The sequence below is a fragment of the Catharus ustulatus genome, chromosome 2 (genome assembly GCF_009819885.2).
Source record: "Catharus ustulatus isolate bCatUst1 chromosome 2, bCatUst1.pri.v2, whole genome shotgun sequence".
NCBI classification, from domain to species: domain Eukaryota; kingdom Metazoa; phylum Chordata; class Aves; order Passeriformes; family Turdidae; genus Catharus; species Catharus ustulatus.
In genome coordinates, this window is record NC_046222.1 from 73,904,521 (window position 1) to 73,976,609 (window position 72,089).

General features: G+C 42.3%; 2 protein-coding genes across 2 annotated transcripts; both read right to left on the reverse strand.

Annotated features, from left to right (window-relative positions):
* Positions 1-22,279: 22,279 nt before the first annotated feature.
* Positions 22,280-24,513, reverse strand: POU4F1 (POU class 4 homeobox 1). Its single transcript, XM_033053353.1, has 2 exons — positions 24,251-24,513; positions 22,280-23,398 (listed from the first exon to the last, which is right to left on the reverse strand). Exons 1-2 carry the CDS (start codon positions 24,371-24,373, stop codon positions 22,349-22,351), a joined length of 1,173 nt encoding a protein of 390 aa, XP_032909244.1. The 5' UTR covers positions 24,374-24,513; the 3' UTR covers positions 22,280-22,348.
* Positions 24,514-32,789: 8,276 nt separating this feature from the next.
* Positions 32,790-55,355, reverse strand: OBI1 (ORC ubiquitin ligase 1). Its single transcript, XM_033052478.1, has 6 exons — positions 55,240-55,355; positions 50,618-50,753; positions 48,739-48,830; positions 46,863-47,111; positions 43,597-43,685; positions 32,790-35,125 (listed from the first exon to the last, which is right to left on the reverse strand). Exons 1-6 carry the CDS (start codon positions 55,309-55,311, stop codon positions 33,622-33,624), a joined length of 2,142 nt encoding a protein of 713 aa, XP_032908369.1. The 5' UTR covers positions 55,312-55,355; the 3' UTR covers positions 32,790-33,621.
* Between the last annotated feature and the right edge of the window lie 16,734 nt (positions 55,356-72,089).

The following is a 72,089-nucleotide window of genomic DNA, read 5'->3' on the forward strand; positions in this document are numbered from 1 at the left end:
AGCTGCCCTTTAGCTGACACCCTAGGTCTATCTAGTTCCTGTCTTATGTCCACCAGCTCTGCAGACAGACAAACCTGGGATGTTTGAAATAGCACTAGGGGTTTATTCATGGACAACTGAATTAAACCTCAGCATCATCTCAAGTTGAAACAAGTCCTGAACACAATTCTTAAGCAAGTTTCCTAATTATAAGATTTACAGAAACAAGATAAATTCCAGTTGTGTTTTAACAGACATACTTAACAGCTGTAAGGCATTAAGGCTTCTTATTTCCATGGTATGACATCAATACATTTTGGAGCTAGAGATCTAAAAATTTATAGTCCTTAATGCTAACTTCCTTATCCAGTTTTTCAATGAAATTCAGGGGAAGAATAGAAATCAGAAACTTAAATATCTTATGGGACTCCCAAGATGAACTGGCGGTAGATTTCAGACTTGGATCTCAAAAGTAAAATTCAGCTCACCTAACTTTACTTTTACAGCTTAAATGCCCATGACTGGAAAGTCACCCTGGTTTCCCTTTATCATTGACAAAGGCAACTTCAAGGGTGCAAGTCATCTCTCCATAAAATCAATGTCTCCTTAGGTCAGTGAGGGATTCCTTTTCCTGAATATAGCACCTAGTGCCATTCCAGATAAGTCAAGTATATGAGCCAGTCTAAAAACAATATAGATATATTGGTTGCCCTGCTACCTCTCCAGTGGCACTTGGCACCTCAGTAAGAAACATAGCCAAGATTTTGAGTCTCCTGATGCGATGAACAGAGTCACATCTCTCTAGTCTCTCTGAAACTTCCACATCATCACCTATGAAAGGCATTTGAAGATCTGGAATAGAAAAAATTTAGTAGTACCACTGAATGTGACTAAGGACCATTCTTATAAAAGATGAAGCCATCTGTGTTTCATCACAAACCATTTTACAGTTAAACACCAAAAACTAAGTTACTAAAAACTCGTAATTTTGAAATGCAGCTATCCTAGAATGCTCCTTTAAAAGGAAAACAAAATCATCTGTATATTCATTAATTATTAATACTGAAATGTGAACCACAAAAATACATAGTTTTGACTTAAACCAACAATGTTGTACTTTTTCCACCTTTGTGTTAAATATATAACATTATTACAGATAAACAACTACTATAAATATTCTATCACAAACCAGTTATAAAACAATATCTCTGGGTACATTATTTGTTCATACCTTTAAAAATAGGTGGAAGTAAAAATGTATATTATATATTAAAGTGATATATAAAAGGAATCTCAGGAATAACTAGCTCAAAATTAAGGTATATAAACTGTATCTTTCTTGATTAAGACGAATGTTAATTACACAGGGAAAGCAAAATAAGAAGTACTCCTTGTTGCCCTTTTCCTTGTTTTTATGAGCATGGTGTTTATGTATGACAGGTATGAACATGTTTTTAAACTTTAACTCCTTTTTACAGTGTTTATTTCTGAAGATATTTTCATTGCTTTCATTGTTAAAACTCTTTCTATCCATACTTACTAATTTTTTTTTTACAAACAGTGTGGTTCGACCAGTAGTCATTATTACTCCTGTTTTCAACAGCAGGCTGTCAGGAGTTAATAAAGGCTCGCCTATGACTACTAGTCTCTCCAATCTGTTTCTGAAAAGTCTGAAAAAGTAGTCTTCCAGTGTCCAACAGGGTTAATAAACTGGAAATCTCCAACAGAAGAAGCAGGTTTTGCTTTTCAATTCTCTCCACTGGAACTGTTCCATAGTGTTGCTTCCCTAAATGAATTAAGACCCTGTACTACTTGGGGCTCCATGAATGCACATGTGTGTATATTGGTGTATGCATACAACAGGGCTGTGTTGTACAGTATGCTCCTGCCTACCTTTTTTATGGTCAGATGACTATTGAAATCACATAAATATTTTACAGGAGGAAAAGGATTGATTCTCCCTAGCTGTAACCCTTTAAAAATGAAGAGAAATAGGTACCTCCAAGGAGTGATTCATCTATCCTGCATGAGATACTTGTTCAGAGGTGGACTGAATTCCCATGAGGTAGTGTATCTTTACGTTGACTCCAAAGAGACCTTGAACAAACAGTTCAGGTTCAACGCCTATTTTTTGAATGTCTAAAGCCAGCTGAAGGGAATCTCATCCTAATTAATTGTTCTGTCCCAAAGGAAGAACAAATCAGTATTGCTGTATCTATGCAAAAGGAATTGATGATATCCATGTAGCTAGTATGGTATAATAGAAGATTAATACTGCTCTTATACCCACCCTCTGTTGTTGCTTCCTTGCCACCTTTTTGTGGGGGCTGCATGTCACAGCTATCTCAGCTACTTTTCCTTTCCTGTCTGTACCTTTGCCAGATAATCACCTGGAACTCTCAGGCCCAGTGGTCCAGCACCATCCTGAGCAGGACCAGTGCCCTCATGTTGGCAGCACATACACTGCTTTGAGCTCAGCCACTGATCTTACCTAGGCTTTCTGCCGGGATCATGCAGCCCTAGGGCAAATTCAGGGATGAGAAGGGGGACAGGAGAAAAAGGCAGACAGTATTTAAAATATCTGAGATACCATGAGGGATGCCCACTGCATTAATTTTTAAGAGTCGAAGCAAGTAACAGAAATTTAAAAACAGCTAAATATACAGTCATACAAAATACATTTTGTTATCGACCCTGGGAGTATAGGACACTTCCTCTTTTTATCCTCCTGGCCTCTCCTCTATCTCACTTAAGGCAAAGAAACCTAGTGGATCTCTGAGAAGGCGAGGGAAGTTTCTAGCCCAACCAACCAACCTGCTGTTGCTCCTTCCACATGAATGACCAGGGAGTCATTCTCATGCTCACACAGCTGCAGCCAAAACAAACTCCTGAATGAATAGACTCCCTATTTTCCCATGTTCTTTTTCAGACCCACCTGACATTTATGCAGACCTGGGCCACAAAGACTGAGATGACTGATAGGCACCTCCAGAGAACTATTCAGCTCAGCTATCACACTCAGTTGTGCTCAGGTGAAATAAATCTCCATCCAGAAACGCCTGCCTCTCTATTCATGAACAATAGCAGAAACCTAACTGCTAGCTTAGACTAGGCAATTTGTCTTTTTTATGGTTAAGAGTAGGTGAGATTAACCTCATTGACCATTTTCTTTGGTCACAAGGTTCACTCTGTGATGACTGATAAATACAGAGACGCCACCCAGCATGACAAATGTGCATATGAAATCTGCTAACACATGAATTTCATCAGATTCACTTTCAGACCATTAATTACAGCGGGTACTTTGGGGTCTGTCCTCTGCAAGTGCCTTGGTACTCGTGGTAATCACATTTACTCTGTGAATAAGGACCTCTCACACACAAAGCACAGCGCCAAGTAGTGCCAAACTTAAGGGGCACACAACAAAGATTTATGCGAACAGATATAGACAAAGTTATGTACAGAAGACAGAAAATACAGTGCTTCTTGTATGAAGAAGTGAGAGGTGGGATGGGAAAAATGAACTCAGATAAATGGAGTATGCTATGCAAAAAGGGCTAGGTGAAGGGACTGAAGGTCATATGGGGAGAAGAAGAATTTTCTTTACGTTATATCTCAACAGTAATACAGAAACCTTTTCCTTGGGATCAGTGGGCATTCCACATCCACGTAAAGCTTTTAAAATGAATATGGAAAAAAACTACTGCTTGGTGGTTGTGGTGATAATTGCCCATTAGAGGTTGTGTGGAGACCATCATGCTCATTCTACTTCAGATTATGGAATGAGCTAAAATTGACATCCTCAAGGTGAAAAGCTAGGTTTTTATCCACTATCCACTAAAGAAGTTTGGGGTTTTTTAATATATATTAAACAACTGTGAAAGATTCTGCAACAATTTGAAGTCTACTGTAAATACCAGGGTTACCAAAAGTCACAGAGGAACCTTTCCAATAATCTGAAGTGGTGATAAGAAGAATAACACAGTGAATTTGTATTGATGCAGAAATCATTAACCCTATACCTTCACTTGGATTTGCATAAAAGAAGCAGCTGACTGTATTTTCATGCTCATTGCTTCTACCAAAATGGTTTAGCTGGTCAGCAAGTTTACTGTCTTTGAGAATATATGTGCATATGTGTGTCCACCCACGTATCTGTGAATGTTTGTTGGGAGATATATAATACCCTGAGTTCCCTATGTTACAAAATAGTGTGCATATATTATTCAAATATTTTAAACACACACTCTTAAAGATCACTTAAGGTGACTCAATTATGTGACTCCAGATTCTGCCAATTTACCAGCTGTTAAGGAGTATTACTTTGGGCAGTCCTACTGAAATATGTAAGATTCTTAGGAAATGAGTTAGTCATGCAGAATCTGACCCAAACTGTTATTTTCACAGATCATTGTAAATAACCATTTGTGTTCTTAGCCTTATGCAGTTTGTTGTCACTGCTGTATACTATGGCTAGTCCTATCCTTTATAGATGAGCTCTTGCAAAGCTAGGGATCACTGGGATGCCTGAGTCTTTTTTCCACATAAACCAGCAACTGCTCACATTATTTTCTTGTATCAATTACTTGAAACCCTACAGTGGACAGGCAATTTTAACTGGAAAACCAGGAAAGGCTATTTAATAGTAAAATAAGTAATCAGGAAACAAGCAACAGTGAATCATTAGGATGGTTAAGAAAAAATAAACAGCAAAAAAGTAGCTGAAAAAGCAAGGATAAAATTAAGCAGTAATGATGATTTATAGTAAGATACTCTGAGACATGACAGAAGTCTCAGTACACCAAAAGGAAAATCTTGTTTGCTCAAATTATTTGTTTCTTCTGTCTAATGAATGTAATTCTAATATACAAGTGATAACACTGGCATTTCTTTGAAATGTTGATTCAGTTTAATTATGAAAATCACCAAGGTATTTTCTGGCTGCTGCATCACTCCCTGTACTAAGATTAATCACATCAACATCATTCATTTAATCTTCAAAGAGTAAGCAGTTGTCCACAAAAGCCTTCAAATAGCTTCATTAGTGCAATTTTTCAGACTCAAACACTTATCTGGCAGCATATGATTGAGAGTAAGGAAGGTCATTATAGTCATCTGTTTCCTAATCCAGTTTATTTTTTTTAATGTTTCTACTTTTTTTTTTTTTTTGTGGATAACTTTAAACACAGCTTTCTTGTCCTTTTTGATGGACAACCAAACCATGTGCAGTTCAAATACAGATAAAAGTGTTGGTGGCTATCATGATTTACTCAGTTTGTGACAGATGAATTTGAGCCAGAATGCACTTCTCTCCCAAGCCCAGCACTGATGTAACATACATATTTTTTTGCCACTGATCACAAGGAAACCTTAAAATATGTTTACTTAAACATGCAAACAAGGTTAAAAAGGTGAGACACACAGTAATGTGCCTAATGTTTTCAATGCCAGACTGAGACTAATTAACAATGTTTTAGAGAATAAAAATAAGTCCAACCTCTCCCTATTATTAATATTTAATCACATGCTAAGAGCATCATCCTCTTTAGTCTCCCATGGATGCTGAAAAGACCTTCCCTCATTTCATATTGCTTAGAAACTTCTCTAGCACGACCCAGGGTATTTTCAAAAATTGCGGTACCCAGTGTCCAATTAGCTGATACTGTGATACAGTGACAACCTGGTCAGACACAATTCTCTTGCCTGCACAGTACTAAAACAGTCACTGATCAAAACTTACTTAGTTCTATTATTGCAAACTAAAGCCTCCAGGGGTAGTTTTGAAGCTTTAAAAAAACAAAGACTTTTTTAAAGTTTCTGCTAACATATTTGCCAGCAGCCGTCAGTGAATTTTGCAAAAAATTCCATCAATCAGAAAAGAGGAAGCCTTGAAATGCCAGGCAGCAAATGTATTTTTTTAAAGTATAGACTATTTAAATAACTATAAAAATAGTTATTAAAATTAATTTAAATTGTCTTTTTATTTAATTTTAGGTGAGTAAAAAATCAATTCTGCATTCTGTAAAAAAGCTTGAGGAAGAATTTGCAAAAATTAATGATAAGGCTCTGGTGAATTGCCAATGTTGCAAATATGCCAATCATCCCGAAGGTCTCCAAAAGCATTCAAAGATGTGTTTGAAGCATTAAGGTATTTGTTTTATTAACAATTGGATTTAGTTTAGACAGAGGAGCACAGGATAGTTCTATAGCTACAAAGCAATATATTTTTTCAGGTGTCACAGAGTTATTTTCATTCCTTTCCCTGGCATACAAGCAGCACTCATGCCCCCTCCTTGGTTTGCAGTGCTATCTAAAATCAATTGCTATATAAAAAAGCCAGTATAAAACACAGACTTCACGTAGTTCTCAACCTAGGCACTCAACAACCTAGAGGTGAGGCTTTTCTAACCAAGGGTCCCCTGCAAAAGCAAAGATTTTCTTTATGCTTGTACTAAAAAAAAATGAGGAAAATCAATATTCTCAGAAGCAGATGTATAAGCTGATATCTCGCTTGCACCTTTTGGTAGATAAGATTTCCCCAACTTTGGTGCAGAAAGGAAAAACATAGGCTGGTGCAGTATTTATCCAAAGCAGAGAAGATTAAGGAATATCTCAACATGAGTTCACATACAAGTCTTAGTCCTTAAGCTATTTATGAAATCCAGGGCACTATTCTTCTTCTTGTGAGCTCTTTGGCTACTGAAAACTCATGCTTGGGGACTCCTCACTTATGACACAAGATTAAGTCATGGAAATCATTTTATTTAGAGCAGGGGTCAGGATGCAAGAAAGTCACAACAGCTGGAATAGCTACTATAGCTGAAGGGATACAAAAGCCACAAGAATGTGTCTCCACTGGTATTTATCAGATTTTTTCATCCGGACATTTTAAGCCTTGTTGATATCCCACCCTTAGTTTGAGGTGTTAGATGTCATATATATTTATTTCTACTTCCATATATAAGAGGTTTTCTTTCAATAACCAAGGGCCTCTGCAAAGGATTTGTTGTTGTTGTTGTTATTGTTGTTAAGAAAAGCAGCAAGTTTGAGATTGGAGAACAGTGCTTTTTAAAATCTTTCATAAATTGCTCTCAGATCTTGTCCCTGGATCTTGGCAGTATGAGGCCACATCATTGCAAACTGTGAACAACAGAGGCAATGACCAGATTCATCCTGCAGTTTGCCCCATTTCACTGAAATACTTAGAAATTCTTATGCAAAGTAAGCTTTTTTCTGCCTCCACCTTCCCTCTGCAGGACACATTGGAATGAGGGGACAGCTATTCCCCTGTGCACTTTTAGACAGGAATCTTTTTGAAAAAGAACAGCCTCATATCCCTGGAATCCTTCCATCCACACAGTGGTCTGCAGTCATGGTTCAGTACTAAAATCAGTATGTTCCTAATAACTTATCCTTAAAGGGCTACACTTCTTGGGTGACATTTAAGCTCTGTTTTTCACTTCTTCTTTGTGTTCATATAGTGTTATCCTCATGAGTCCCAAAGCTTCTGGGTCTCAATCAGGCCTTAAAAGAAAGAAAAATCTTCAAACAGGTCTTGCTGTGACATATGTGAGTATTATACACTACTGTTCTTTACTGTTCTCCTCAAATCTCAGTGTCCCTAATTACACATTACTTATCTCAAAACTATGAATTATATAATGAGTCTAACCAAGACATATGCTGCATATACTGCTTCAGCTATCAAACAAAGATAAGAAAATAAAGCTAATCACAAGGAAAGTATTTTCAATTAATCTGCCTCACTGTGTCCACATACAAGGCATTAATTTATTTTGGTTGCTTTTAATTTTAGCAATAAATGAACTTTTATTGTTCATGTGAGAACAGATCCCTGAGTACGTGACAATAGGCAGGGCAAATATTCAATTAAGGATGTATTTATATAAAAAGTAAGAGGGAAATAACCTGCAACACCTCAAGACAACCATGAATACAAATTTATTTTCATCATCCACTAAAAGAGAATTCACATCTCCAACAGTCATGATCTGCCTTTTTTAATATTAACAATACACAAGTTTTCAATCAAAATTGGTACCAAGTGAAAAACCTTCTTCATAGAGCATGAAGAAGTAGAACTTCACCTTTCTGACAACCTTCTTTCCTGTCTTCTATATATCCTCATAAAATATTTACTTTGCTTCTGAATGACCACTCTGATTATCCTTAGACTCCTTTTCAGATTCCCTGATGATGTCATGGAAATGTTAAACCCATTATGCTAAGCTAGGACCTCCATCTACTGTGACCTCTTGGCACTAACGTCTGAGGACAGCATGACACTTTTACATAAAAGTTAGTCTTCCTCTGGGTCATCAATAGGTGGACACGTAATACATCAGCACTTCAATAAGCACCAGTAAAATTTAACCAAGGCCATGTAAAATGTCCAAACCCATTCTGTGCTTACAATAAAGTGAATAAAACGTCTATTAAAAGGTACAATTATTTTCCATTGGAAAACAAGCATTTATATTATTTCATGGGTCCACCCCACAGGTAATACATGGCATTTCTTTTCATTAAGCTATTAGGGAAGTGATTAGTGACTAGCACCCTGCTCTAATTATCTTTAATGTAGTGTTTCAAATTGATCATGCATAATGCAATTAGAAATCATAATTAAATTAATTTATATTGATTTAAGCCTTTATAAGTTGTTAATAACCATGACCCATTACATTAATTCCTACAAGCCAACATTAATATTTCCAATATGCTGAAATATTTCTCTTTTCCCCCCTTCCTTGCGCCGGGCACTCCTGCAGGAACTCGCTGGGGGTGGCTGTCGGGGGATGCTCCCGGACAAGTGGCCCCGAGCCGGCAGCTCCAGCCTGACCCTTAGTGGTCCAGCGCGAGTGGGTGCTGGGGAACGAATCGATCGCTGGCTTTAATGCGGGAATAATGACCGCTGCCCGGGCTGACAGCCGCCCCTTCGATTTCCATGGAGACGGAAAGACCCCGACAGCCGCCCAAGGGGAAAACTCGAGGGGTGGGAGCCAGAGAAGCGAGTCGGTGGGGGGTGTTTGCTGAGGGGCCAAGCCGTCCCGCAGCCCTCCCGCAAAGCCGGAGCTCCCCGCTGGCCGGGAGGAAAGGCCCCGGGATGGGAGGCGGCGGCACAGCCCGGGCTGGGGGTGCCGGCAGCCCCGGGGCTCCTGCAGCCTGTGCCGTGGCACAAACCTCTCCTCTCCGGACACTGACCTCCTACCGCCCCATCCTTCCGCCCCCATCTCCCTCACCACAACATAAAAGCTCATGAGAAAGTTATTTCCCTCCCAGTTTCAATTAATTAGGGCTCCTTTTCCGGAAGAATTACGCATATAAACAGGCATGAAATCATCCAGCGCGGGATGGCATGGGCCAGGCAGAACTCTGAAACAGGAGTGCTTCCACCGCACCCCGTCTGGCACCTTTCCATCACATACGAACGCTCCAGAGTCGAAATAAGTTTTCCAGTGAGAAAGACGCCCGGCTATAATAAAATCTTACCGCGGGCGGTGTCACAAATCATTTAAGAAACCATCTTTGCTTAAATAATATTTCCTTTAAAATAAATTCAGGGTTCACAAATCACGATTTGGTTTGAAGTGGCATGAATTCTATTATATGTACAATTTAATCACGGGGTATTTAAAATAGACATTTCCATCTAAAATCCAATCAGAAATCAACACAGTACCTCGAGGCATTAAGATGATCATCTCCATTTTGCATTTGTAAACTGGTAGAAATAAATGTGGCTTGTGGATACCAAGAGGTCAAGTACGGCTGCTCAAATATTTTTCTTACAAAATGACGGATTTATTAGACAAATAAGTGGCCCGGCTGATGCAAAACCCCCAGTGATTGAATTTTGACGTTGAGTCAACAACAACTCGAACTACATCAGTGCTCCAAGATTTAGTTATGATGGTAGAGATTACTGAACAAATAGGAGGCAGAAATGAATACAGATTTCCTAGGATCTGCCCCTGGCACCCTCTTCTTGACATTCCCTTCCATATGCTATCCCTATTCACAGTGTATTCTAATTAAAGGACTGGGCTATGTCTTCTAATTTTACAAGAACTTTAAAATAATTAGTCTGGTGTGTGTTAAAAGGGACAGCTTCAGACATAGGGGGATTTCAGTCCCTTTAGGATCTCTCCTCGGCTTTGCAGTTATCATAGTCCCCTCCATGAGGAAGGGAGGAAAACGCCTCTGATTTGATTGCAGAAAGATGTGAACCCTGATCAAACTGCCGTATGCAAACACAGACGTCCGCTGCTCATTTCCAGCCCATTCAAAGAGAATGCCTGGGGAGGGGGTGGGGGAAGAAGGGTTATGTTTGGGATTTTGGTGTTTGGAGATTGGGGTTTTCTTTCCCCCGCTTCCCAGAGGAAAAGATGTTCAGGGATCAGCATTCCTGTGAAAATCTGTCCACGGGTCCCAATCGCCTCTGAAACCAGGCTGGGCTGTAGCCTGCACTGCCTCGATAGCGGAATTTTTACCATGCTGAACCTGCTCTCTCCCTCCTTTTCCCCTCCCTCTCTCCTTCCCCCCCTCCCGCATCCCCACCCTACAGGTGTGTGTATCTAAAGAGAGTTCCCCGGTCTGAGCGCTGTCAGCCGGCAGGGAGCAAGCCGTGTGCTGGAAAGCCTGCGTGAGCTGGGCGAAAGCGGTGTTATTCTTGCTTCATTTCTTCAGCGCTTTGGAGCGTTACTTTTACTTGCTAATCACGAAGGGGCGCTTAAATAATTGAGAGTACGTTTAAGCATAAAGCAGTCAGTTTCTAATCTTTTCAGGGGAAAAGGGACTAATCTGCACCTGCTGTGAGAGTCCTTTTTTTATTTATTCTGTATATTACTTCCACTCCAAGCTGGACCTGATGGCTCCAATTACAGTTGAGCCCTGCAGAATCCATACCCTCCCTTTCACAGCCCTTTTCTCTTCTCTCCTCCACAGCAATAAACTTTTCCGTGGCAGAGTAGAGGGAGCGGGGTGATCTTAACAGGCACAATTTAGCCGAGATTATAATTTATTTATTTTTTAAAAGGAGCTCTTCAGAATTCCCAAGCTCTCCAAATTTGCCTTCTTTCTATTGCCTCTACTGTTTCGTATGTGTATTTGTAGAAAAGAGAAGTGCTGGCTGTCACGGTGCTCTGGATTGTTTTTAACAGGGGATGGTTTGAGAGGAGTGTTTTAAGGTAGATTTTCTTCTATTAAGCATTTGGGAAGAAATTGTTTAATAAGCCTTTCCTGTACTACCTATTTTTCCTGCCGTGTTTTTACATTGAGTAGAGGCATCTCAGAGTACTGCCAAAGTTAATACCAGATTTTTATATGTCTAACCTACTTAGGATGCAAAAAGGGGAAAAAAATCCCGTCAAATTAAAGTGAGTCCTCCTGCCTTGCCTTCTCCCAGCAAATAACTTGCAGCACCTAATAAATCCAGATGGAGTTCCTCATATAGCCCGGTGCAGAAATAATTATTGTCCTGGCTTGTTTCATGTCAGAGGCCTCTTTGGCTCATCTGTCATGAAACCAATTTCACTTTATTTACATCCATTTGCTAGTTTAATTACTGTGCTGATGAATAGCCTGAAGGAATTAAGTTACGAGTCTTTGGAAACCTAAAACGACAGATATATGGGTTACCTTTTAAATAGAGGGAAAAAATGATGGGTGGTATGTGCACCAAAATTTAAAGGTAATAAGAGACTCTTTGCTAGGTGGAAATGCAGAATCAACTGACGCTCAGCCCATGCATTTACCTCTGTCTTTATGTAAAGCATTACTTTGAAAGGCACTCATATTTTTGCAGGTTTATTGCAATCTGTATTAAAGCAAAGGTTCTGCAAGATGGGTGCCAGCTTCAGATCTAAGCACAGATACACTCATTATTTTTCCAGCAACAGAAAGAGGAAAAATGTTAGAAAATAAGTCGAAAGTAAGTCTTAAAGACTGACTTCAACATAACCTATGCACTGTACCTTATAATGCATATCAACAGAGTTACTATCCTATGTCTGCAATTGCAGAAATAGTCTCAAGTGCCTCCTCCCTCTAACTTGCCTCTCTGTGATGCTCTGTACCAACAGAGGGAATTTTAACCAGCTGGGGATCTTGTGCTTTTTGTATAAATCTGCAAAACAAAGTTTATCCTTGTGTTAGCAGTAGCCTGCATCCTTACTCTTCTTCGGGTGCTTTTCCGTCATCTACACCACACACATGCGTGTCACTTGACCTGGAGATCAGGGGTAGGCAACCTGCCCCATCCACCCTCACGGTCCCTGCTGCAGGATCCTGGTACACTAAAATGATCCTGCCCTCCTCCACCACTCAGTAACTTTCCTGAGCCTTGTGCCTGAGCTACTGCTTTTATAATAATCTAGAATTTCAAAACTTTATGCAGTACGTATCTGAGCGAAAAGTCAGTGTCTTTAATGTTCCCTCTAGGTCATCGTGAAAGAGAAAAAAAAAGTCCAGTGGCCTCGTAATTAGGTCGGGAGTGTCAATTGTCGGGGCTGTGCCCCAGCAAGTCACCTACGGACTGGCAAACGAGGTCCAGGAGGAGCTCGTGCAAGCATGTTCATTCTAACCCTGAAGACAAAGTCCCCCCAAAACCTTGTCGTCCAAACAAAGAGTAGAAACCAGACCTGAGAGCCCGTGCATCTTCTCGGGCGCTGAGCCTGAAAGGTACAATTTTATGCGGGCACTCTTTGAGGGCTGCATGAAAAATTCACGTACACAAGAGCTTTTACAGCACTCTCCTACACAGACTGCTTCTTCTCCTTCTCTCGGTAATTTTGTGGATCCAATCCTTTTGTGGATCTCACGTGGGACAAACCTTCCTTGAAGAAATGATGTGAGGCAGTAGGCAATAGGGCAGATATAAAAGTGGTGAGGATGGCCAGAGCTCTGGCTGCCTGCGGGGGAGACGACGCTTGATTCGCTAGAAAAAGCCTTCTCCTCAGACACACCCTCCACAAGGAGATGGCTGAAGGGGCGGACAGAGATCCCCTTTGTCACAGAAGTTGAGCAGCACTTTAAAACCAAATCCTTCGCCGGGGGAACGGGACGTATTCCCCCTTCCTGCCTCAAATATCGCTATCCACTAACCCGAGCCGGTTACACCGAGGCTATAAAAGATCCGATCAAAAGAGAATTACAGCTGCCTATTCGAGGTACTCCGAGTCTTTATATCTGAGAGAAATGAAAGGAGAAAGTGTACAGCAACACAGGGTGGGGTATGAAAAGCTCCCTTCCCCCGCTCCCCGCCTCTCCCCTCTTCTCTCTCCCCCTTTGATTAATAGATCCATGTGGCTAACGGCCTGACATATGGTGTGCGAAGCAGCTTGAGATGGTACCTCGGGCATACCCTACGGCTATTAACATATTACAGGCTTCTGTGCAGCCGCAGACGGACAGAGGGAGAGGCAGGCAGGCAGACAGACAGACAGGCTGCCCTCTCCCCGCGCCGCCCGCCGCGGCCCGGCGGAGCTCTCCGTGGTGCTGAGGAGCCGCCGCTCCTCTCCGCCGCTCTCCGCTCCGCCCGCCGCTCCGCCTGCGCGCAGCCCGCCCGCGGCGTCTCCGCCGTGCTGGAGTTCAAAAAGCAGGCGTGCACGCCCAGGCGGATTTGCGCCGCTTTCAAACGAAGAGGAGGAAAGCAACATCGGCATTACTCCTTGTACATAATCTAGGGATGGCTTTTCCTCTCTCTCTCTCTTTTTTTTTTTTTTTTTAAATTATTATTCTAGGGGAAAAAAAGATGTTGCTGTGCATATAACTCCTTTATCACATAAAAACTACCTTCTGTGGAATCCGGTCGCATATACAATGCAGTGCCAATTCGCAGCGCAGAAAATGCCAATGATACCAAAGTTAGTGAACTCACACCTAATGCCCCTGGCAGTATGGTAGAGAGGTTATTCCCAGCCATGTTTTTTGCAAGGAGGAACTGTATTAGACTAAATAGTGGCTTAGAATGCAGAAAAAAAATTAGGTTTATTTACTGCATTTCAAGGGTTCTGACCAAAACATACATCACCCCCCGTACTTTGCCTTGTAGTCTCCTGTACATAGATGCCCCGACTCTTTTCAACTTTGTTCTGGCTGTTTTGTTGGGAAATAAATGCTAATGCCAGATTAAACGTTTCAGGTAGCTTAATCTTCTGATTCCAGTAAAATAGTGTTAATAAGGAGCTTTGATGTTGTTTTACTTCCAGACTGTATGCCTTAAGGCAGAAAAGCGCATAAAGGTACCTGGGAAAGTAAATTGCCAGAAGCGAAGAGCACCCCCCCTTTCAAAATCCTGTAAGTACTCCTCTCTCTTACATCAAACCGACCCTCTGCAGAGCAGCGCTAGCTGTTTTGAGATTTCCTGGCTTTCACAAATATCTCTTCTTTCAATGCACACACGGCGACGTGTGCCCCTGTGTTTACGTGTGTGCACATTTCAGTGTTAGCAGTTGCTAATGAAACTGCAGATTCTGGGGGGAAAGACGAAAGGGTCATTGCCATCGCTGCTTTTTTATTACAATTATTTTCTTTTTCCCTAATAAGAGTACAAAATCCCGTGGGGTAAAGCCTCCTAGAGATTTTCGGTGAGGAATAAAGCCGACGCAACGTGAGTAGAGAACTGTAGATCTCCACCACACTTGAAGCAGCCCGGAACAAAAGTTTAGTATCCTGTATGTACATTTGGGGCTTTCTTAGCTATTTCGCCAGTAGCCTCCTCTATTCTTTCGGGAGCCCGGCACATCAGCATCGCAGATTCCTCACACACAATCAATACATTTTGCATAACACAAGTCTCCCTCGCACGCTCTCTTCTCTTGCTCCCTCTCTATTCTGCTTTGCCTCTGGTCGGTGGCTGGGGTTTCTACACGGGGCTTTTCTTTTAAGAAATTAGCGCCGACGATAGGGAGTATCAAAAGCAAAATTTGCACACTCGCGTCAGATATTTCACTGGAGCCCACCGCAGCAACGTTTCAAGCATACGGTTTGGTTTCAGACAGACACAGCTTGTCTCTCTCCAGTCTCTCCTCTCCCCCCTCCCCTTCTATTCCTCTTACAGCAGTGCTTTAATAAAGTCACATAAGTGATTGAAATTAACATAAATCATTATTAGTTATTAGGATTTGCTCTAAATTACTCTGTGAATATAACACCAAACCCCATCTGCCACTCCTGTTCTAGCAGCAATAGATTGCAGATAAAATAAATGTCCTTACCCCATTAGAATGTTCCTGCCTCTGTAGCCAAAAGCCAAACAAAAGCAATAAATACAGAGCTTTTTTCTCTCCACTATTCAGCTGTGACTGTTTTCATCAGCTCTTCCTCTAGAAAAGCTCAATAGCTGCCTGAAAATATTGCATTTTATATCACCAAAGGGCGATTAATATTGCATTAACTGTATTTAACATTTTTTAAGCGCGAGTAATCTGAAATGAGTAAGTTTCTGTTACTAAATACAGGGGATGTCAGAGCTGGTGAAAACAGCTTAAAATATCTGTATAAACAGATTATTTGTTTCATACTTTGTATTTTTATAATGTTATGGTATAGTGTGCTCTGTTTGAAGTAGAAGAAGCCATGCTAATGGTCTGTTTAAAGTATTCTGACACTGTCTGGAGACATCCAAGTCTCTGCCTTCATTAAATGTTTATTGTCAACACTTCAGTGAAAAAAAAGTCTTGTGTAAGTGAATTTCCACTGCTGGATGCTGTCAACACTTTGTTTTATTCTGATCCGCGTGTACAAAAGTTTGTATACATTATGCTGAAGTGAAGAGAGGCAGAGATTTAGTGAGCTATAATTAGTTACCAAACAAACTTTTGTTAGTAATTCGGTTTATATAATGACCACAATCAAGGACTAAGATATGTATATCGGCGCCTCGTCTCCTTTCTGCATAGCCCGTAAAAAAGATGTGTTCATGTTGACATGCAATCTTCTTGTCAAGGAACACCCTTTTAAAAATGAAGTAAAAAAAGCAGGAACAACAACAAAAAATCAAACCAAAAGCACACACACAGATCTTACATCTTTTAGCTCTGCCTCACAATTTTAAATTTATTTCTTCCACTCGGGCAAGGGATGAAAAACCCTCTCCGCACGCCGTTTCCAGTATGAGCCGTCTGCCCGCTCCCGCAGCTGGACCCGGGCTCGGGGCGGTTTGTGCCCGCACCGGGACCCTTCCCGTGCTACATCCCGTGCGAACAGCAGGGTCGGTCGGCATTCTCACCCAAAGAGGCACTTTGGAGTCTTTTACGGCTCGCTTGTGGAAATCAGTGAGAAGTTAACAATTTATCTTCAACGTACCAGGGCCGAGAGTCTTTTTAAAAAAATATTAATTTTTATATAAAACCTTTCAAATACTTTAAGTACAGCCTTTAGAGTGATTAACGTCTTAAGACACCATTTTTTAAAAGCAATTTCCCCCTGACTGCTGATAAATTTTAATTTTATACTAAAACAAAAAGAAGCGTTTAACCACTTTCCCCCCAGAGTTAGAGATGCTTTGGTACACTTAGGTAAGCAGGCTGAAGGAGTTAAAAGGCAGTTCAAAGGAGGACGCCTGCATTCCCAGAGGGGCTGTGACTCCAATTTGGGAAGCAGATTTTGCATGTGCAGCTGTCCCTGGACGACCAGCCACGGCGAGCTCCCGAGCAGGGCTTGGCTGGCGGCACGGCCATAAATCCGCACCCGTGCAGAGCCCGGGCTCCCTGGCCCCCTCTGCCCGCGGGAACACCGCGCTGAGTCCGCCTCCAAGTTGCATCCGAAACCAGCAGGCGGAAAGGGACTCGGCGGGGGAGGGCGAGCATCCCGCGGCACCTCCGCCCCCGCGGAGCAGGAGGCGTGGAGGGGGCCCCGCACCGCCTGCCGCTGCCCTCGGTGGTGCGGAAGAGAAGGCGGAAAGTGCGCGCTTGTGCCGCGGGCTCTGCCTGCTCTGCCTGCCCTGCCTGCCCCAGCCGCTGCCCGTCCGCCCTCCGGCGGGGCCGGGGCCCTCCGGTACAGGAGCTCTTCCTGCTACGGCTGCTTCTTCAAAGATTTATATCTGACATCTTATTTCAAATTAACTTTTGAGCCCTGGGTTTCATTCATCCATCCACGCACCCACCCACCCGCCGCCTGTCTATCTATCTTGGTTCAATGCGAAGGGACTTGCTTGCAGTTTTACCACCTCGGTCTCATCTCTGGGACCTATACATTCAGCTGGCCTATATATTCATCCACTGCTTTGCTCCCAAACCGAGCCTCCTTCAGGTGCGAGGGGGTTGCAAAGGAGGAAAAAGAAAAAGCTTTCCAAAAGCGGAAGGGGAAGGAAGGGAAGGGGAGGGAGGGGGGAAGCGTCGTGCAGCACGCCTCCCATCAAGCTGTCTTGACAACAATTACTAAAGTTTTTAATTAGCCTCTTGTTATAATTCATTTTATTAATTTTCTAAATCTCAGCCCATGAATTATTAACGGCGGCCCCGTAATTGTGTTTGCAGCGGCGCACGTGATGGCGGCGGCCCCGCCGCGCCGCGCCTCTCCCGGCGCGCGTCCCCTCCGCGCCCGGCTGGGAAGGGGCCCGGGCAGCGCAGGGCCCCGCTATTTTATCAACTCTTAAATAACATAATTACCCATAATCAGACCCTCGTCTGGCAGGTGGAAACAGGTTCCCAAGCGGATTGGAATTCTGCTGCTGATCTTTTAAAAATCAATTAGGCTTGCCTCCGCTTTGGAATCAGCAGGTAAATATAATAAAGCTTTAAAAAAAAAAAAAAAATAGCGCCGCCTGAAAAGCGAGATATAAATAACTGGAGGGATTTAAAATCGTTTGGGAAATGCCAGAATAACACAGGGCACCACCGGCGCTATCAAGCTTTATACGCTCGAGTCCGTCAGAGTTAAAATAATTATCTTTCGACAAATCTATTTCTCTTCGGAGGAAAGGGGGAACACAGGGAGACGGGGAGGGAGGCACATAAACCATAAAGTCAGTGCTGTAGGACACTTCATTCTCCTTCTGGGGAGTCTTTTTACTTGTTGAACCAGGACCGAATTAGTCTTAATATCACAGGAGAGTAAAAATCAATACGACCGTGGCAGTGGGTGTCTGTTACTCACTTATGATGGCCTAATCTAAGTTGAAAGCAAGCAGAGAGCAAGTGTTACGCAGAAATTCCGGCAGCCAGATCGCGTTTAGCGATTTTAGGACTGGAAAAACGCACTAGGAAAGCGGCGCAATACCTCGGTGGTGGAGGAAAAGGCCATTCGAGGGATGACAGCACCGAGGCGTTCACCGGCAAGGGGCACAGGCTGGAGTGCAGGAGTCGTCAGAGCCGCCACCTCAGCCCTGGCACATGGGGAGTGAGGGGGAATAGCTGCATCTTTTTGGTCAAAAATAACTCTTTTCTATGCGAGAATCTGCGTACCGCTGGGGAATAAATGCGAACACATGTTCTGCCTCTTAGTCTTTTATCTTATTTTTTTCCTCGGATGAAAAAGTTTTAACAGTCCTTAAGTTAAACCTTTTAAACTAACTCTTTCTTTCTTTCTTTCTTTCTTTCTTTCTTTCTTTCTTTCTTTCTTTCTTTCTTTCTTTCTTTCTTTCTTTCTTTCTTTCTTTCTTTCTTTCTTTCTTTCTTTCTTTCTTTCTTTCTTTCTTTCTTTCTTTCTTTCTTTCTTTCTTTCTTTCTTTCTTTCTTTCTTTCTTTCTTTCTTTCTCTTTCTTTCTTTCTTTCTTTCTTTCTTTCCCCCTTTCCCTCGATTTTCTTTCTTTCGATATTTTTAAAGAGGCATTTATTAAAAAGGCCTCACAAGAATCTTGTGGTTTTATGAACTATTCAGATTCATCTGACAGAAAGCAGGACGTTTTGGTTTTGCACAGTTTCCTACCATGAAAAATAGGAAACTCTGCAAAGCTTTTATTTTCACCATCTATTTTATTAACATACCTTTTTTTCTTTGTACTCGATAAGGATTGTACTTATTACAAAACAAACTCCTCAACTTTTCAATACATACATCGGTCATTACTGAATGATACAAATGTGGTATCGCTTTCAACATTTGTTTGGGGCAGATGAAAAAGAAAACCCAACATTTGTAATTATTTTTATTTGTTCATTCCTGACTCTCCAAAAAATGATATCCGGTAATACTTTTCTATAAAATAATATTTTTACAAATGCATTTATTAAAAATTCTGATGACATTTCAAGTTAATAACAACAGAAACAAGTAAATTTCCGGTGGACGAGATCTATGGGTTTTTTAAAAAATACCTTTAGTGCTTATTTTTTAACATCAACAGTTGTTTAAAATCACAGCTTTTTTACGTATTATTCTTTTCTGAACATCACGTGTCTTGCTTCACAGATTTACCGGCAAAATTAAAAAGATTTGGCTAAAATATGTCTACAGAAGAAATAATCCCAGCTATTAGGTAACTTTTTACATTTGGCATCTGATCTAGTCACAGGTCATCAGAAAATAGAAAGAGGCTCTTTGATCACTTGAAGCAGTAGGTGGCATCCTATACGTTCCTAATGAACAATTGCATTCACAACGTAAGGAGAGATCAGTTTAGGATTTTCATATTTATTAACCCAAAATAAAAATAAAGTATCTTGTTACATAATTAAGTGCAATTAGGCCAGTCAGAACAACATATAAACCTGAAACCACCCAAGCTTTTCTTCTTTATACATATTTTGTAGGTGCATAATCCTTTCCAGCACACTGAAAAGAAATACTTCAGAAGTCCTTCTTAAAATTTTACTTTGATTTATATTCTGCAGTTATAGAATAAACTTCAAGAAACACACGCAGCTAATATATAGTTAATTTTATTCAGAGCACCGATTTTCACATAAGAGCTATCTCAAAGTAATGATTTCTGGATTTAGCAGAAAAATACATCTCTCACTATTTTCTTTTTGGTAGAATTAGTCTTATCGTCTAACGGCCATACCTTGAATTTACCAGCCGTGGAAATATTTCTTTTTTTTAAATGCACCCAATAATGATAATAATAACTATTCTGTTTTTACGTTTGTTTTATTTGTAAGTATGCTGGGACACATCTCCCTGTTGTATTTTGGCATACAGAAATATTTCTGATAGAAATTAAAGTAATAGAGTAAAGACACAACCAAGGAGAAAGCTCAGCAAACATACATGGACAGGTAGATTATTCAGTGAGACATTTCAGGATCCACACGTGGTTGCAGTTTGTAACCTTTTTGTTCTTGTTGTTGTTTTGTGCATTAAAGAAAATATTTACAATCGTCTTTCTTATCTTTTTTTTCCCCTCTTTTTTTTTTCTTTTTTTTTTTCCTCTTTTAAATCTAAATACAAGAACGTGACAAGAACGTTTGTGTTTTCGGTGAAAACAGGCAGTTAAATTGTGAAATTACACCATCCACAAAAGATTCTACCAGAAGCTAGTCTATTTAGTGCTCAGTTTCAAAATGCATAGAATGTTTGCGCTGCAAACAATGATACACAAAATAATAATAATATTAATAATAAAATAAATACATAAATAAATAGATAAATAAATAGATAAATAAATAAATAATATCGAGACTTTATCACGGATCTTTCTATGCCTTTTTTCCCCTCTTCTCTTTTCCTTTAATTTTCTTTTATTCCTTTTGTCCTTTTTTTGTTTGGTTTTTTTTTTTTTTTTTTTTTTTTTAGGTCATGTCATGCATAATTTCAGTCTATTGATTGTTTTGATTTCACCGGAATGGTATTTTCTTTTCAGAAATTCTTTTTTATTTGAAAACCTCAGCAGAGTCTCGGCAAGAGACAGAGTAGAGATGGCTTTTGCACGTCACTCCCCTTTCACCTAACGGACCCTGATAATTTTGTTTGTTTTCAATCCGCAAGACATGTAACGCACCTTGACGATTATTAGCAATACCAGCACTGTTATTACAGAACAACATCGTCGCTTCCAATCCAAGAGACTGTGATAGTGCAAATTGAACCCCACACACCCCTCCCAAAAGCCTTCCTCCACATAACGTTTATGATTTACAATAAATGACTTTTAAGCCCAAGTGGTTTTTTGTCGTGTGTTTGTTCCCAACATGCAGACCCCTCCGAAACAAATGTCTTTTCAAACCCATCACTGGTGATTTCTTTTGCCTACCGGGTGCAATAACCTCCAGCCCTTGGAGGAAACCAAGGGAGGACCTTAACCTAAATCCAGCAGATTTGGTGGGGATGCCGGGGGCCTTACTGTTGGGAGCAGCGGGGAGGGAGGGAGGATACAGGACATAGTTAACCACGAGCCTTAATGAGTCTGCACATAATATTTTGGAGAGTATCCCCGCTCTGGCAGGTTTGGCATCTGCCTCCAGACGCATCTCTGCAGAGAGAGGAACCTGTCTTTGGACACAGCTGGAAACGCAAACCACGCAGGCGAGGGAGGAGAGACAAAGGGGTTGTGGAGTAACTTTTTTCCCCCTTGTTTTTCTTGAGCTAGCTAGGATTATTGAGGCAACAACTGAGAGGAAAGGGACTGCTCCCTAGCCTCAGCTAGCTCCCGGCCCTTGCCCCGCTCTCACCGTTCCCCAAGAAGACACAGACAAGACCCATCGCCAAAGCCTCACGCAAAACCGCGTTCGAGGGACAACAACAGGAAAAAAAAAGAAAAAAACAAACAAAAAAAAGCCAAAACGAAACAAACAAAAAAACCCCAAAACCAAAGAAAAATAAACATCAATACAAACAAACAAAAAAAGACCCAAACCCAAGCCAACCAAAGAAAAAGTTCCCCTGCACCAAACCACCGCTGTCCTCATTCATTACTAAGCCAGGGAAAAGAAAGAAAAGCAGAAAGTAATGAAAAGAGACCCAAACCAAACGTAGCATCATCATCACCGACAGTTTCGCCTTCCGGGTTTGTTGGTCGGTTTTGTTTTCCATCGGAAAGTTTTGACTTAGGTTTCTCGGTTTGTGGCTGTTGCTGTCACGGTATTTATTGGTGTGTGTCTGTGTGTGTTTATGCTTTAAGTTGCTCTTTCTCCCGCTTTCTGTCGGGGGGTAGGGGGGAGAGAGAGGGGAGAGGGCCGCAGAAGTGACCCCCCTGGGCTTCTAGAGCGTTTTTACCTCCTCTCTCCTCCTTCTTCTCGTTGGTGTCGCGGTGTCTTTTTTGTTTTAATAATTGATAGCGCACCCCCCCACACGCACGCCCCCCCCTCTTCCCGAGTAGTTCGCGTTTAATTTCTACATCGTCCCTTGGTCCCCAGGAGCCTCCCATGGCGTCTCAGGCGACGGTGGCGGTGCGTGGGCGTCCCCCGCGGCCCCGGCCCGGCCCCCCCGGTGCCCCCGATGCCGGGGCCGCCCCTCCCGTCCGCCCCTAGTAGGTGGCGGAAAATTTCATCCGTTTCTGCTTCTGTCTCTGGTTGCAAAACCAAACCCGCACCACGTTCTTTTTGAGGTCCAATTTCTCGGCGATGGCGGCGATCTTCTCGGAGGAGGGCCGGGGCTGGACGGCGAAGTACGCCTCCAGCGAGCGCTTCTCCGGGGCGGCGATGGAAGTCCGCTTGCGCTTCTTCTCGCCCCCATTGAAGAGCTCGGGCTTGTTCATTTTTTCCCGCTGGGCGCCCTCGGCCTCCTCCAGCCAGGCCTGCAGGATGGGCTTGAGGGCGATCATGTTGTTGTGGGAGAGGGTGAGGGACTCGAAGCGGCAGATGGTGCTCTGGCTGAGGGACCCCACGCCCGGGATCTTCAGGTTGGCCAGCGCGGAGCCCACGTCGGCCTGGGTCACCCCCAGCTTGATGCGGCGCTGCTTGAAGCGCTCGGCGAAGGCCTCCAGCTCTCGCGGGTCCGTGTCCGAGTCGCAGATGGAGGCCAGCCCGGCCGCCCCCACCACGGCCGCCGCCGAGGCCACCTGCCCCGCGGCGCCGTGGTGCGCGGCCACCAGCCCCGGGTGCGGCAGCCCCGACGGCATGTTCATGGCGGCCGGGTGCGAGAGGTGGCCCAGGCCGTGCATGTGCGAGTGCGGGTGGGCCGAAGTGGAGATGAGGCCGCCGCCGCCCCCGCCGCTGCCGCCGCCGCCCCCGCCGCCGCCGGCCCCGCCGCCTCCGCCGCCCGCCCCGTCGTGGCCGCCGCCGCCGCCGCCTCCGCCGCCGCCTCCGCCGGGCATGAGCGCAAGGGAGGGGGAGGTGATGTGGTCGAGGAGGTCGCCGGGCTCCAGCGCCTGGTGATGGTGGTGGTGGTGGTGGTGGTGGTGCGCCAGGGGCACGGTGGAGGTGGAGGTGCAGGGCACGCTGTTCATGGTGTGGTACGTGGCATCGGGCTTGAACGGGTGGCTCTTGCCCTGCGACACGGCGATGTCGACGGCGGCCAGAGCCTCGGCCCGCGCCAGCAGGGTCTCATCGAGGCTGGCGAAGATATTGCTCTGCAGCTGCAGGAGACACAAAACAGAGCGGGGTGCGGGGAGAGGAGGGCAAGGGGGCAGAGAGGGGGCAAAGTGCGAAGGGGGAAGGGGACGGGAGGGGGACAGCGTGGGGTTGCGGGAGCGCCGTAGAAAAGGAGGGGGAAAGTCGAGGGAGGGGAGAGAGAGGTGGGTAAAGTTGGGGTGACGGCCGGGGAGCCGGCAGTAGGATCAGCGTGTAAGGGAATATGGGACCGGGAGGAAGAGCCAAGAGATTGGGGGAAGCGCAGTATAGCAGGCGACAGCCCGGGGAAGTGAGGGGAAACAGGGGGATGGGGTAGAATAATGGGGGTTGGGAGTGGAAGAAGCGAGAAGAGGGGGCAAAACAGGAAAAGAAGCAAAGAGTAGAAAGGTAAGGAAGCAAGGGGGAATCGGAAAAGGATGGAAGGAAGGAACGAAGGGAACAAATAAATTAATAAATTAAAAGGGGGGGAAATGGAACGAAAGGAGAAGAGAAAGGAGGAGAAGAAATGGATCTGTAACTCTCAGCTGGGGAATTGTGTCAAACACAAGAGCACATAAAACGCATTCCTTTTCAGAGGCCGAGTCATAAAAATTAATACAGAAAGTGGATGAAGTCGGAGACTCGTGTGAACACCGCTTTCAAAAAAGATCACAGGCGCTCAGATGATTGCAGAGGAAGACATGAAAAAAACATTAAGCGCCGCTTGTCAAAATGTGCCTTGCAGCGGTTTTTTTATTAATGCACATACACATACATACAGTATACAGAAAAGAGAGAGAGAGAGAAAGAAAGAAAGAAAAGTGTGTGCGTGTAACGGAGAGAAAGAAAGAAGAGAGATGTAGCTGTCTGTCCCTTACCGGTGGAGTTGGTAGACATGCTCTTCTTATTGCTTCCGAGCTGGAGTGTAGAGAGGGGTATTTGTGCTCAGGTAGGGTGGGATGCATGGCAAAATGAGGCTGTTTGCTGTTCATGGACATCATCTTGAAGGCTTGGCATGTAAATCCACAAACACTCCTAAAGTCGGGGGAAAAGTGCTCTCCGGGCTCTCTCCTCCCGCCGGGGGAAGCCGCTGACAGCGGCGGGTGGCGGTGGCGGAGCCGGCGGTGGCGGCGGTGCCGCAGCGGACCCTGCCCCCGCCGCCGCCGCTGCCGCGGTGGCCGAGGCTGGGCTGGGTAGGCGAGCGGGCGGCAAGGCTCCCTCCGGCCCCCGCCGTCTCCCTCGCTCCCTCCCTCACTCAGTTCTCTGCCTGCCGCTGCCCGGCGCCGGGCGCGCTGCGCTGCGCTCTGCCCGCACCTGAGCCCCGCATCCCGTGGCTACCGCCGGGCGGGCTCTCGCGAGAGCGCGGCGGCTCCGGCTTTGACAGACATCAGCTGTCTCCCCCCCTTCCTCCTCCTCCTCCTTTTCCTCCTCCTCCTCCTCCTTTTCCTCCTCCTCCTCCTTTTCCTCCCGCCGCCCCCGATCCTTGCCTCCCCGCGCCTTGTTGCATCTCCCGCAGCCCTCACCGGTCTCGCCGGGGCGGCGGCGGCGGGGCCACTCTTATAGCGAGAGGCACCGAGCACCGGGCGGCTGCGGCACCTGTGGCTGCCACACGTGCGCGCTGCGCGGCCGCCAGCGCGGCCCGGGGCGCCCCGATGGGGCGGGGATGGGCGGGTGCGGGACTGGGCGCCCCTTCCCTGCCCTCGGAGGGCGCGGGGAACCGGCCCGGCCCTCGGCACTGGAGCGCAAAGATGCGCTGCCCCTCCGCGCGGAGCTCTGCCAAAGAAAGGGGCGTCGTCCGGCCGCTCCCCGCTCCTGCTGCGAATTGTACACCGGCTCCTGGAGAAGACCGGCGGCGGCAGACGTTTGTTTGAACCACTCAGAAGCTATTGTTTTGCCTGTAATTTAATTTTCCCCCACCCCGTGTAGTTTTATTGCACGGGTTGCTGTGCCAGGCGCCGCGGGTGACAGCCGCTGCGCCCACGCGGGGCGAGTGTGTTGCGTGTGCGCTCTGCACGGGCAGCGCCGCCGAGGTGAGACTCTGCATCTCCTCCTGCTGCCCAGCCCCAACTCCTGCTCCGCGGGAAAACCCAAGTTGCATTGGCGTGGCCTGAAGCAGAAAAACGACCACAATCTTTCTTTCTTTTCTTTTTTTTTCTTTCTTTTCTTTCTTTTCTTTCTTTTCTTTCTTTTCTTTCTTTTATTTTTCTTTATTTTCTTTCTTTTCTATCTTTTCTTCTTTCTCTTTCTCTCTCTCTCTCTTTCCCTCTCTCTTTCTCTCTCTCTTTCTTCCTTCTCTATTTCTTACTTTTCTTTCCCTCCCTGTTCTGTGGTTTATCCTTAGAATACTCTTGCCTTTGAATCAAACAGTTAAGCAGTGACACTATTGGTGTTATGAGTGATTCGTGATTTCTGACCCATTTTAGAGTAGATTCTATTTTTTCTTATGCTGCTTATGAAGTCGGAAGCAAAACTATGGAAGGAGTGAATCTGCTACTGTGCCCATGAGATTAGTACGAATCCTTAGCGAACGGCCCAAGGTGAATCCTGTCCCTTGGGGCACGCTGGAGCCGTCCCTCGGTGACCGATCAGATGCTGCCTTGGTTGTTTCAGCAGGGCTGCAAGCAAGCAGGCAGCGGGGTGTTTGAATCAGGGATGTGACAGCCTGGGAGTGCATAGGAATTGTTCTGTTTCTCCTGAACGCCTCTTATTTATGCGCATAAACACAACCGAAAGGTCACGCAGGAGAACACGCGCACACAACAGAGCACACCACAACCCCAAGTGAAGTCACATTTGTCTTCATAAGCCTTTCCCCAGCTCCCTAGCCAGTCCAGGAGGAAGGAGGGAACGTCTGCCAATTACTTGTGCGGGAGGGAGCCAGGTCCATCCATTACCGTGTCCCCAGGGGTGGGGAAATGCAACTTCATCTCTGAGGGCGGGAACTTGAAACTGGGATCGGGCTCTCCTTATTTATCGAAATCATTGTATCAGAATCTACTAATCATACTTTATGTGTATTTATTGACTTTTTTTTTTTTAAAACCCATGAGGTATTCTAGCTACTTCTCACCTACCATCTATTGTGAAGGAAAACTTTCCTAGAAAAGGAATGGGGGAGTAAGGAAGTGGGAGATATCACGGTTTTTCGCCAAAGTTGCTGAAAAGCGCCCAGCTCCTGGAGCAAGGCCCGGGCCGAGCAGGCTGTTATTCCCGACCATGGCGAGATCCAGCCCAGAGCCGCGATGCTCCAGGGCTGAGCCCAGTGGGGCAGGGGGGCCGATTACCGGGATCATGTCCTCGAGGAAGGCGTGAGATGCTCTTCCGTTTGGGATACATGGGTGCTTATCAGTGCGCCTCTGCGCGAATCTCACTTTCCAGGATGCTGTCAGGGCAAGTACATGAGGTTTCCCAAAGAAAAACGCTGGGAGAAGGGGAATTGTGCAAGCGGTGGCAAAGGCGGCCGAGTGGAGGGTTTATAGGCTAAGCGGCGACCTGCCTTGCTGCCCACATACCACCGGGCTTTGACTCTGCGGCCGGGTCTTTTAACTTCTGGGCTGACAGGGGCTGGATCGGAGCAGCGAGGGCGGGCAGGGAGCTCAGACATCCAGGGCAGGCAGCCACCAGAGGAACGGGAACGTACGGCTATGGCAGGTGTTGCTGGGCGAGACCTTCTCCTTGGCTGGAGGAACATAGTACTAGTACTAGTACTTTTAGAACGACCCTTTCTGTTCCCTGGCTTATTTTTTAGGCCAGGAAGGCAGAGAATTCAGTCCTTCTCCCATCTCCGCCCCCAGCACTTAGCCGGAGGTTGAGGAGGTGAGGACCTTTAGGAGTTCTAAGGGTCCACCTCCAAGGTGTCTTCTGGACCCTGGGGTGCGGATGGGCATGCCGTCCCTGCAGCTTGTGATTTGCATTCTACTGGATTCTCCTCGGGAGGGAAGCAGTCCGCCTGGATGGGACACACCCTGTCAGGGTCCCCTCGCTCCATCACTGGAACCGCCCGGGTCGCGGCCGCCCCAGGGACGGGGGTGACGGTGTGCGGGGGAGCAAAGCCTCCCGACCCCGGGGAGGAGGCGGGCTGCTGCCGGTCCTCTCCTGGGGCAGCTGCTGCTGGCCCCCGCCCGCTCCCCCTCTTCCCCGGAGGCACAGGCCTCCTCAGGGAGTTGCAGCCAAGCCTTCCCTCTGTCTGATCGTTCAGGTAAGGGGAGGAGCAGGACAAGAGGGGTTTTTGTGGAGCACCGTTTGGTCTGTCACTTATCGAGTCCCGGATGAAAAACTTTTCTTCTCAGTCCTTGGGATTTTTTTTTTTTTTTTTTTTTTTAGAGCTAAAGCTCTAACTTCAGGGTAACTTTTAAAGCAACGCTGAAAATTGCAGCCTGACCGTAACTCCCGCTACTGAGGTGCTGCAGCCGGTCCCGGCGCCGTCGCTGTCTTGCTGCTTACTTGGCCGCACTGAGTGCAGGGGCTGCTGCCCGCCGGGGCTCCCCGGGAGCCGCCGGGAACCAGCACCCCTTGTCACCAGCTCCCGGTGGCCCCCTCTCCCCGCCACACATTGCAGCTCCCCGGGCAGACGGCTTGAGCCAGGCTCAGAATCGCGCGGGCCTGATAATAGATTTTATTTTAATGTTCGCTGTTATTTCTATTCCTCGTGGGTACGTCCAGCCTCATGAATACTGATGGCAATAAACTCCCAGGCTTTGAGGAGCGAGTTCATTGGCGACGCGACCATTCTGTAGCCCCACGTTTATGGCCCGAGATGTTCAATAAAGCAAGGGAGGCACATATATATATATATACATTTACTTGTCTCCCGTAGTTTTCTCCGGCTTCAAATGCAAGAAATAGGCAGAATTCCTTAATTGACTGAACTGCCTATCTCGAGAAAGCAATAAAGTAACCCCTTATTCCCACAGTGAAACGATTTATAAATTAATTACTATAACCCATTGTATTTGATTTCTCTTTTTAAGATTCCCCAAAGATGAATATACTAAAGCTTATGATATTAACCATTAACGTCTGATCATAGTTTGCTATACATCCCGACTTTTAAAAAATAGCTAATGTGGATCTCACCTCTCACTCTAAGCCCTCTGGATATTTTCATTTCAGCAAATGTTAGCTTTACACTTTGTAGTCGCGGTATCTGTCCTACCCTGAGTGTCACTGGGAGCACTGAGACAAAACCTACAGTACATGTGTTATTTGGTCAAGTTCACAGAAAGTCAATATCCCATTTAAAGTAAAAGCTATTTTCCCTTTAAATGATCAAAATTAACCTTCAGAAGAAAAAAACCGAAACCCACAACAAAACACGACCAACCCTTTGGGTGAATGCACAAAAAGTGTTTCCTTGTCCTAATGAGGACTTTCCTTACATCAGCAAAGACCTGCTAATTACTGATGTACAAGCCGCAATAATTGCTTTTGCAGCCAAAGTGTAGAATGTTGTCATATTAAAAATTGAAGCGCTTGATGGTGATTTAAGTCCCGAGGCAGGTCCCAACGTCCCCTTTCGGGAAAGGAAGGAGACCGGAGCAGCTAGGCAGAGGTCCGGTGGAAAACACTACAGGTCTTGTTGGTAGTAAAGTTTCTCGCTCTTTCTTTCAAGTGATGCGGAGGAATTAAAAAGCGCACCGAGGAGCACCTCCAGCAAAACATCCCAGACCCTGCTCCCTCGGAGCCCCATCCGTGGGCAAACAAACCGGCTGCTGGCTTCCGCCAGCCGCGTCCACGGTCGCTGGCGCTGTGCGGCCGCCGCGTTTCGATGGGGTAGCCGAACACGCAGCTTTCCGCCCCCCGAGGGAGGCAGGAGGAGCGCTCCGAGGGGCAGGGGTCGGTCTCCAGCCGCGTCTCACCGCGCTCCGGGCTCCGCTCGGCTGCCCAAACCGGGAGCGGAGCGCTCGGCTCCCCCGCCCCCCCGCGCGAATCAAAGCACCTTCCGAGGGGCTGGGAAGTAGTTGCCTTGTCATGTAACACATTGCCCTGATTTATTATAAAATTTTAACGAAATCATGCATATTTTAACAGCCTTTAATCACTGCATGAAAATTTAATTCATGAACTGTAGCGCGTTTAAATAAATGAAGTGTTAATTCATTAGGATTAATTAATTTGTTAAAGGATTGTGTGCAAGGTTAAGGTGGAAGAAAAACTCTTTGTTAGTTTCGAGTCTTAATCACTGCGTTTTGTTAACAGCGAAGGTGGGGAAAAAAAACGCAATGAGGGTTTGTGTGGGGCGGGGGAGCCCGGGGATGACAGCACCCAGGGACGAGCGAGCTCGTTGCCCACGGACAGGGGACACTTCGGCCTCCTCCGACCTTTTTTTCCGAGCTGGGGACCGTAATCTTGGCTGAGCAGGTGGAGGTCGAGCTCCGGGGCAGGAAGGGATGGGGAAGGCGCATCCCCACGACACCTTCTGGGTAGAGCATACGGGCTCCGTGCCGCTTTCCTGCCTGCCAACCAGGTTCTCTCCCCAAAATCTGGAGGCAGCTCTAAGGTGACCAGGATAAAAAGCAGTCCCGACACCGTTTGCTGTGAGATCCGGGTGGCCACGGAGTCGTCCAGCCCTGTGACTGGTCCTTACTGCTTTCCCAGGCATGCTACCAAGCGGAGAGTGACTCGGGAAAGGGACAGGGACTCTTCCCATACCCGTCCCTGGGTTCCCTCAGCACTTTCTGCTGGCTTGGAATGGGCACCCGGCGGCCCCATGAGCATTATGTAGGAGTAGCTTAGCTACTTGTCTTCTTAGCTTCCCTGAAAATCAGCATCCACACAACTTGTAAGAGCTTTAGGGAGGAGTTAATGTTTTTTACAGAGAAAATCTGAAAAAAACCAGGAATAATCATCTTCATTTGTTCCACATCCCAGTTTCACTCTCTCACTCTCTCACCGCATTCACAGCTGTCAAAGCACACACAAGCTTTCCCCTATGCCAGCTGTGCTTTTCCCTCCACCCTTCAGCTAATGAAGATGGCTTTTCCTGTTAGGGCTGAGGGACAGTAACTCAATGGTGGGCCACAAAGGCAGGATAGCCAGGCCACCCTGTTAGGCCAGGTCTGACAAGCAGGTGGCTTGTAGAGTGGAGAGCACTAGAGAACTGCTGCAAGGGATCACGGCACAAGAAGGGCTGGACCTGGATTAACAGCCAGAGGGGCAATCCTTGAAATAACCACAAACTCCCACATTGAGTTACTGCAGAGTTGCTTTTCCCTGGTCCAAACCTGGGAAGGAAGACGTGTAGAAGTCTTAGTCAATTTACATGGGGATGCTCTTATGCCAAAAAGTAACAAGGAAGGAATGCCCACAGTTTGCAAAACTTCTAACTATAGCCACAGAACAAAAGAGGTGTGTAAGGACTGTATTTCAAGCCTACAGTTGCTGGGAGTCAGAGGCATGACTCGGATGCTGTGCAAGAATTAGGATCAGACTCGGTCAGTTTATACTGCCTTGAAAGGGCATTATTGGGTGAGGGAAACAGGTGAGAAATGAAGAAGGTTGAAGGAAGAGAGACCAAGTTAGCATACCTTGTACTGCATATAGAAACTGTGCATTGTCCCCCTTGCTCCCTTTTTAAAGGTTCTTAATGAAGAGACAACAGAGCACATTTAAAACCAAACAGCCCAAGTCAGTATCTGGCGCTTGTAGGCAGAGCTATTCTGGCAGCCCTTCACCCGAGGAAGCAATACCAAACACAGACTCTCACAAGGCCTTTAGGAATGATGGATAAGCAGGTCACTTGCCAGACTTTTTGTAGGTAAAACTGAGGATAACTAAGCAAAAGCTTGATCTTGGGACTCCTGCTCTTACAAATAACCTAAAAGATTTCACTAACAATAAACTTATGCTGGTAGCAATCTCACCTTCTTAAGCTACTTACAGTCCTGGAGAGCACTGTCGTGTTAAAATCTGCAAATTGCCTTGTTTTTCGTACAGTAGGTATTACTAGATGAAGTAAAAATTTTATGAGCTATTAAGTATCATTAGACATCATAGATCTCATCTGTACATCACTTGGAAATGTCTTAATATTGTCATAATAAAAATTCTAATAGTAAAGTTGAGATCTTGTGTATTCCAGTTCTACATTACTACATAAGTAGGTAACTACCACAAAAAATTAACAGCAATGAGCTCTAGTTTAGGCCATTTTATCAAGGGCAGAAGAAGATTAGGCAAGCAAGGCATCGACAGAACACAGCCTGGAGAACTGAAACCCCATTTTTATCTGAGAAATTTATACCTGAAGAAATCCCAGTCATTACATATAGCTGAAATTTTGGAGTCGATATTGCACACTACCAAGTTTTAAGCCAAGAGGAATGCAACCTTTTTAACCTTAGGCTTGGCTCTTCTATCCATTCAAGCTGTAAGACACTTATGGTCAAAACATTTATGAAGCCCATAAATTCACTCCCCCACACCACAATAAAACAAATCCACAACACAGGGCACTTACTGTGTGTTTGTGATTGCTCTGCAACACAAGGATGTTTCAAGTGTTTGTCTCTTCTCCTAAAGAGTTGAAGCAGGGCAGCATTTTTTTGACTTTTACTAAAACTTGTCAAATCAAGTAACAGATAATTTCCAGATGGTTTTGAGAGCTCCCTAATTTCTGAAAAAATATTAAAATCGGACAACTAGATTTTTCTGTGAAGATTAAAAACTCAGGTGATATACTGAAAGCAGCCTACACAAGCACAATGCCATCCTGCCTGTCACCACAAAACAGTCCTTGCATGTATGGCTTGAACGATGATTTTTTGGTAAAGCTCAAAAAAGAAGTCTCAGTTCAGAATGAACACATCAATTCCACAAATGCATGTTCACATTATAACAGGACGTGTAGTTCTTGTTCAAACAGCTTACAGAACTTAACTCTACAAAATAAGCCAGTCCATTGAAATTTTCCAAGTGGCTATCACTCTTTTCAAAGGGACAAAATGCAGTGTATAGATTTTTCATATCATAGGTATTGATGAAGTGAGGACATCTGTTTCTAAGAAATGCCATCAGAGGTCTATACAGAAAGAAAAAAACCCCTGCATCTTTTAATTAAATATGGCCTTAAAAAAACCCTTAAAACACGATAATGCAAAGAAACCAATTTTGCTCTGCTGCTTAATTAGGTCTCCTGCCTGTAGCAGGCCATCACATTATGTTGACCTATGCAATACTTTATGAAAGAGTCACCTCTAGAGAGGCCGAAAGCCATTTCCATCAACTGCATCGATGCTGACACTGGAATGGTAGTATGTCTAACAAGGAGGAGGAAGGGAGATTTTTCTTCTTTTTTTTGTGAATAAGCTCAGGTTTATGCTTTACAAAACTTAGATATGCATTTCCAATTTAGGAAAAAAAAAGTTTCCCTCTTTTTTTTATTTTTTGCTAATTCAATATTTGAGGCAACATCAAGGATTACAGTGCTTATAACATGTTTTATTCAATTCACATAGAAAAGCATGCAGTATTAATGTAAAATGGTACAGTATTAATGTAAGATGTTCAGTGCACTTTAGGTAAACAAATCATTAGCATACAAACCCATTTTTACGGTCTATACAGGCATACTAAACACATTTAGAATAACAATGATTTTTGGGAACTAAATTAAAAATTGTGCTTAACTTCAAAAAGAGACAGGCCATAATTGCAGTGTTAAAAGTGATGTTTTCTAACTGAAGTGCTGTGACCCTGAAAAGAAAGGGGCTGTTACCTTTTACCCACTTAAAAAACAGTTTCAGTACAGTGCTATGAAACAGTCTAAGCAGGAACATTTCCTCTGGGAGGCAAGTTTGATGGCAAAACTGACATTAATTTATAGCAATTTCATGAATCCATAGGACATATGGCCAGTAGCTGCCTTACATGCACAAAATGTAATCTTTAGGAATGGAAAATGTAACCTTTAAAGTAATTCTTACATAAATGACTAATTTGACAGGACTGCTTTGAACTGTCAAGGAGCCATTACCTGTGCTTACAATTGGCAGAGCATGTAATCTGAAAACTTAAAGAGCATCAAAAACTCCCAAGGCCCCAGGTAAATAAAATGCCCAGTCAAAGAAAAGAATCTGGAATGGTTCTTCCTTGGGAAAGAACCTGCAATGGGCAGGCAAGTGTTCAGTTTTCACATAGACGAAAACCACAGGATCAGATTGCATGGAAGTCATTAAAAATTAAGTTCACCTGTAAATACTAAACATTTTCAGGTTTACAACTTTGAGTCATGTTTGATTTCCAAGCAGAATCAGTTTTTGGTGGTTTTTGATGGACTAGCACTGGAAAGGCAGTTTTGAATTTTCCTCTTGGTTGACTGACTGACATTTTTATTTTTCCTTTCAGCTGTAAATGAAGACACCCAAGGAGGATTAATCTGACTTGGCAGATCAGATGACATCTTTAAAAAACACGAACCAAACTTCTGTTCCTCAAACAACTTTTGTGAGTTACTGAACAGTACATTTGGGGAAAAGTCTCTTTGAAATAAAGAGTTTGGAGGTTTGGCATCATTAGCCACTACATTTTGGCTTGTAAACAGTGGAAAGTGGTCATTCATATCTACATCAGATGGGGAGAGGTTGGAAAACATAGCAGGTTTCCAGCCAGTTCTGTCAGATACCAGATTGCTTGTCTCTGGACACTTCATACTCTGCTCCTCATTCATTTCTTCCAGATTCTTCTCTGTTCCATTCAGAAGTTTAGCACACTCTGTCGACTTTGAAGCATCATCAAGATCAGAGGACTTGAAATTATAGCACGGACTCTTGCTGTTGTCTGACTCAGACATCATTGAATCCAACTCAGAAATTTTATCAAGGTAGGCAGCATCCATAGAGGCCTCGCTGGAGGTTCTTGTGCGGTTCATTTCGGAAGAGCAGAGAGTATGCAACCTCTTAGGTAGGCAAGAACTTGTTCTATCACTGGATTTTGCTGTTGTCTCATCTGACTGACCAGCTACTGAATTTTGCTCTGATCCATCAAAATGTAAGTTCTCAGCAAAATTTGTTGGGCAGTTGCCCCAAACCCCTGATTTTCCTGCAGTAAAACAGTTTAGCTTTTTTTCACTAGGACAGCTGCTTGTGCTGTGCTCAGAAGAATCTTTGCTGCAACCATCTGACGCGTCATGAAACTCTTCAAATTTCAGTTTTCTCAGGAATGTTGATGGTTTTCTTGCATTTTCTTTTCCATCAGGAGTGTTCAGTTGAAGGCGACTGAGAGACAGAAAAGGAGTGCACGGTGGTGGAAGATCATAAAGTTCTTCATCTTTGTATGGGGTACATTCCTCAATTTTACTCCACTGGTCTTCTAAGCAGGAATCCATATTTGTACTATTTTCATCCAGGAGAACCCTGTGACATCCTGGAAATAGTTCTTTCTTTGGGGCACACTGGGTATTTGAGTTATTCAAGCCATCTTGACTAGAAGAGCTTAAACAAGTTCCACCACTTGTCAGCTGCTCAAGACTGTCAGGACTTTGACTGGTATTCAAAGCCTTTTTCTCCTCAGCTTGGGTTTTCAAACATGTTGTATCTTCACTGCTCTCACCTCCTTCAGCATCTGTGGAAAGCACTCTCTCACTAACAGCACTCACTGTCTGGCTTCCTTTGCCTGCCTTTTTCAGCTGCAAAAGCTGACACTCTATTTCTTCTATGTATTTATCACTCCTTTCCAGTGCCTTTTTCAGACGGTTCATTTCACGTTCACTTTGCTCCACTTTGGAATGAAGGGCAGCTACTGTAAACCTACCAAACCTGCAATAAGGAAAAAAGAAAGAAAATGTTAAGCTGGAAAAAGACATTTTTGTGAAGGTTTGCAAGCTCATTTCAAGACAGAATGAAGATATTAAATACTCTCCTAATTTGAAAACAAAAGTCAGATCTTCTCTGTGCATTATGAAAAAAATACTGAAATCATCACAAATAACATACAGGTGGAGGTGATACATGAAAAGACAAAATTAAAGTATTAGTGATAGCAAGGCAGTAACAAGCAGATTACCCTTCCAGGGACTGGTTCTATCAATTCAACTCAAATATGCATGAAGAATTATCCCCTAAAACAATGGCAAAGATTTATGATAACATTTGAACAGTGGTCCACATCTTGAAATATTTACATTCAATCATTTTCCTTCAGTACAGCAGTGTTTTACAATACATTTCTTTCGCAATGTCACCTTGTCAAAAACAAAATGCTGATATGAAATGCCGAAATTGCATTAGTCCTTTGAGGTGGCTTAAATACTTATACAGACCATTTCAATTATATTTCAGCTTTTCCTTGCCCATCCTGTGGATGGTATATTCACTTACTCTGAGTTACTTGTTTTTCTGAGCTTTACAACAAGAAAATTCTGATTTCTTTCTCAACTCCAATACAAAAACCTGCTGCTTGTGGTTTGTGAAAGTTGTGTGCATGTGAGGTTTCCAGCTTGAACAGTTGAGAATGTGCTCATCCTGGAAACCCTATAAGCCTTCCCCTCATCCTCCACCAGTTCCCCTCATACTCCACCAGCTTTCAAGACTGACCTTCCCCAGAGGGCAGGTGAAGGTTTCAGTTATATGCCCTGACTAATTCTATCCTGTCAGTGACAGGCGCGCACCAGGGAATTCACTTCTCCATCCAAGGCTTTCAATTTATGGAAAGAAAAAACAATTAAAGTTCTGATATTATTAGAAAGGAGGGAAGGATCTGCAGTCACGATACAACTCTGACAAATAAGGTTTTACATCACAAAGAAAGGACAATTCTGTATGTGGGCTTACAGTGATTTTCTATTTTCCATCTTGTAGCTTCATGTTACAGCACAGGTTTACAATCACTCTTTCAAGCACAAACACTGCCTGAAATTTCTAAGTTTTTCTTTGCTTGCCTGTCCCTCCCTCAAAGTCACACAGAATTTACTTTCCATTTTCCCCATTCCATCAGCTCACCTCTTCACAAAATGCTCCCACTGCAACCGTTGGATCAGTGAAATCTGAAGACGGTATATCTGTGGCCTGCAACTATGCTGGCAAAATAGCCATGGATCCATGCATGCATTTCCAGCAAACAATCAAACCACACTCTGCTTCTTCAAGTTGCGAGCCTGAAGCAGCAGGAAGCTGCTGAATGCTGACAACTGCAATACAATTAACTGGACAGCTGGGGAAAGCAATAGGGGCTATCATAAGCCCCCAAAAATTGGGCAGGAGTGACCAGATCTACTGATGTATTTCACTGTTCAAACAGTTCTGCATATTTAAAGAACTCTGAAGACTTTGGTGTAGATGGTTCAGTGATGGTTATGACACAACAGTCTAAGTCACTTCTGTCACAGCTAGCAGACCACTTTTAAAATCAGATCAGCCTAAGCTTCACACAGTTTTGGTGCATGCCACTCACTTCCTTGTAGACAAGAAATGGCAATGTAGAAGTTTAAATTTAGTAAGGTTTCTTTTTTCCCCAAAAGAAGATAGCTGGACTGCAACTCAGTGGAAGCAAGGACTCCTTCACTTCCACAGTATCTCTACCCAATTATCTTCACCTTCATAAAAAAAGAAGACAGACCATCTTTCATTTACTTACTTTCTGGAAAACAAGTTTTCCCAACTACTTATAGCAGTTGGTCCATTTCTAGCTGTACACAAGAGGGAAATAGGAAAAAAGGCACAGAAGACTTTCTGTCTCCCCTATGAAACTACGTAAAAGCAGAGTCACAGGGGAAGGGGGTTACATGAAATAAGCATTCTTCTATACAACACATTTTGTCTTCTTTCTTTCTTCAGTTAATGAAACACAGATTATAGTTTAAGATACAGAAGGAGTCACTGTAGCACAGCAGGGCCCAAGTAAGACCTTTCCCACTTCCTAAGGTGATCCACAAGTATTTATTTTGCCTTTCTCTTACAGACTTATTCACACAGTCTTACAGGAGCAAACCCTACACTCCTTAAAAGACAGAAAGATGATGCAAAAATAAAATTTAGCTGAATAGCCAAGTAAGAGAAAGGGAAAAATGCTTCTGTAAAACAAGCAAGATTTTCTGGAGTCTCCTGTAACAGACATGCTGACATAAAAATTAAAACATGTTTACATTTATATGCATACCTGGTAATTCCTTTTTAATGGAAGAATGGTGTAATATGTTTATTTAATGCAAATAGCATTAGTGACAGCCTGAGATTTGCTTATGAGGAAGCACTGTATTCTCAAGTGTAACTTTTATAACAAGTGTCCTCAGGTTAAAAAAATACAGTATGTTGTTCAAAGGCAAATAGCATCACTAATATGTTAATTGTTGCAGAGGGATGTGCTTGGAAATTTTGTTTTTCAGTAATGTAACTATATGACAAGCTGCCTACAAAGTTACTTCTGCAGTTAGGCATTAGAACGGTAGTTTGTTTTCTGTTCCTGCTTTAAGACTTGCATACATTTATTTCGCAAATTCTCAAGGACACAGATTTTCAAGACAGTCAATTACTCCAGATATAGGTGTTTTAGTGACTGATCTAGCAAATCAGAAGAGAGTTTGAAAACATTCATATTTTGGTTAAAGAAACCAGAACCCTCCCCATCTCCCTAAACCAAACAACACATAAGATATTTTTTTTTCTTTTTCTCCCTTCGGGTGTAGAGTGAGCCGTGCTACAGCCAAAAATTTATGTTCTTATGATAGTAACAACAGAATGCAATACAGTTACATGAAAATAAATTTAAGTTTCACCTGACAATCTAGACAAATTATATTTTCTGAAGTATTTGAATTATTTCACACTTGGTAACAAGGTGATGAATTCTGCAGTAGAAGTTAAGGTATTCAGTATACATGTGGTAAAGAGTACACATTTATCAAAAGGAAAACTATATCATCAGACATGGACAGATTTTTGAGTGTTAGGGTCTTGTTCTTTAGTTGTACCACTGAAACTACGACTTTTCTCACTGCATTGCAAGTACATCCTTCGTATAGAAAACTGCAAGGCCAGAACAGCAAATTATCACTCCTAAAGTGAACACTGAGAGGCTGTGTAGGGCTAAGTTGCTGCGGTTAAACCATGACAGCTTCTGAAGAAGCCCATTTAGAAACTGTTTGGGAAGTTGAACAATCTTGCAGTTGTTTCTTCCTTCTCTCCTTGCCTATCAGTTCTGCAAATTCAGCTATGGGGTTCTATTTTACACATCAGTGACCACTAACTACAGCACGTCTGTCTGGTTGAGCTCTTGAGTCAGTTTAAAACCATACAACCTGATACAAACTCTTCTCTTTCTGGATAGCAAGCAACTGCAACAGAGGGTTTTCTTGTATAACTTCCTGAAGACTGGGGCTGCAAGGGTGCTTTGGAAATTGACTGTCCAATTCTAATCACCTGATGGCCCAGGGTGAGGACCATCCTGCAGTTCAGGATGCATGAGCATGATCCATCCTCCAAAGGAAACAAAGGGTGAAAAGTGGAAAATGACAAGGTTTGAGATAAGGGCAATGCCATATTGTACAACCAAAGCCAGTCCCATCATTTAGATACATGTTTTCCCTTGGGTTCTGCAGTTAGACAGGAAGGCAAGAAATTCAAGAACATGCCAGTTGAAAGACCTACTGATTTCTACAGTTTTTTGGTGAAACATCTTGGCAACATTCCAGGTTTTATACAACTGTCTTAAAAGTGTGTCATATTTCCATAGACATCAGAGCTAAAAAAAAGTTACTGCCAGATGAGGGCCTATTCCTAGCAATCAAAAATCTCCAAAACCTGCAAAAAAGTCAAGGCATACTGTCCACTGGGAACAGACATGTCAGGTACATTCTTTGAAGTGAGCTTCCATTTTCATGTAGAGAATTGGCTGAATTTAGACAAATATGCAAAGCCTCTCCAAGCATTTTAATATCTATACATCTATCAGTGAATCATCACTAGTTTTCCATGTAAGAAAGGCAGATTACCACCAAGGTCAGCAAACAGCAAAAGCCAGAAAGAATTACTTCACAACTACTGAAAAACAAACAAACAAACAAACAAACAAACAAAAAGAAAAACCAAAACCAAAACCAAAAAACCCACCCTACTGGAAAACCCACAAAACAAGTGTGGTCTGAATGTCCTTACCCACCTGCCTAAGGTTTAGATCTTCATGCCTGAAGTGGGCACTTTCTCAGGATTTAATGCTATGACTCAAGAACTCAGAGTTCATTTGAAGGCTATTATACGCTACTTTTCTCTGCTTTACTTTTAGGGTCACACTGCAGGTAGTCTTTGAAAATGGTCACTCCTCTGGACCAGCAAACTTGCAGAGAGGTGAGACTGTAGCCCAGTTCTCTGGCAGGGAAGACTGCAAATGTTCTTATCCTCTGCATCCTGGACACAGGTTTTTAGAAGCCTATTTGCAGGTCTGATGAAATGCAGATTGAATTTAATAGTCTGATACGTGCAGAAATATTTGAGTTAGGTAAAAATTGAATGTTGTAAAGAATGACGTAGAAAGTCAACAGGTTCAGATTACAGTGTACCTGAAGTCACAAATCTAGACAAGATAAACAGTACAAATGAAGAAGAATTGCTCCTTCCTCCCTAAACTGCAACAATAAAACAACTCACAAAACCAGAGAAAAGAGATAATGCAACAATTTTATGCATGTTACAGATAATTTTTCAGACTGGGATTTTAACTGGCAGAAGCAATTAAATATTTAGGTAAAAGACTCCTAGGAAGCCTAGAAGTCTGGTTCAAACCAATTTGAATCTAACCATTCATAAAATACACTATACCCTGGAGTAGATGGACTTGCTAGTTATTTTCCTTCAGGTAAAAAGCAAACATCTCTCTGCCAAAAACGCTTTTAGATCCACTGTGCCCTGCCAATAGACATAACAGTTTTCTATTTCAAGTAGAGCTGGAAGTAATCGGGCTTTATTATCCTGCAAAACTTAAGGTTTTTTGTTCTGTATCAAGAAAGTGAAAGTCACTGAAAATTCATCATGAGAAAAGGTAAGGAAAGAACAAACAACAACCATGAATCAGTCTAATTTGCCTGAGAAATGGAAGACTAATGCAGGTCTTCAGTAAGAAATCAGAGCAAGAAACTTACCCTCATTTGCCTTTCAGACCTGTGTCCCAACTATATGATGATATGGTATTCTGGTGAAGGTCTAATCTCAAAAATGTTTTGAGGAAAAAAATAAAAAGCTAATCAATAAATCAGCATCATCAGTTTAAAAAATGTATAAAAATTCCTGACATGGCTGAACTATCAATTTTATTGATATACATGATATTTTCCAGCATGTTCTAATGGATAAGAACAAAGAAAAAACAATCTAAGTCTATGATAAAAGGAAAGTTTTTTATTGACCACTGAAGGAGGCTAATTACACTTTCCCCTGTGATGTAAGAGGTAAAGTCTGTGTTACAAAGGGATCATTCACCTGCCATTAGTGTTCTCTCTTCTGTAAAGCAATGTTCACTAAAACAATTTATGTTGTGCTATTTAGCTCCAATGTCATCAGGCACAAAATGAACTACACTTGGGATACAGGGACTGAATACTGACAAAACCTTTACAAAATACTTTGATACTGGTTTTATTTAGTTACTTTAGTTATTTGTGTAAGCATGAACCCATACCTGAGAACCTGAAGCTAAGGAATATATGAAAAATGAAACAACAGTGGTGACACTAAATTACAAAAATCTAATTCAGTAGCTATTTTAAATTACATTAGAGACTTACTCAGAAGCTTTTCCAAAAATTACCTTCTGAAAACATCTGAATAAAGCACACAGGATCATCTATACTGGCAAATCCATGTACTTGCACAGGAACTTAGTTCTAGTGACATTGTTGGGCTCTGATGTTTATGCCTTCAATTCTGATTTTATAGGCAAGTTAAAAAAAAAACATTTACTGCAAACCCTCTTCAATGTCTGAAGCCTAGCTGAAAGACCCCTTAAATATTATCAAAATTTAGCATCAGAGCTGAAAGAATATTAAAAAAAATGTCTTGATGTTTGGTTTGGTCTGGATATTGACCAGTCTAATGACCACAAGGATGAAAGTTAATTCAAAAATTCTGCTAACAACAATTAAGATAGGAGAGACTTCTCAGCATCTGAAGGATGCACCTGGAATTTGAAAGAATGGAGTTTGATATACACCAAAACATCGATCTGAAGAAAGCCTGAATAAATGGATTAATTCCTACTCTTTAAAAGGGGACATTAAAAGCAGGAATGCAAAATGAGGTAGAGGAAGGTAACTTTTTAAACAGCAATTTGGCAGAACTGGTACTGGCCATTGTGCTAGAAGTGTCAGGTAAAAGAAAACAACAAAAAGGTATTGATATAAGATGCTGTAGAAGACAGAAGACAGTTTTTCTGCTCTAGTTAGTGCTACCAAGACTTCACTTGTAGTCTATCAACAGTTCTATGCATTATGACTTCAGAAAACCATAGACACTTCTTGAGTGCAGAGCAAAACCAAATAAACACACGTTTACTTTTTCATTCAAGTCATAAGTATCTAGAGGACCTGGACAAATTCAATCTTTAAGATATGATGAGGAATGAATGGGTATAGGCTGGACGGAGCAAAATCGTTAAATTTAATGTGCTGAACGGTTTCTTTCAGGACAAGGTTTCCTTGAAGGTACTTAAATTCTTGTAGCACACCACTGAGCTCAAAGCAAAGGCAAGACTCAATACAGCAGAATCAGGGTACAGAAATACAAACTCCTGAAAGTGTTTGAACTGTTCCTAGCCCAGTTTAAGCCTGATACAACTCATGTCCTAAATCCCATGCACAGCTCTAGAGTTAGTTAGGGCCAAAGATAATTCCCAATAGGCAGGAAGGACGTGATATTTGTTCAGGAGACTAAAAAAATAATAATAAAAAATAATAGCAGAGACACAGACAGGCCAATCTATTGGGCATCTGGATCGTAAGACAGACCCTGACACTGTTCAATTTGTAATAACATTTGGCTATATCTGGGCTTCTAAAGCAGAAAGTGACAGGCTATTGTTTTAGGCAACCACGGTAAAGCATGCACAAGCTAGAAGAAAGGGAAATTGTCTCCACTGGGGAGTTGACCTGACATCAGAAAAATAAAATTCATTTTAGACTATCTGGTCTCTTCTAGCTCCTCTTTTCTAGATTTATTTAGTTGTATCTATTTACTTTTTAAATTTGCCATCCTTGCCAACTCACTCTTGAGTCTTATGCCCTAAAAGCCATTGCCAAGGCCTTAAACAGGGCTCTATCTTATAGGGGTCTTCAGGGTAGAATGTGCTTTCATGTACCCACAGCATAAGGATCATTCGTCTTCTTTCCTGTTGTCTCTAATGACAATCAGTCAGGCAAGTAAGCTCTTCTACAAGGATTAATTTTATCTTCCAGCAGGTGTGTTGCCAGAACAAAATCCAGAGAGCTTTCTTCTCACATTACACAGATGCCTTCCAACCCCCTTCCTCAAAAACTCTGTATAAACCTTTGGCCAATATGGCTATTAGCTTTTTGATACCTAAACAAGTGACAGAAGAAAGGTAGAAAACCAATGAAATAAAGGAAAAGAACTTCAAAAATATCACTATATTGCTTCACAAAGTAGTTCCAAGAAGAGGTACCTTACGATATAGCTCTAATGAATATGGTGAAGTTCTTGCTTTTTGAGGGTATTGTCACTGGTGTTAGAGCATTAAACACAGGTGTCAGTTCTGAGAATGATCTTCTCATGCAGCAGAAGCTCAAATTCTACATATATTGCCCAGACACAGAGCTATCAGGAACCTTCCTTGAACAAGAAGCCCAGCCCACAAAATAAACCTTGAAGGCAGCAAAAGGAAGAACAAAACAAACGCAAACACAAGCAACCAGAACATCTGCACTTAGTAAGAGACTTTCTACTTTGAACCATATAGCAGATTTAGAAATTTCCCCGTAACAACTTAACTGTAGAATTCAACCAATGAATCCAGTACTTCAATACTGGCCACATAACAAAAGAACAGCACTTGTAGTCAAGTCACATTCCTCCACTGCGGACTTGCTGCAACTCTCTAAGTTGCATTTCTCACTCACTATTTTGTAAGTTTCATTTTACACCTAAGTCCAGGAGGACAAAAATTCTGAAGTCTACCTGGAGACACATATGCAACACCATGTACACCACCACAGTTTTAGGTTAAACAGGCCTACAACAGTTAAACAGTCTATAAATAAAAGATAGTAGCTTTTAAAATATTCACATACTTTTGGGGTGATCTACTATCAACTTCAGCTTTTAGTCGCAAATTCTCTCTTAAAAGGCTATTGTTTTCCACGCTCAGTTTCTTATTTGCCTAAGGAAAAGAAAAGGAAAAAAATAAGTATACAGTGAAACAGAAATGACTTCTAATATTTATAGGACAAGCTGTTTCTCCTTTTTAAAGAGACAGAACTAGAAATGTGCAGGCAGGAAACAGCCTTCAGACAGGGACACCACTTAAAAATCACCATGGGAAATGGTTTGCAAAACTGAATAGCGAACAGACATTTTTTATTTATATTCCCAAAATACATTGCAAGTGTCCTATCTAGGGAAATAAACACAGCTATGTTAGTTAGCACAGAAAGTCATTAAGGAGATGTACTAATGGCAATTCCATGTTTTTTTTTTCACATGACTAAATACGTTAAGTACATTAACATTACAATGTGCAGGTATCAGCAAAACTAATGTTGAACAGCTTCCCCCATTCCAAATTAGAGCAAGAATACTTTGTGGGTTTTTGGCTTGTTTTTAAAGCATAGTTATCATGTGGATGTAAATCCATTATGATGAGCTATTTGCAGTCTTTCTTCACTTTCTTCCAGGACATTATGATTACGATTTCTGATTCACAATCCTTCTTACTCCTTGAATTGAGGTCAATTCCTTCTTCTCAGTTCAGCAGACATCCTTGTTAACAAGACACTTCATATAAAGAGAAGTTTTCCTGCCACTGTGTTTCAGAACAATGAATGCCACTATCCTAACAAGCAGAATACACTCTTTGCGCTTCCTAGACTCTGCTCAATCTCCCTATGCTAAAAACAGCACCACCAGTTCAGGACTCGTAATTCATAGCCTCAATTAGATAATGCTTCCACTGCATAATAAAAGTATGATCTAGAGCTAGATGTGAAGAAAGAGCTATGCAGCTGGGCTCAGGAGTGAAATGTACTTTTTCAGAAACATCCAACAGTGCAAGAAGAGGCAGAGAACTTTAAATGCTCATACAAATATCCCTAGTAACCTTTCCAGGTGAGGGGGAGGAGAAATGGAGTAGAAAAATATGAACTAATACCCCCCATTCACAACACCACAATATTTGTAGGGACAGAAAGGGTAAGTAGAGACTTGTGGCAAAGAAGGGAAGGGTGAGCCCAGGGCTGAGTGTCAACTACTCAGCATTTAAAAAATAAAAGCACAAAAAACTATCCTGAAAGCAATGAATGAGAATTCAGGAGCCCTAAGTTCCAAAGCATCATCAAACCATTTGACAACATGGCCAAACCCTTTCTCTGTTTCCAAAAACACAGTTCCCTCAGCTACATAATCAAGTAAAAAAATTCATTACTTGTGTAGCACTGATAGGCAAGGCACTCATTCATGCAGCACATGTTAAGGCAGGACTGAACCCCTCTGGTGTCCTTCCTGAGAGTGCTCTACCCTCCGAGTCTGCAAGGGATCCCCACTTGCAGCACAATGTCTACATTAATGACTTCATGTAAATGCATTTTTAATGAGTGTACTTAGTTTAGGCTTTCTCCTATGGAGTTTGGTTCACCACTCCCATAGTTTTATGACACACTCAAAAACAATGCCTATTTTGGGCAGTCCTGTATTTGTCTGCTCTAGAATATTAAATGATAAAGGTGATTGCTAGTCCCTGATTCAGCCAAGTTTTGAAAAAGAAAGTGGTGACAACCACATTTACTGAGGGATCTTGTCTAACTGGGAAGTGCTCTCTGGTTGAAACTCCTGGGTCAGGTACGTTCAGGGATGAAAAGTTTTCTGCTTACAGATAGTGTGTGTGGGAAAGAAGTCTTGCTGTTCAGAATGGGGATGGGCAGTGCATGCTGACAAGTGAAACAAGGTCTACTAGAGCCAACTGACTTTAGGTACTTACAGAATTGAGCACTCTTGAGCAGGGAACAAATGCGGAAAAAAGTGTTGGACTCCATGATCTTCAAGGTCTTTTCTAACCTAAATGATTCTATGACAACAGTTTAAGAATTCTTCCTTAAAAACAACAGGTTAAGAATTCCTCTCTAAAACATATCTAAGCCTCTATTTTTTCCTTACTCTTCTTTATATGTTTAAACCTCTTTCCTTGCTAAGGCTAATGCTATACTGAAAAAATACTCAAGCAAACCCTTTCTTCAGTTCCTGTTACAGTGTTCTTTTTACTTGCCTAGGGAAAAAGTTAAAAAACTTATTAAAAAATAAAAAGAAAAAAAAAGAAGAAGAGACAGTTTAACTTAACCAAAAAAACCCCAATAAAAATATAGGCAGACAAGAACTTCTTGCTGTGAATCCTCTTTTGCCATCTTCAAGTGAATTGGAAGCTTCTGGGGTCCTAGAAGTGTCCCATTAACAAAATGGTAGAACAGTACAATGTATGCCTCCAAGTCTACAGCACAGAAAAAGTGTGAACACTATTAATATTAAAAACTTTTAAAAACAAGTCCTAAACGCACCACAATTCAGTTTTGCAAGAAGTAATCCAGTATTGTTAATAGAAGAAATCAAGGCAGAATTTTGAATAAATACAAGTTCAATTTTTTCCATCTTGACTTCAAATTAATCTGAAATTTCACTCTTCTTCAATGTTTATGGTGATCTTACTTGTGCCTGCAGGTATATTTTGCAAGATACTTTTATTTAGATGTATTTTCACATGCCTATCTCTTTCATCCTTGCTTCTGCAGTATCAGATTTACTTCTATATTACATCAAGATGTATAAAAAGGCAGCAGGTTTCCAGTAAAGGATATTCTGGTCATAAAATGCTGAAGCTTGTCTATTTTCAGTCAAAGGGTCAAGTTACTCTGTCTCAGCAAATTGCACCAAAAATATCGGCTAGCAGGGAGGGCAATAGTGCAAAATCTGCCTCAGCCAACTATACTGTGTTTGCCCACTGAATGTTACAAAACAGATATATTATATAGATTATTGCAAGCCTAAAAAATCTGGTCATCAATACTGTCGACAAGTGCTACTATAATCCAATTACCCAGTCACAGAGTGACAGAGGAGTTGAAGAAGAGTCACATACAGGACTCTCTAGAACAAGCAATAAACATCTGACACTTGCAAGGGCTATATGGAAATACTATGATACACCAACAGTCACTGGAATTCAATTTTTTTTCCTCCTTCTTCTAGATCTATGAAGTACCCGAAGGTCATGGTAGCTCTTACTCCCATTTCACTAACACAATACAGTTACACTACAAAATAGCTGAAGAAATGTGTTTGTTACATTCATTACCTCCCTTAGCTTTTCCACATCATCCATCAGTTTTTCACACATATCATTGGCAGTTTTCAGCTTTTTGCTCCATTCCTCTGGGATTTCTGGGCCACTGGTACTTGCTTCATTTGCTGACTGGCTAGTTTCCTCATTTTGGCAAGACAAAGCTGATGCCGCAGGATCCAGAAGAGATTTCAGCTGTATCTGTAAACTGAGGTTTTTGCCTCTCAGATCTTCTACTTCATTTTGCAGGGATTCTATTTCATCCTAAAGGTGTCAGAAATTCAGAGGATTTAAAATAATTTGTGAGATTAATTAAATAATACTAGTAAGTTCCCATAGCACTTTAGAAACATGGGTTCTGGCAAGCCCAGATGCATGCCTTCACTTACACACATATCTAAGTATGCTTATACTCTGCTTTAGGCAGGATTTTAATCAACCTGCACACTCAAGCCTACTGAAGGTTTTAGTGCAGGGAATCCCTTGACTACATAAAGGACCCTGAACAAACTGTCGGGCAGACCAAAAGCTTCAAAGCATTCAGCAACATGAATCTATTATTAGGGCACTCTGTGGGAGGATTTCCTGCATCAAGAGTGTTCTTAAGGTCGTCCTCTGCTGACTCATTTGCTGTTATTTAAGAGTGTTTCTCTCACATCATTCTGAAATGCCACACGTTAGGATGTTGAAAGTCTCCAAATTGAAAATGGACAGAACACTGCCTGGAAAAGGCTGCTCCAGCTACACCAAAGCAGCAACATCTTAGGGAAGACTCTCAAAATGCAAAGAACAAAGCTCTAAGCCGTATCAGTCTGAATTTACAGGGAAGCAAAAACCTTCCAAAGCCTGTTGTTAAAGGGATAAAAGAAATAATTTATCCTGAAAACATGACTTCTACACTGTTTAGCAACTCAAGTTTATGAGTTGTTCATGGTCACACTACTAAAGGAGGCCATATACAGCATTTACATAAATCCAAGCCATATTTTCACAAGTAATCATGCCCACCCCTGCCCCCAGCATGGAAAAAACCATTTAAAATTGTTTTTTAAAATAAATTTATGTTATCCTATGACTGGCTATATGAATTTCAAGTTGATTCAACAGAAAGGAGGAAGCATCTTTTTCCTGAGTCCTTGTCTCAGAGAGACTAAAAGAATCTGAGCTAAGGAAAAGTTTGCCATAAAAGATAGCTCTTACTTCCCCAGTGTTAAGGATATAGGGAGATTTCCTCTCCCCCCTTCTCCTCCCCACGACAGGTTTCCTTCAAAAATGTGATGTCTTCACACTGCTGCTACTTAGGAAACAACAGCTGAGAAAATGAACTGAGCACATTCCTTATTAACAGCTTTTCATCTTCTTCCCAAGAGAGTATTTTCCCAGCAGGAGATTGGAGCATTCAGCTCTACTTTCAAGCATTTACTCACTTTCAGAAAACAACAAAACAAAAAGATAAAAATTAACCTACACCAGAAGGTTACAGTGGGCAATATTCTTTAAGAAGGAATTTAGTCTCTCTGAGCAACACGGAATTATTTCAGAAAATGCTTGTGTTTGTATTGAAGACAAAACCAAACATGCATAGAGAAAATGCTCCCATACCACCTGGGGGTGGAATTCCCACAAAACTAAAGAATTGGGTGCACTTGGCTACCTGTTGTCCAGAAAGACTATTACTGTGACTTCATGGGACCACTTCAGGCACCAGTAAATGCTTTCTTGTAACCTTAGTCAAAGGCGGCATTTTAATGCAACTGAGTTTCACATAGATGCAGTATATACCTTTACTCAAATTAAAAACAGCAGGACTCAAAGCAAAAGGACTATTTGTATGTGGTAATTTAACAGCTGTAGTTCATCTGGAAAGTCACAACACTCCCCCAGTCCTTACCTCATATTCTTTGTGGAGCAATTCAAGCCTTGTTTTACGTAGATGTTTTCTGACTGCTGGACTAAATATAGGATCGCTTTCACTTGTTCCCCCTAAAGCAACAATAGGATGAAAGAAGCATTGATATTGTTTCCTTTTCAGTCAATTCAATACTAGTAATCCACCTTATACCACTTCTCATATTATCAACTGCAAATGCAGTTAATATTGGAACAATTGGCTACCATGGAAGATTTAAAGTCCTTTCACTTTCAAAACAGGTTCAACTTGAGTAGCTACTAGTGATGTTTAGAAGTCAAAATCTTGATTCATAGCAGGAAGAAAACTTTAACATTTTCAACTTTTTTTTTTCCTTAACAAAATCCTATGTTATTTAAGACCATACTAATAAAACAGAGCTGAAGGGAAGGGACAGAGTATCAAGCATACATTTAATTAGTAAAATTACTGTAAGCTTTTAAAATAAAATTATTCAAATAAATTTTTCTCTTAGTATGAAATAGTAGAGCTGTTATTTTATGTCAAATAAAGACTGTAGTATTTCCTAGCTCTGGGGAAGTTAAGATCCTCATGCAATTGCTGCAGCTTTGTCTCATTTCTTTCTGTGCTAAGAGTAATTTTCTTAAAAATAAAAAAAAAGAGGAAGTGATGAACAAAACCAAACAAATAAACAAGTAAAAAACACCACATGCTCATTCAAGATTCTGGATTGAAGTACACTATTGCCCACCTAAATGCTGGTCTCTTAGGTGAACACGTTGTAATGCATAGGTGAGAAGGCACTTTTAATGCATTTTTTCCAGTTAAAGGCACTATCCAACTTAAATTTAAAAATCATCATTAGAGTCATTAGGTATTTATTGTGTTGTTTGGATGATCTAGCCATTAATATACACAATGTCTTTGGAACTTTTCAGTAACATCCCTAATAGCTACAAGGTTCAAGATTTAGTTACAGTAATTTCACGAATACAAGCCGCAATGACTATAAGCCGCATCGACTATAAGTTGCATCTCTGGGTGTTGGCAAACATTTCGTTCTTTGTCCATAAATAAGCCGTACGTTCGCAGTGAGGACCCACGTGCAACAAAGTTGCCAAATAGTAACAGAATCACGGCAGAGCGGGGTTTACTGGCTCGGCTCGGGCCATGAGGGCTCGAGGCTGCTGACAGGGTTGGGTGGCCCAGCTCGGTGCTACCGCTCAGCGGGGCCGCTCAGGGCTGGCCGCCGCCACCGCTGGGCTCGCTCGCCCCGGCCCGGCGCTGCTGCTCGGTGGCAGGGGGGGCACAGAGCCTGCCGGCACCCGTGGCGGTGGTGGGAGGTGGGGATGGAGCCACCCTGCTCCTGCGGCGGCGGCATGCGGGGACAGGAGCCCCCCGAGCCGCGGGGCCAGCAGGAGAGAGCCCCTGCCTCCCCCTGAGCCGCGGGGCCAGCAGTAAAGAGCCCCTGCCTCCCCCTGAGCCGCGGGGCCAGCAGGAGAGAGCTGCCCCGCCTTCCCCACCCCCTGTGCTGCCTGCATGGAGCAGCTCCACCCGCCGTGCAACAGAGTATCAATTTGTAACAGCTGCATAAATGCAGGGTTTTACTGGCAGGAGCTCGACTTTGCAGTTTGCACTGACTGGGTTTGCACTCCCGGGGTTGAAAATGTCAGAAAATTATTCACATATTGGCCGCTCCTGAGTATAAGCCGCATTTCCAGTGTGGGAGCAAAATCTTGGTCAAAACGGTGCGGCTTGTATTCGTGAAATTACTGTAATTCTTCCTTAGCTGCAGGTTAAAAACACAGAGGAAAAGGTATCCAGACATCTCTGGACTCAAAGCAATCTCCTCCAGCAGAAAATACCAGAAAGTTATTTCAAAGCCTAAACTTGTCCTTACCTATAATCTCCTTGCAGGGATTTTCAGGTGTGATGGGAATCCTGCAAGCTGGGCACTGATTATTGTTCTTCAGCCACACTTCAATACAAACTGAACAGAAAACATGGTTGTTCACACAGATAACTGGATGACGGACCTTTTATAATTAAAGAGGAAATAAAAAAAAAACCAAATAGACTCTATGAATACCTTAAAACTTCTTCAAATAATAAAATACAAAAATACACAACTCCATCTCTCATTGCAAGTCTGGCCTTGCAGGAAAGTGACACTGTTGTTTTGCAGAGCTAGCTAGGAGCAGCCTCCTGACCCAAAACACCAAATTTCCCTCTTATTGACAGCACCAATTTCTGCAGAACTAAGGTCCTTGTTTCCAAGAGCTCGTTAATAACCAGTTATTAGGTGCAGCAGCAACTTCTCTTTACCCCGCAACCTCCAAGAACTACAGCCAGCCACTCCAGCCAAGTGCATTCACCTCCCAAGGTAGAACACAACCCAAGCAGGTGCATTTTCAAAGGTGAGGCACAGACACAGGCACAATCCAACACTTCACTGTGGAAGAGGTATCATTGGAACATAAAGTGTTACAGATTAACTTTAGCCTGTGGATAATCAGCTTCATGGAAATCAGCTTTTAAAAGGATCAGGGCCAAAACCACAGAGCTGAAATGTGAACCAGCAATCACTAATTCAAGTCTCCTGCTAGATATGCATTGCTACTAAATAAGTCATTACCCAAGAATGGGGCAGCTAACTGAAGGATTAAATATTCCAATCAGACACAGATTCTTTCAAGCTTTTCCTCCCCTTCCAAAACAGCAGGGTAAACAAACTTTTAGAAAATATTAATGACAATGCACTATTCTCCCTTGTCATTTAACTATAAACCCTATTTGAAAGTAAATGTGCATAGAGGGACCAAATATGATGAAAAAGAAAAAGACTTTATGCTTTATTGCAGCTTGCTACAGCTTATTGTAATACACACTCTTGAATATCTTACTTGTTAACATTAGTATTTGTGTTAGGTATCTTCAAATAATTATTTGTTTTTCCTCCACTCCTTTTCCCAAGAAATGTATTTGTAGACATAGAAGTGAAAGAATATATATGACTTTAAAGTCTGCTGTACTGCACTTAAAACCCAAGTTCAATAGAATCTTCATCTTTAAATGAAGTTCCTCATCATCTTCAAGATATTCCTCTTTCATTCTGTTAGTAAAGTAGGCAGACTAAAAAGGAAAAATGAAATACTGGCAGTGAGAAGCAAGCACCTGGAAAGGACAGTCAGTAACCACTTGGGCCAACAGATCAGATGTGTCCTGTAGCAATCGCACCCATACAATTGGCATTGCACAAGCTAAAACCCAAGTGTTTAACCACTGAAATATTCATGGATATGAATTAAGGCCCAGATCTGTCACTTTCTTCTCCAATTTACTCTCTACACCTCTGTTATCTTACAGGATTCACGTTATTTTTAAGACCTCCAATATGACAGTCCTGGGAGTCAAAGGAATTATCTATACATAGACAGAAACTCAAGTTACTGAAGGTATGAACAGAGAGAGAGTGAACTTTCACTTCTAATTAAGGAGGTTTTTTGTGATTATTGCAAGTATTAGCACACCAATGCTTTGGAAACATTTAAATATTACAATCTCTATTATTTCTAATTTGAAAAATCTCGTTACTTATTGCTTTCTTTTACAAGAGAAAGAGTTTGCACCTGCAGCTAGGAGGGGGAAAAATAATTTTCTAGCCATACTTCTTTCTTACTTTAAAGCAGCCTGAGAATAGTTATATGGATGGTGATGATAAGATACAGAGCAGAATAACATAAAATAATCCAAACAGGAAAAGACGTCTCATGAGTGCAGGTTTTCCCCCCAGGGAGCAAGAGACCCTCAGTTACCCCAACCCTGACATAGAAGCACACTTCTTCCACATGAATGATTACTCCATATCTCTAGCAAAATAGTAAGTCACATTTATTACTCTCCAGGGTACAGTGCTTCTGATTTACACACCTTTACAAGTTTCATTTCAGGGCTGAGGTTTTATACTTTAGTTGGCTCAGGATCCACACACAGCAACGCGCACCAGAACAGCAAAAACTGCTATTGAAATGCCACACAATGGCTGGTGGTGCCACTGCCCTTCCACCAACTGTGACAAGCCCCAGGGGGTGGGGGATCAGGACATATCTATTACTAAAAAAGCATTTTACTTGAATTACAGGACAGTTCCAGTTCATTCATTGAGCATAATGTCTAGAAAGACTACAGTTTATTTCAGAAGGCTTCATCAGCTAAGTGATTTTGAGCAATTTCCTAATTTTTCCCCTCCAACATGTCACTACTATGCAGATCAAAATCCAGTACACATCTACTTCACGTTGAAGGTGCTCCCGGGTCCTCAAGCAGCACTAATGGAGAAGCAGGCACATGGAAAATCAGACAGAGAACCAATCCCCAGACATCCTGCACTTGTTCAACCAACACAGAACTGTGTCTCGAGCCCAAGCAACCTGTTGACACCAAAACCAACAAGAGAGACTTTCAGACATCTTGGGACAAGTAAAGCCCACAAGTAAAGTCTGAAGCAGATGGCTTCTGATCTGCTGAGTAATTAAAAAATACAGGTATGTTAGAAGACAGCCCAGACTGTACCACAAGAACATTCAGGTAACAAACATGACATTTATGCGATTCACTTTTATTTTACATGGTTATTTGCACATCTTGCCAATGTACTTTTTGACACTGTACACATTAACAAAATGGTCTAACACGTGCCTGCTACCCAAGACTTCAGCTTCATTAAAAACAATGAGTGGTCAACTCAGTGAAAGAATTTCTCTGCAATATCCCCTTTTTTATCCTCTTACCATTTTATGCACAGTGAATAGTTTGTAGCTTACAGTCAGACCTTTGCAAATTTTGCAGGGATAGCAGGAGATACATTCTGAGTTTAGGGTGGGTCTTCTACCTGATTTGAAGTCTATGCTACAAACCACAGAAATATCAGATTATGTCAACCCTCCATGATAATCCCTACTCCCCCCTAAAACATAGTAAAAACTGACAAGATTTTTTCCTTAATTCAGGCTAAACAAATTCCTTCCTCCAACTTTAATCCTGAGAAAATGGAGTTTTCTGGTGAAGTTTTTCAATGAGGTTCCAAGCTAGAGACAAAGATTTGTATTAAAAAGAAAGGACAGACAGAGCTGTCAACTTTGCCAAAATTTAAACAGATTTACACGTCTAGAAATGAAAAGATTCAAATATCTTTATTACATGTGTCACCAATAGATTCACTTCTATAATGTTAATGTATTATCTCAGTGCAAGAGAGAAAGAAAGTGTGGAAGCCTCTTCCAGTATAAACTCAGGAAAGTTAAAGTATGAAATACTGGCTTGAAATAACCCAGTGGCTGTACAGCAAGATATGAATAACCAAACTGTTAAGTGCTTAGATCAGAAAGTAACTAGGAACGGATTCAAATAGCAAATAGCTTTGTCAGTTTGATTTCACCCTCCTCTTGTCACTCTCTCCACTTTTTGCAGAGTGGAGGGTATCCACGGTGTATTACATACAGAGTACACTTGGGTTCTCATCCATTTTCATAAGACAGATAAACAGAAAAAGAAAAGTAAAAGGACACCAGCCAGGAAGTCACGAAATGAGTAAAAATGGTTCTAAAAGTAACACACTGTCAGAATTATGAGACTTGAGAAAAGGGAGACATCTGACTGCTTTCACTACCAGTGCTACGCACCAACTACACACATCAAATGTGCCTGCTCTTTTGTTACCACTCCAACAGAGACGGTCTGGAAGTAAAGGCCAGGTGAGGTAGAAACAAACCATTCAATAAATTCCAGAGCACGAACACAAAAGGCTGCTTCTCCCCTTGTAATTACTGTTCTGCTTAAAAAAAAAGAAAGCGAGGGGAAAAAAAACCAACAAAAAAAAGTAGTAAAGAATAAGCAAAGAATTTGAGAAGCAATTAGTGACAGCCATGAAATTAGCTCTGAGGCTTTTAGAGAAGAACAGACTAGCAAGAGCCCTCTGCTTCCCGAGGGAGAAGAGAAAGGAACTGAGAAAGGGTCAGAGAGAGGAAACGGAAACTTTTTCTCCAGACTGCTGCAGTTTCGCTCAATACTTTTTAAATCTACTTTAAATACACCCCCTCTTTGTTTCACTTGTCCTCCGCGACACAGCACCACGCTCAAACACAAGCTCCCCGAGCATTTCACAACAGGGTATCCTACTGCTACCGGGAGAAAAGCCCCGAACCTCAACACCTGCACCTCGGGAGCTGCATACACGCGTTTCAGCGACCTGGGGCCCCCAGGCCCATTCAACAGCTCCGGGACGCTCCCGCCGGGACAACGCGCGCTTCCCAACATCCCAGGGGTGCCAGCAAGCCTCGGCCACTGCCGAGAACGGCCCACACCCCAACTTCCTTCCTCGCAGAAGTCGCAGAGCCTTAAAAGACACATCCCCGGTGGGGCTGCGAGCGTCGAGCCGCGGCGGGGCCCCCGAGCTGCCGCCACCTCCCGGCTCCCCGCACCCACCCCCGGCCCGCGGGGGCCGGGCGGCAGCGGCGCCGTTACCTTGCCCAGGCAGATGTGGCAGGTGATGGGCAGCGTGAGGGACAGCGTGACGCTGGGGCCCTGCTGCGCCATGGCGGGCCCCGAGCGGCGCGGCCCGGCGCCAGCAGCACGGAAGTCCCGCGGGCGGGCGGCCCCGGCCCCCGCCAGCCCCGCTACGGCAGCCGGCGAGGCCAAGCGGAGGGAGCGCCGCGCGCTCCGGCAGCGCTCCTCTGGCGGGCGGGCGGGAGCCGCGGCCCCTCACGACTCTGCTCCGCTGCTGCTGCCCCCCGAGGAGGTGGCCCGCGCGTCCATGGAGGTCTCAGCCTACGCACGGCATTCCTGGGGGGGAAACAGCGCCATGGGGAGCGCCGGCACAGTGCCTGTGCAGGAGGAGGCCGACGCGGTAGCGAGGGTGATCTCCTTTCCCCCGATAAACCTATGCTGTGTTCAGGTTTCATCATGCTGAGTTAAATAAATGGCTGTTTTAATTCTGTTAATTGCCCTGAATCATAGAATCATAGAGTCATAGAGTTGCAGAATTACAGGATCATGGAATGGCTCGGGATAGGAGGAACCTTTAGGGATCATATTGGCCCAGCCCCCGTACCATGTCAGGGATCCCTTTTACTTGTTGCTCAGAGCTCCATCCAGCCTGGCCTTGAACACGCCCAGGGACGGGGCATCCACAGCTCCGGACAACCTGTTCCAGTGCCTCACCACTCGGTATCTAATCTAAACCCACTCTCTTTCAGTTTGAATCTGTTTCTCCTTTTCCTGTTGCTACGTGCCCTTGTAAGTAGTCTTGACCCATCTATCTAAGTTCTCTTCAGGTACTGGAAAGCCACAATTAGGTCTGAAACCTCTTCTATCTTGAACAATCCCAGTTCTCTTAGCCTTAGGAGAGGTGCTCCATCCCTCTGACCAACTTGGTGACCTCTTCTGGTCTCGCTCCCACAAATCATTGTCCTTCCTGGGATATGGGAATGCATTCTCATGGCACTTGTTCTAGGGGAAGCTCCCAGGGCACGAACCCCCCCCTTCCCCATCACCTCCAGCCCATCTGCAGGAGCCTGTGTCCAGCCGCAGTCTCACACCTGACATCGCCCCTGGGCTCCCACACTGCACGGGCAGCTCAGGCCAGCTTTTGCCTTCTTGGCCCATCACACTGCTGGTCAGCTCAGCTGGGATTTGCACAGCCCATGCAGCTTTGGGGCCAACAAGAAAATGAGGACTGGGATTAGCCCTCACACCCTGCAAGGTGCGACAGCACCAGTGATGATGCTGCATGGAAGATTCTGATCCATGAAAACCAAGGGGCCAGATCCTACGATGAAAATTTTGCATCTGCTGCCCAGCTTGTGCCAACGACTCTTCAAATCATGGAGCTTTTGTGTCGCACTTTCTGAGCTGCTGGAAAGCAGCTGGGAAGCAGTGCTGGGGGGATATGAGGCTCCTAGGAATCTGCTCACTTGACCTCAGTCCCAGGATTCCTGTAGTTTCTTGTAAACGTGCCACAGCATGCTGAAAATTATAGAGCTGAGTGATTTAACATTGCCCCACAAGATAAATGCTTATAATGCTGAGCAGCTAATTCAAACAAGCATAAAGTTGTGGATGCAATGATTAACAAGGAAAGTATCTTAGACTGACATAGCAGAGTTGCACGGATGCATTTCAATTTGATATAGGTAAGTCACTGCAAATAAAGTGAGGAAACTAATCCATGGTAACATTCCAGCATAGACCAGACCTAGCAGATTTGGTGGTAATGCAATGCTTGGGTAGGAGAGGTGTGCTTGATAAAAATTGAGTGCTTACCTGTTACAACACTTTTTAGTGAACTTCAGGAAAAAATACTTATTGTCAAATAAGAAAAAAACCATTTGCCAACAGAATGCACATGCCATTAATTAATACAGGCTGGAGTGAGTGCACATCTGCTTTGAGGAGATTCTTTTAGTCTTGGCACCACTGATATGCTGCTTATGTAGAATGGTGCTCAGAGAAATGTAAAATTTTGGAGATTTTTGAGCTTGAAAGAGAACCAGTGGAGCCTGAAATTCTTTGAGTGAGTTTATTGTGCAGCCAGCAAACTACACAGGTGTGCAATAAATCCCTCTCATTTGTCTTTCTTAGCTTTATTTTTATATTGACTTTTAATGAAAAAATGTGAATAGACAATATAGAGAGTAGAAAGGGTAAACGCATGAAAGAGAAATCAAAAGCAAGGAAATGCATCTTACATTTGACATGTGAAACTCTTTTAAATGAATCTGGGATAAAGCAGGAACCCTTTCAAAGACATGACTTCCACTGCTTCAAAAAAGTGTATGTAACTGGAAAGTGACCTATTAGAGAAAAAGCTCTGTTGGGATGAATATATTTTCTCTCAACCAAAAATAACTTGTAAAGGAGTTTATTTTTCTGAATAAGCTGCTAAAAGGAACATGTTTTCTCTTAAGGAGGTTAAATGTATTTGTTTAGCGGATTTCTGCTGAAGTTGTATGCCTAGTCCGTGAAGGAATACTTAAAAAATTATTTGTGTTCTAGTAGCGCCTCAGGTTTTATTGAAATTTATGGGTTGATGTTACCAACTCTTCAGGGGTATGGAAAATACTTAATTCTGTAGTACTGAAAGAGAGACCTCAGAGAACAAGAAGAAAGGAGCTGGAGGGGTAACAATCTGCTGCAGCTGAGGGGAGCTGAGAAATACCATGTAAATGCAGGAGGTAACAAATGTTTAACACATCCAAGCTATTGAACACCATAGTCCACATAGCATGAATGACATTTTTGCAAGAGGGCTGGAGCCAGAATGAAACAGATAAAAAAATTCCTGGAATGCCTGGCATGCCTCTGCTGAAGCACTGGGGCATAAGGATCAAACAGTCAGGCAATTTTCCAACAATCTGGCCACTGCTGGTGAATCTATAGAGGAAGGATGGGTTAAAAGCCAAGACTCTAATAATGAATGATCTCCTAAGATTAGGGTTTCATTTGTGAAATGCTTCAGCAGCTTCACTACCTGCTCCTGAAATCTGAGAAACCTGAGAGGATTAATAGTGGAAATATGAAAATAGCATCTGTCACAAAATGTGAAAAGTTCTTTGATGAGAGCTTGAAAAGAATCAATACAGGACAAGACAAACTGGTCAGATACTGAACTGAGACAATTAAGTCTTTTCTGCCTGACATATATATATTATTTGATTAATAAAGGTGATAAAGTTATCATATTTTTGGCTTAAAGGTCATAATTTCCTGTATTTTGGATCTGTGCATGTTTTCCAGCAGTGTGGAGAGAGAGGAAGAAGCAGTGAAGGTATGAAATGTCTGTCTTGGCTGATTAGCCCAGTGATAAATAATTCAGTTACATTGCTTCCAATAATTAAAAAATAAATATATATATTTGGATGTGAGGCTTTATGCCTTGAAATCCTAATTTAAAGGTAATTTTTTGTACCAACACAAGTAGATATAAACCACTGACAGCAAACTGTCCACCCTCAGGGGCCACTTCTGTAACAGTGAGGTCTGTTCAAGTTGGCTTTGAAGAGTTTCCTCTTTGGGAACAACACTAGATGGATCTTCAGCTTTTATAAAAAGGTTTCCCAGGTTTGCATGATTGCATGATATAGAGTGAAATTTGCCTAAAACTGAGTAGAGAAGCCTTGGATTCTAGGTGCTTAATTCAGACCTGTGGTCATTAAAGGGTGAAAAAACAGGTTCCTCTTGCTCAGGATTTTACTGTTGAGGAACCCTGCAGAGTGGTGGCCTCACTGGCTCCTGTTATGAGAGACCATCTCAGGGGTTCACTGGCATTCAGAGGCCATTCAGTGGAAATATGTAGCTCTCAGATACCTTTGTCTATGCTGCCGGAGGACTGTAGGCTGCTCTTGCCACATGTTCTTTGGGAGTTCCCACATGGCTTTAATTTTAAAATGTAAGCAAATTTCATCTCTCTCTTTAAAACTGTGTTTTGGGGTTTGGCTATGAAAAAATTTGGTGTTTCCAGAAAGGAAATAAAATGAATGCTAGAGGCTAGAAGATTAATCTCTGGCCATTGGGACAGAGAAAGAGAATAAGTTTGTTGATTTACTAGTATTTGAGATTGACAGTCGTGTGGAAGCTTGGTGCAGTTAGTCTTCACAAGAAATAGTAAAAGATGACAAATCACTTTTAAAGGTGAAGTTTTCATTTTGAGTTTACCCACTATATTCTTCTTAAAGAAAAATATTCCTGCTCTCAGGTTCCACGACCCACAAAGGAATTCAAAGTGACTAGCTCAGATGTAGACATCTTGCTCCTAGGCATTCAAAGTTCAGTAAGAAAAACACCATTCTTCATGATCTGTTTTAGATTTTTTGATCTTGCACTAGTGATGTTTTCCATTTTTCTTGATGTGTCAGCAAGGAGCCAAACAAGTAAGTAGATAATGCTGGGTTATACCCAAAGTTGGTGCAGTCTTCATACTTAAGACACTAGGCTGTGCCCTTGTTTCTTTTTGAGGGTCATGCAAGAGGCTGATTTCCCTTTAGACCTTTGTTCAGATATTTTATCTAAACAAACTGTATTGTACTAGAATGACATCTGAGGACAGGGAGAAGCTCCACAAGTGTTGTGCTGTGCAGGCACCCTCTAGCCTGCTCATACGTCTCTGCCTAGGCATATCTACATGGACTTTTCACCAGACAGGAGACTGGATAAAGGCTGGTTGCAATGAGCCACAGATGTACCAGGTGAGATGCTGACCGTTGAGAGGTATGGATAAACAGACTTCTTAATCTTATTTGCTTATTTTATTTGCTAGTCTATACACAGCCTTTGTGAAATAGGCAGTATAGCAGTGAAGAGGGGTGAATTTTAGCTACCTGTTATGCATAGAAAGTCTCTTGCTAAACCATCTGCAGAGATTTAACTGACTTAGGAGTCTGCTTCTGCAGGGAATATCTTCATGGTTGGGCTATTATTCTGCAAATTTTGGTTGCTACCTTATCTCTGGTGGTTTGATGCATCAGGCCTTGTTTTAAATCTTAATTATGAAAGCCTTTCAGAACGCCTTGTGGTGCCTATAGCTAGCAGACGATCTGTCCCCCAGGATGTAGTGAAGAATGAGTCAAAACACTGGAAAACACCAGAAAAGTTTAATAAAGTTACAGAGATTAAAGAAATGGTTTCCCTTCCCTTCCCTTCCCTTCCCTTCCCTTCCCTTCCCTTCCCTTCCCTTCCCTTCCCTTCCCTTCCCTTCCCTTCCCTTCCCTTCCCTTCCCTTCCCTTCCCTTCCCTTCCCTTCCCTTCCCTTCCCTTCCCTTCCCTTCCCTTCCCTTCCCTTCCCTTCCCTTCCCTTCCCTTCCCTTCCCTTCCCTTCCCTTCCCTTCCCTTCCCTTCCCTTCCCTTCCCTTCCCTTCCCTTCCCTTCCCTTCCCTTCCCTTCCCTTCCCTTCCCTTCCCTTCCCTTCCCTTCCCTTCCCTTCCCTTTTTCTGTTAAGCAAGGGGAGGCTGGAATTAACAGTGTAAAATCTTAATGAGGAGATTGTGCTGAGCAGTGTGGTTCACCTCTGTTATTCTCCCAGTCTCAAATGTTTGCCAGCCAATCCGAGCATTCCTTAAAACCAGAGATTTATAGTGAAAAGTCAGCCCTAATTGAATTTCTTCATTAAGAACACCATCAAACAGATACAGAACACCTTACACCACCTTGTTTAAATTAGATTCATTTTTCTGATTAATTATTAAAAGGAAAGTTTAAAAAATCATAAAATCTTAAGTGCTATTAAAAATTGATTAGGAATGCATTTTTTCATTGACCCAGTTTGTATTTTTTTAAATTTTTTTTTGTCAAAGCTAATACATTTGAGTAGCTGCCTCAGACAGAAGTTTGTAATCATTTGGTCATCAGTCAATTAATCACAGCTTCATAAATATTGATCTCAGATTACATTTATTCTTCATTCTTGAAAGATAGTTTTTTATTAATTTAGGCTCACTCACATACATTGTGGTTTACACTGAAATTATTTTTAAAAGTTCTATTAAAATTTAATTTGAGCAGCCAGCCAACGGTGCAGCCACTGCACATTGTGCCACCTTTCGGCAGGTTTGTCACCTCCTCCTGAAAGGTCCTGAATGCCCATGGGTCATCCTGTAGGGCTTGCTGACTGGCATCTGTCACAAAAACCTCTTCATGTGGAAGATACACACCGCTCATCCCAGGTAGGAGTAATTTGTGACTAAGTTTGGATTTTTCTGAGAGGAGCAAAGAGGGCTCTGAGGTTTCTCTTCCCACCCTCAGTGGTCATATCCTGATTCTTGGTAGTCCATCACAGATGGTGGTGTATTCCTGATTCTCATACAGCACTTGGGTGTCCCTTGGCCTCTGCCAGACATCCCACAAGCCATGTAAGGAGTGTGTTTGAGGGTACATGTGTTGAATGTCACTAGCTCTGCTGCAGTCCCTGTCATGGAGGTCATGCATGACCTTGTGACGCATTCTAGAATCGTGAGGGTACCTAGGAATGCTCTTGCAGGGCCTGCTACTGCCTCTCTTCTGCCTAGAAAAAAAAATCCAGTACTTTTGCAGAGGTTGCATCTATAAACAGAAATTCTAGGAATTTTTGAAATTAGATGCTGCAAGGAAGAGGAAGGACTCTGATCCTGAGCATCTGGAGGGAACACAGTCCTCCTCATAGCATGTTCGTCATACTTGAAGCAATACTGAAGTAATGCAAACAATCTTTATAAACATTTCTGGTCCAGTTGCACCTAATAATCTCCATCTTGACAATTAATTATCTTTTTTTTGGGGGTGTGTTTGTGGTTATGCTTGATCTTGTAGTTTAAGAAACAGGTGGAGATCTTAGGAGCAAGAGCACACATCTGAAGAGTGACCTGAAACATTCCACACGCAGGATGCATCCTTTTCTACCCCATAATTTCTATTTTACTTTCAATGCTATGCTTCATGCTGAGAATGACACATTTCTTTGTTGGCTTCTGCAGTACATTTGATTCTTTGTCCTATGCTCTGGTAGAAAAAGCATGTCAAAGTCAATGTTCCCTAAAATCTCACTTGACTGAGGACTTTGGAGTAATGGGATCATGTAGTGACTATTATCTTTTACAGCTCTGAAAAATCCTATGATTCATCTTTAATGTCTGACATCAAAACTGGTTGCCCATTGTTGTCACTCCAAAACTCTTATTTACTCTGGCACAGCTCTTCTGAGAGGCTCTGAAATACAGCTTCAAATCATGAGCAGCAGAGTGTCCTGGTGTGCTCTTCAGCATCAGTATGGAGTCATGTGGACCCCTGTTAGCATTCCTTGTTTTTGCTGATGGAGATGGATCATTTTTGTGGCTATCCATTTATCTCAAGTTGGAGAAAGCTGATGTAATTTCCAGAGTCCTATTCCCCAATCAAATATACCACTCATTTACCATAAAAAATTAAATCACTGCAGCAAGTTATCAGACCCCTTCCTTTAAATCTGTCACACACAGTGCTTTTCTGCACTTTCAGAAAAGTCAGCCTGTAAGGATCACATTACAAACATGTGCAGAGGGCATTCAGATAACCCATTTGTTTTATGAATAGCTGTGAAGATTTAAGATATTTTCACCTATGAGCTGTTAGTTACTTTTGTTCTTATCTGTTTGCTGCAAAGTCAGACTCATTTTTTGATTTCATTATCCATGGTCTATGAACATGCTGACATAATTTGTTTGTTTTGCATTATGGCAAATACAGAAAGGCATTGTCTGCTATGGCACAGTCATTTCCAGCAGAGAAATGCCAGCAAGGGTATGCAATTGGGGACATTTTAAATTGCTCCAGCTGTAACCTTAAAAAATGCTTGTCTGTTCTCTGTATTGTGTGATCAGAAATGGATTCTCAGTTGCAGCTAACAGCTTCAAACAGGAGGGATGCCAAAGAGATCCAGTAAATACATCACTCTCTGAGCAGTTCTTTGCAATAGAGTGATGACTGGAACCAGGTTATCCAGTTTATCCAGTGGTTTGACAGATGCTACTATGAATTTGAGCAGTGTTTTATATTGTACCAAGTTTGGTACTCCCAGACAATCTTTCTTGGCAGAAAAGAAGAAAAAGAAAAGCTGCAAAGCCATAGAGAGACATGACTGTAACAGTGCCCCAATTCTTCCTGGCTTTTTGCTGCAGACACCTGCAAAATGGCCCAATTGGTGTTTTCCCACTGAAGTACTGTGTCACTAATTCACTACTCAACAACTTCAACACTTCTGAGAATGAATATGGTAGTTGAATATAAGGTACTAGCTCATGAAAATGCTTTTTAAAAAAAATTATTAAATCTTTCTCTTAACATGCAGAGTTCTTTTTTAGTCCAGAATATGCAAAGCTGTGTATTATAATGAATTCTTTGAACGTCACCAAATTTGATGAATTATGTTCTGGAAGTGTCTAGTTTTAATCCAGGGCCTATGAAGGGTTGCTCGAGTGAGTTGGCCAGACGTCATAGGTTTGTCTTTGGGCTGACAAGGTGAATCCCACACTTCGGTATTAGAAAGCTGAGTGAAGAAACATATGTTTCAAATTGATTGACAACAAAAGCAAAATCTGACCAGTAACTAAGGATCTTAATTTCAGTGACATTTTTGTAATCATGTCCTAAGTACAGTAGATTTTAGATCCATCTGTTTATTTTCCAGGGGTACACTAAGGCAGACTTGCCTACAATTCTGTTTTCCTGAAATGAACCAGAATCTTGCTTACTGACAAATCTATAAATGCACCATTTTGCCAGATATACTGCACCAATAGTTTTCTTTGTGAGTCTTACTTGCTACAAAGCATCCTTTGAAAAGGATTGTACTCTGGCAATAAAATCTGTCTTTTGGAACTTTTTTGTACATGGTTTATTCACCATTTTGTTATTTTCATTTTATCAAGTGTTTTCTAGTATTCAGAGAAAGATCTTTGGTAACTTTAAAGAATATAATAAAGTTAGTTGAGGAATACATGAATTTGTTTAAAGTGCTTGTAGGAGAGCTGGACTGCTGTATCATCTGTGCTGAAATATATGGGTAATTAATCTGCTAAGTGCAATAAGGAAAAATCAAGGACTGTTTATATCTGACCCTGTAAATTTACTTGTAAATGTTCATTGTAGAAAGTCAAGTAAGAACTTTGATTTTACAGTGTTCTCCTGAAAAAGAATCTCAGCTTTCACTGAAATTGAAAACTGAGAAGGCAGCCTCCAGTGTCTGTACCTGAAGACCTCTGTGCTCAGAGCTGTTACTGACTTCAGTGGGAATTTTGCCTAAGTACAAAGAGATGAACAGGAACTATGAGTAGGAGTAGAGGCCATGTTGCAGTTTCACCTGAAAATTAAGCTTATAGGAGCTATAAAATGTTGTAGGTTTATTTTTGTTTGGTTGGTCGTGTTTTCATTTTTAAAGATGTAATAGACTATGGGTATTTTAGATTCAAATTGTGCACCTTTAAGCTGAAAGGAGAACTGCACTTAATAACAGATAACTTAATAGCACATCTAAATGTGTTTTAAAATACTTCAATTTACCTATTAAGACCAAATAGACTGTCTGTTAATTTGACAGAATATCCGTGTTCCCTGAACTTAGGGCTATAAAAATTGTTCATCTGCTCAGTCACAGGCCATTTAATTTTGGATGCATCATTGCCAGTTGGTTACAGTAATTAGCATTCTCTCTATTGTAGCAGCTTCCCTGAAGCTATGCTAAGTAGGGTTACACTTCTGTATGGAAACATAAGCAGCCTTGTGCAAATGAGCCTGGCCACCCATCTTAGAGACAGAAGCCCTAGCTACAGCTTCTTGGCTCAGGGTGCCCTATATGCCCACCTGCAGATCTTATTTACTGGTTATTAATGACATGAAGTGTAGGCAGCTGTGAAAGGCACAGCATGGCAGCTTAAAGCCTCTGCTCCAAACTATTCTCTCAGCCTTGTCGTTTCTTTGAGTGACACCTAATTTCCTTTTTTTTTTTTAATCTTCTCCTTTATACTCTCTTTTAATGAAGTTACAGGACAGAAATAAATTTCTCTGGGTGTAAATTGTGTATATATATATAAACAAACCTGTGAACTGAGGCATAACATTTGCTAACACAGTTACTTGCCACTTACAACATGGGTTCTCAGATAAAAATGTTTTGATAAATCCTCTGTTATTATGAACATATGCTGCAAATATTTCAGTTCTGTATGTTTTTCCATATCTCCTAATGCCTAAAGTAGTGTTTTTATTGTATTTTTAATGGAGACACCAACTACCAACCCCAGATTATGAGTAGTGCTGAAACTGTTCTTTTGTAAAGGCTGGAATAAACAGTACAATTGCTAAAACCATAAATAAATTAAAAAGAAGTCACGATTTTTTGCCAGTTGTTCTGCAGCCTATGTGCATTTTCTTGTTCTGTGTGAAATGTCTACGCTTTCTTTTGGTTTCCTGGGAAACAAGTGAGGGGTGGTATGCACAGCAAGATGTACTCTAAGAATAATTCTTCCTATTTAATCCACTCTGATTTTTACTTCTTAATATACTGGAAGGTAACTAATATTTAATACCATGAAATGTATCTGTGCATGTTTAATGATTCAATTAATCAGAGAGAAACCTTCTTTATAATTAAATATGGATAGGATATAGTCTTTTCTTCTCATTGACTGATGCTTCTGAGAATAAGGGATAAGAATAATTTTATACCATTATTCTGTGTGCCTTTTATTAGAGCTCTGAACTGTTTGGGTCTAAAATCAATGATAGAAGTACATTTTTTTGATACTTATGCACTTGTTAATTTCTGTATTCCATAGAAGTCTAACTATATGAATTTAGATACCAATACCACGAAGACTTTCACGTGTTTAAGCATAAGAGAAGTTCAACTGATGCTAATGTGATTACTCACATTAAGTTTAAAGACTGTGCTCGAGCCTTTGTAGGACTGTCTCGTTCAATTTCTGGATGCGGCCTGATGTGAGCTTGGAAAAGATTGTATATGCTTGCTCTGTAATTCTTGATCTGATGATGACCTGCAGCCATAGCTCATTTCCAAGGAGCCATTTTATTAACCTGGTTATGAACCCCTCTTGACTCGATTACTTAAAGAAAGGTTACAAACCGCAGTATAACTTATGCTTCCATACTTCCGTACAAAATTCTATAAGTATAGGCTAAAAAAAGTCAATTGTTATCAATACAGAATGCAGATGAAGGGCATATATTGGGAAGTTAATAAAATAATGATGTACATACAGGCAGTTTTAAATATGGAAATGGAAATTTCCTGCTTCTTGATTTTGTATAAATTGTTGAATATATTTGTTTAATGATTTATAGAGAGCCTCAAGCCATAGCAACTAGGTGCTGTTTACAAAAGTTAAAGCATAAGTTACATGCGCAGCCTACAATGGGCTTCATTAAATGACCACTTATGCTGCCAAGGATACCATATGTTAATAGCCATGTTGTGAGACCACTTTTCAAGTTTCTCACTGCTCATATTTCACATAGTCATTTTTTCCAACATACGTACCTACGTTTTAAATAAGAGGATTTTTTCAGTATAATTTTAACAGGTAAATAGCAAAAAAATCAAATGCCAAAATTTTCCCTTATAACTAGACTAAGTTTACAATGGGTAATAGAAGAATAAAGAAGTGGTTATACTGTTTCTATAGCACTTCAGTCAAGAAAGACCCATTAATTTGTTTTTAGGGTGACCTTAAGCAAGAAAAATTTAGAAACTGTGGACAAAACCCTGGGATCCATGGAACAGCACTGAGACTGTGTTTCCTTTCTTAGGGGCAGTAGCATGCTGCATTCATGTGTTCATTAGGAAGGTGATATTAATTGGAAAGAAAACCAATAACCTTCTCTGGAAAAATATTCCAGTCAGCACGTAAGTAGGAACTGATGCTGGCTATCATGTTTGGAACACCTTCGTGCCTCAGTGTATCTATTTTAGAGATCAGTGCTCAAGGATTAAAGCACCCCTTCTTTGCTGATGTCCCAATTTCCTTGACTGGGGTGAACAACTGAAATAATGTTGTGCCATTGGATGGCAAAAGGCTGTTGATTGTGAGCAAATGTGCCCCAGGTGAGGAAGCCAAAATCTACATCTGTCCTGAAGGAAGTTCTGTCAGCCTTTATGTGTACAAACTGCAGGATGGTCTAGTGGGGAGTTTTATCAACCTGTGTTTAGTGTAAGTGCAGAGTCAGCAGGTAGCAAAACCTCACCATAAGCTGTGCAGGTCATCTCCAGATGAATAGCAGTGAAAGGTTTGGCCCATGCCAAGCAGGCACACATTGGGAAAGAGTTAAAGTCAAGTTATTTTAAGGGAATTCACTATTTTATAGTGTTTTAAGTGACATTATTTACAGTATGTTTGAAACTTCTCCCCTTAGGAGGTCACCTTCAGTAGCTCTTCTGTGAATGTGTATCATTGCATGATCTTGGACTATGTCACCTCATCATGCTACTACGTTACTACTGGGTAAGAAATGTGTGAAATATTCACTTGAAAAATTCAAGGTTCTCCTTCGCTTAAAACTCCCATTTCTAGCATGAGCAGACTGGGGAATGGTGCATAAAACCTTAGCATTTTTATGCACAAAAAATGTTATCACTTTAAGATGAATTTTTTGTATTTGACTCATGGACATTTGCAATTGTGATACAAGTCTGCTTTTGGTGAAAATTTTTTTAAAGGCAGATATGACAATTGATTTTTACCTGTCATGGTTGTGCAAGTTAATACTGCCATGTATGTGATGTAGGGGATACAAATACTTTTTGTTCATGAATATGAAATGAAATGTGAAGGATAATCAAGTTAATTTCTTTCTGGATCCCAACTTCAGGGTACTCTTGCTCAAGGTTTTCAGAAAAAAATTGGAATTGTAGGTAATTGAGTATAGTGGAGACAGAAAAACAGTTGCTATCAAGTATTAGGTAACATTGACTGTGAGGTCTTTTGGACTGTGGAAGAGAAAGAAGTCTGACTACTCAGTTTCAGGGTCCTGCACTTAGGTCACAACAACCCCATGCAGCACTACAGGCTTAGGGAAAAGTGACTGGACATTGCTCTGACAGAAAAATACCTGGGGGCTCTGGCTGACAGCTGTCTGAACATGAGCCATCAGTGTGCCCAGGTGGCCAAGAAGGCCAATGGCATCCTGGCCTGTATCAGCAATGGTGTGGTTAGCAGGATCAGGTCAGTGATTGTCCCTCTGTACTCAACCCTGGTGAGACCACACCTCGAGTGCTGTGTCCAGTTCTGGATCCCATACTGCAAATAAGATATTGAGGCACTGGAGAGTGTCCAGAGAAGGGCAGTGAGGCTGGCAAAGGGTCTGGAGCACTTGTCTGTTAAGGAGCAGCTGTTTAGCCCAGAGGAAAAGGAAGTTCGGAGGTGATACCACTCTCTACAAATCCTGGAAGGAGGTTGCAGTGAGGTGGGGAGGTTTGTCTCCTCTCCCAGGTAACAAATGACAGCTTAACAGGAAACAACCTCAAGTTGTGTCTTAGATTGGATATTTCTTCAATGAAAGGGTTGTCAAGGATTGGAATAGGCTGTCCAGGGAAGTGGTTGAGTCACCTGAAAGTATTTAAAAGATGTGTAGATGTGGCACTTGGGGACATGGATTAGTGGTGCTCTCAGCAGTGCTGGGTTAATGATTGGACTTGAAGACCTTAATGGTCTTTGTGAACCTAAATGATTCAATGATTTTATGATTATAGTTTGGATCCAACTACATCCTGCCTGGGCAGCAGTCTGGGATTCCTTATATTGAACTGAAAGTAATAATAGCAGCATAAAGATGTGTGAGACTGCTGCATGCAGTGGCCTAGTGGCTCCCAGTGTGTAGTTGAGATACAGCCAGAACATGTCCCTGGACTTTAATAATGGACAATGCTATTATAGTCAGTGATTTCTTGCTGTAAGTTCTGGCTTAAGCAGTGTAAGGGCAAACAACCTGAGCATGCTTTTTTCTGTGGCTCCAAGTCCCTTATGCTACTTGCTGTCTTTGCACACTGCTTTGTAAGGGGTTCTTTCAATGGAAATTGAAATTGAAAACCCTTATGTTTTCTTGTGTACAACATGAATCCCAGCGACTCTCAGTTCTGGCATTTTTACAATAGCAAAACTTCACACATGTTTTGAACTTGATGCTTCAACCTTTGAATTTGGGATTCAGGATTAATGATCTTTGTACAAAGGATTTTAATTCAGTATTTGTTGTCACAGGGTTCCTGAAGTCTCTTTCTGGATGTACTTCTGTAGCCATGGTTTCCTAACCTTTGCTCCACCATAGGAGCGTTGTTCCATACACCAAAAGAACAATCCTGATTTGAATTCCTGGATTCTGCAAACTTGTATTTGGGATGGTGTAAATTCAACTGTTTGGATCAGCCTTCTTTGCCACTATAAATTATTTTATTAATAACTTACCTAGAACCTGCCACTGTTTTTGTTGTATCTCTCAGACAAAGTAGTAAATTGGCTCCATGTTCCACTCCCAAATCTGACATTTTTTATTTTTGAGTTATGGTTGTATGAGTTGCATTCCTATGTTTCCTGTTTGGAAAGAATTATATTTCCCTTCCTGTGGAATGTTACTCGTTTTGGCCCTCCAGTGAATGACATTTCCATCACTAGCTTTTCCCCTGCCTTTGAGCGTACAGAAGTAAATTAGACTTGCCCCCTAGAGCTTTCTGAGACAGAGGTAATCTTCTGGTATATTTCAAAGTGAAGTTCCTGTATCTGACGCAAGGCTTTAGTTGTGACAGCAAAACAAATAGTAAATAAATATGCTTTTAGGCTTGTAAGTGGATGTCAAGGAGAACAACTAAGAGGCAAAATCACCTGCAATGGCATTGTCCCTTTCATTTTCACTGGGAGACAGGGAATCAGAGAAGGGAAGACTCTAAAGACCTGCATCTGTGTTAACAGCTTGCCAAGGAAAGAGATGATTGTACATTAATCTGAATTATCACAGTCAGTTTTCCTTTTGCAACCAGCTCAATCACAGCATCACAGTCTCATTCTTGAACTGGAGGTGAACTGAGCACAGCATGCTGATAGCATTAGGAAACCTAGAGGAGAGAATAAAATTTACTGACTATTCAGAAACAGAAAAGATGGTGAGACCTGACGCAGCTTTCTTTTCATCAATGTGTTAACATCATAATCCTGCTTCCTTCAATTGTCCGAGTTCTCTTTTTTCCAAACAAAAATCTCTGCATCTTTGGAGTTTCTCTGTTAAGTCAGTTTTCCCTGGCAATAAACACTTATTTTCCTCTTTATTTGAGGGATTCTTTTAAAATCCTATCACTAACTTTCTTACTTGTGAGTAGCAACTCACAAATCCTATCCTCCTAGTCACGTGTGTGAATGGTGCGTTGTCTTCAGTAAATATAATCCCTTGATGTGGGATAAGTATCATAACATATTTAGAACACCTTCAGAATCATCCGAAAGTTTTTGAGAAGACAGGAGACTATCTGACAGTGCAAATATTGAAGATATTAATTGTATTTTGGTTTTTGCTTTTTTTTTTTCCCCTTTTAACTTGCTTAGACTCAGTGATGGACCCTGATCTATATCCAAAATTATGTAGGGATTTTGTTCTTCCAGGATGAATGTGTAGTTGCCTACTACTTTCTTTCTGACTAAAGGGGGTAAGCTGGCTATCCCCAAAGTAGCAACTGGTTTTGTTGGACAACTATCTTGCATGGCTGAGCTTAGGTGCTAAAGGTCCGTTGGGAAAAGTAACAGATCCCGATTCTTTCTCAGTGCAGGGTAGAAATATTTATTCCCACTTTCAGAAATGCTTTGGGTTTTTTGTCTTTCTGTTTGGATGTTCAGGTCTCCTTTCCTTAGGTAAATACCTGGAAAAGCTGGAGAAATGGGCCATGGAAATCTCATGAGATTCAAGTGCAAGGTGATGCGTCTGGCTCTGGGGCAATGGCCGGTATCAACACAGGCTGGGGATGAACAGATCAGAGCAGCCCTGCTGAGAAGGGCTTGGGGGTGCTGGTGGATGAGCTGGACATGACCCAGCACTGTGCACTCCCAGCCCAGAAAGCCAAACGTGTCCTGGGCTGCATCCAAAGCAGCGTGGGCAGAAGGGCAGGGAGGGGATTCTGCCACTCTGCTCTGTGAGACCTCACCTGCAGTGCTGCATCCAGCCCTGGGGCCCCAGCACAGGAAGGACATGGACCTGCTGGAGCGAGTCCACAGGAGGGTCTCCAGCATGATTAGAGGGATGGAGCACCTATCCCATGAGGGAAGGCTGTAGGAATTGGGTTTGTTTAGCCCGGAAAAGGAAAGACTTTGTGGTGACTTAATTGAAGTCTTCTGGTACCTGAAAGGAGCCTACAAGAAAGATGGGGAGGAGCAACTTATGAGGGCTTGTAGAGCTAGGACAAGGGGGAATGGATTCGAACTGGAAGAGAGTAGGTTTAAATAAGATATTAGAAAAAAAATCTTTACTGTGAGGTGGTAAATTCTGGATGCCCTATCCTTTGAGATGTTTGAGGACAGGCTGGATGAAGCTCTGAGCAGCCTTATCTGATGAAAGGTGTCCCTGCCCCAGCCCAGGGACCAGATGATCTTTCAAGTCTCTTGCAACTCAGAACGTTCTGTGATTCTATGACACTCAATAGAAAGTTTTACAGCATCAGATCTGTAGCTACTGTGGAGTACCCAATACCAAAATGTGCTGGGAAGACTTGAGAGGTATATTCCTTTCATCTCAGGGCTGTTGGGTAACTCTTGGCTGTATAGGTACATGTTTTTGCTTTGCTTCTGTTTTTTGTCAGTGTCCTGCACTGTTGTGCCATCTGC

Bases quoted from the DNA above. Each gene is read 5' to 3' on its own strand.
- POU4F1 (XM_033053353.1), bottom strand. From the start codon at position 24,373: ATGATGTCCATGAACAGCAAACAGCCTCATTTTGCCATGCATCCCACC. The intron at 23,399-24,250 runs GTAAGGGACAGA...TGTCTCCTGCAG, and splicing joins CATGTCTACCAACTCCACCG to CTGCAGAGCAATATCTTCGC.
- OBI1 (XM_033052478.1), bottom strand. From the start codon at position 55,311: ATGGCGCAGCAGGGCCCCAGCGTCACGCTGTCCCTCACGCTGCCCATC. The intron at 50,754-55,239 runs GTAACGGCGCCG...TAATTATAAAAG, and splicing joins GCCACATCTGCCTGGGCAAG to GTCCGTCATCCAGTTATCTG. The intron at 47,112-48,738 runs GTAAGGACTGGG...TGACACCTTTAG, and splicing joins TGCTCCACAAAGAATATGAG to GATGAAATAGAATCCCTGCA.